The sequence below is a fragment of the Temnothorax curvispinosus genome, unplaced genomic scaffold (assembly GCF_003070985.1).
Source record: "Temnothorax curvispinosus isolate PA1 unplaced genomic scaffold, ASM307098v1 QBEX01015150.1, whole genome shotgun sequence".
In the NCBI taxonomy this organism is placed as follows: Eukaryota; Metazoa; Arthropoda; class Insecta; order Hymenoptera; family Formicidae; genus Temnothorax; species Temnothorax curvispinosus.
Genome location: NW_020224930.1, coordinates 140409 through 212497, shown reverse-complemented (window position 1 = coordinate 212497; position 72089 = coordinate 140409). Strand labels below are relative to the sequence as shown.

General features: G+C 43.8%; 4 protein-coding genes across 4 annotated transcripts; 2 read left to right on the top strand and 2 right to left on the bottom strand.

Moving 5' to 3' along the window:
* Positions 1–30568: 30568 nt before the first annotated feature.
* LOC112465396 lies at positions 30569–51419 on the top strand. The gene is made up of 6 exons (XM_025032926.1): positions 30569–31939; positions 36324–36362; positions 42974–43194; positions 48513–48759; positions 50120–50288; positions 50383–51419. The coding sequence occupies exons 2-6, from the start codon at positions 36350–36352 to the stop codon at positions 50924–50926; spliced, it is 1194 nt and encodes a 397-aa protein (XP_024888694.1). The 5' UTR covers positions 30569–31939; positions 36324–36349; the 3' UTR covers positions 50927–51419.
* Positions 51420–51527: 108 nt separating this feature from the next.
* Positions 51528–61923, bottom strand: LOC112465368 (LHFPL tetraspan subfamily member 3 protein). The gene is made up of 6 exons (XM_025032883.1): positions 61611–61923; positions 60530–61448; positions 59672–59866; positions 55985–56072; positions 55361–55515; positions 51528–55266 (listed from the first exon to the last, which is right to left on the bottom strand). Exons 2-6 carry the CDS (start codon positions 60744–60746, stop codon positions 55034–55036), a joined length of 888 nt encoding a protein of 295 aa, XP_024888651.1. The 5' UTR covers positions 60747–61448; positions 61611–61923; the 3' UTR covers positions 51528–55033.
* A 1042-nt stretch (positions 61924–62965) lies between these two features.
* Positions 62966–64428, top strand: LOC112465367 (pre-mRNA-splicing factor 38-like). The gene is made up of 3 exons (XM_025032882.1): positions 62966–63161; positions 63509–63876; positions 63959–64428. The coding sequence occupies exons 1-3, from the start codon at positions 62998–63000 to the stop codon at positions 64342–64344; spliced, it is 918 nt and encodes a 305-aa protein (XP_024888650.1). The 5' UTR covers positions 62966–62997; the 3' UTR covers positions 64345–64428.
* A 91-nt stretch (positions 64429–64519) lies between these two features.
* LOC112465366 (protein SAND) lies at positions 64520–67022 on the bottom strand. The gene is made up of 7 exons (XM_025032881.1): positions 66587–67022; positions 66151–66473; positions 65830–66073; positions 65458–65742; positions 65184–65374; positions 65011–65113; positions 64520–64940 (listed from the first exon to the last, which is right to left on the bottom strand). Exons 1-7 carry the CDS (start codon positions 66953–66955, stop codon positions 64800–64802), a joined length of 1656 nt encoding a protein of 551 aa, XP_024888649.1. The 5' UTR covers positions 66956–67022; the 3' UTR covers positions 64520–64799.
* Between the last annotated feature and the right edge of the window lie 5067 nt (positions 67023–72089).

Here is a 72089-nt window from a genome sequence, read left to right as displayed (position 1 = left end):
CTGGTCACGTTAAACGTGTGTGTATATATACGTTGCATATTATTTGAAATTAAATAGCAAATTAAAAATAAAAACTTGCAATCTTCTCGGAACATATATATTTTAATGTGTGCGTGCAGTGCATCATATTCCTTCTCATTTATCAATATTCCCTGCCTCTGGGCTGTGATTTCACTTCGTTTCTAAAGAAGCGGGAAGCTATAAATTTCAACCTCAATCTCGTCGGATTCCTTATGATCGATCGAGTTATAATAAAACGGATACTTTTATGCATCGTACAGATTCACGACCGTTAATTAATGCAGCTAATTAATCTTTACGAGCGATTTCCGATCAGAGACCTTCGGCTACGTACGTATCATCCTCGATTGACTCTCTCTCTCTCTCTCTCTCTCTATCAGTCGCGCGAGTCTGTTATTGAGACTCGCGGGACTTCCGCGTGTCTACCGATCTTCGCGTGGCTATATTGATTCGCATTTATCCACCTCGTTTGCGAATTAACGTTAACAAACTTATCCCGGACGTGGGTATGGCGGCGTCGCGGCGCCCCAATTCCCTCGTGCTCTCTTTGCAGCCCGTTAAAATCCTAAGGGAGTAATTTTGTAATTAACTCGTATAAGTCCCGGCCGCGCTCGTAACAGTAGCGAGCGACGCCGTCCAGGGAGTAATCCAGGTCTGAGTTACCGTCATTAGGGGGAGCCCACGGAGATGAGGAACGTCTTTAATCTTAATTCACGGGCAGTTCTCTGACGTCCGGCAACGATTTGCGAAATGATGAAAACTGCTCGTTTGCCGCGGAGCCATATTACCCGTGTGTTACCATCGTACACGCATACGTTGGAACGATACGTCTTGCATCACGTCGATCGTTGTTTCATATCGATTATCAGCCTCTCGCGTATAGAAATAAGATTATTCGTTTCTTCGATTATTCGTTTTTTCTATTAAGGAGATAATAATAGATAAAAAGGCGATGAAAAAAAAGAAGCTGATGAGCCGATAGATATGCCATCATTGAGAACCCAAATCGACAAAAGTGTCGAGCGAATGTAATTACTAATTAATCGCGGGCATATCGAAAGATCAGTTGCGACGTGCTCAGTGCGGTTTTACGCGACTGTAACTTTTTTATAGGCCGATTCACTCGAGGATTCCCGGGAGAGCCGAGATACATTTAGCATGCACTAAAAGGAACCAGCGGAAGAACGAACGGATAGAAGAGAAGGGCGCGGGATGGGATCGCGGGATACATATCATCAGGTGCACCCGAGAGGACGCAACTTGTCTCGCACGCGTAGCCGGTCGCTCCCTTTATTCTTCGCTCTCGCCCGGACTTTTCTTTTCCTCTCTTTTTATATCGAGGATTTTTTTCGGCTCGCCTCCTCGCGTGAAACTTGACTGGCACGCGTGCTGCAAACACGCGCGTGCGGGAACCCCGGTCGATCGGTGGTATCGGGATGCACCGATATAAAATGTATCAAGCGCAATTTGCCTGATTTGATTTAAAACGATTCGCACGGCGGTCACGTTCCCAATCGACACGGCTCTGTAATTTCTTCGAGAGGATAACGCTGCGCTGCCGCGCTTCGGTCTAATTAAGAGATCGTTAACGGATAACCGTAGATACTTAGAAAATTAAGTTACTCGTTTTGCCCGTTTGTTTTTCCACTGCTATCGAGGTGATGGGCGGAAGGAGTCGAGAAGGAGCTAGCGGAAGAACGAACGGATACATCTTAATTTTTCAGGAATTACGATTATCACAATTATCCGTACGCCGTAGCGTGGATAGTTATAACGATTAAAGGCCCGTCTGCGTACTTGCCCGCATTCCCAAATTAATGCCAGACTGCGAAAATCAAAGGTTAGCCTTTTACCTTCGTTTACGTCAGACAGGTCTTAAAGAGAGGGACCCTCCCTAATCTTGACAACGCTGACGTAGTCAGACGGGTGATCAAGTCGCTGTCGAAATTTTTGCGGATCGTCGACACTGCTCTCTTGATTACTCCCGTGCTTGAAATTAATCAGAGTACAAAGTCAATCACCGTATAAAATGTTAATTGAAAATGTCTACGTTGTACGTTACTCATCGGTGGTGCTCCGATTTTGGACATGACGCAATATTATCTTTTAAGTAAAAATTCAGCATCGCCAAGTTATATGATGTCATAACTGAGCAAATCCAAGTGTGTGTTTTTACACGCATATATATAAACGTTTAAAATGACACATTGGACTAAAAGCTCTTTTTACATGTTTCTTCATGTGTTAAATTACGTCATTTAACACGTTTAATCGTATTATCGTGTCATTTAGACACATGCATGATTGTTACGGTAAATGAGACGTTACTTGAAAGTCGAACTTCTACTAACATAAGAAAAACAAATATCGATGCGACTTAAGTCGTCAATAAACAACAATTAGTTTAGCTGAAATGTTATCTGGTAAACTCGATATATTGGTGGCGATCATGGCGCAGAAAGATGTGCGCTGCTCTAATGAGCCGAAGAACCGAGTTCAAATCCGACCAAAAATTGTCGGTTTTTATTTGATCGCCATCTCTCGGAAGGGTTAATGCGGCAACCTACCGAGAGTGTATCTCTTGTCACGAGTACCCCTCTATATTTGAGAACTGTTGAAGAAAAAGAAAAATTTGATTAATTTCTCGAAAAAGGAAAAAGGTAACTTCTTCTAAATGATGACTAAAAATAGTAATTTGTTCAAAATCTGAAACGTGATTGCAAAACTAAACTTCTGAGAAGAGTCATGTACCATTTCACAAAATTCGCCATAGTTGTTGATGAGCGAATAAGCGCACACTGCAAATCCTACAAGTGTGTTATTTTTGTACACATAAACGTCTAAAAATGACACATTTGACTGAATTTTTTTTTTACATATTTCTTGCGTGCTAAATTACGTCGTTTATCACGTTTATTCGTATTAAATTGCAAGTTAATACGTTCAATCGTGTTAAATGACGTGATTCAAAACTGAAAGAAATATGTAAGAAGAGCTTCAGCTAAAATAACACACTTGGACTTGCAGTGAAAGCGAAATTTTATTATAACCTTTTTTAAAAAAGGAAATAAAGAAACAAGCGTCGTTCAACGCGCGGAGTGGAGATTAAATATTTCGTTATAACACACATTTCTGAAAATATCATTATTCGAATTTTATGAAAATTATAACGTCGTGTAATGACATGATAAGATTCTATGACACTTTCGAAGGAAAGGCATTCTCGATTAACCGTCAAGTTTTTTCCCTTTTGCTCTCGCTGTTAAATGATAGGATAATTTCAGATATTAAGAATTCAATTCTATGTTATTAATGTAATCAAAACTTTCCCCGGTAATTTGCGCCACATGCGACTTGTAATACAGTTAAAAATCCGGCATAAATAATTTTAACGTAATTCAGACAATTTTGACGCGTGTTGTATATGTGCAGTAGGTATGTTAATCAAAGTAAAGAGTTAAAACTAAAAATTTATCCGGACGACATTCGTCTTTCGATGCGTTTGTCTTGGAAACGCTATCGCTCCGAGGAACAACGAAGAATCTGTTTTATACTAGCAGTTTCGAGTTCTTAAATTGCGCATTCGCCGGGAGACATACAATTTGGCAAATTATTCACACCGCCAAATCATTCGTGTCTGCCTTCGTAATCGAGTTCGCGCGCATTTATTCATTCTGTAACCCAGTTAGGCTGGCTACATAAGAGCGGATATACATCGATGCACGTTTGCATCCGATATGTGTCGCGTGGCTGGCACATGACGACAATGACGCGTCAGATAACGGGAGGACAGAATGAAAAGGAAAAGAGAGACAGAGAGAGAGAGAGGGAGCGAGAGGGGGAATATGGGACGATGAACGTTGGAGATTGAAGGCCGGGAAGACGTTCAATTTCTGTCGCATCTGCCTAAATACACGATAGCCTATGATCAGCACTGCGGTCGATATTATATGGTGGACGTGCGTTTAATGTCCAATTGTGATACTCTCAACCTCGCATTAACGCGCACCGATTACATTTATCGAGGGCGACACGACTTGTCCAAAAGACAAGTCCACCTCGACTACCTGTTGTCTCAATATCGACAACCGTTATTGCGCGAAATGATGTAAGTTCCTTTTATCAAGATATACGAGGAGTGATTGTAAAGTCCTCGCGTAGCTAAAAAGTTTTATAATTTCCTTCATAAATTCTTTTCTACCCATGATACAAAATTGATCTTTGTAGAATAACAATAAGAATCTTTGCGTTAAATCGCGCTACGCTTCTCGTAATGTGCCTCATCGCGCGGAACGCGTGCGTGCTTCACGGCTTTTAAGCTCGATATCTATAAACGTCTTAATTATTTGCTCGAAAATTCATTCACGATATACTTTAGAACGTCGATAGTTACGTAAAACTTCGAGGGAGGCGTGTGATCATCTATTTCGCCAAAGGTACGACAAGAATGTTGATACCCTTTGCTGTTACGACAGTAACAAGCAGCGTGACCGAAGGCATACCGCCGAGGCGAGAAAGTCGAATTTGTGTTCACGTGGCGCGATAATCTGCCGCATAGAAACGATAATTGAGCTCGCATGCTCGCGCTAAATCACTCTTTCTTCTTTAGCGCGTCACGGTGCACCGATCGGAGAGCGGAAAATCGCCCCAGGCTAAGCTAACCACATTTCATTGTTGAGATATTTCAAACATGAATAATAAGTTTTCTGTCGCGCGCGTTGTCAACGCGATTTATCGATCTTTTCTTCGATTCTTATTTTAAAAAATGTCCCTTTTACAGAGCATCTCGTGAGCCAATCACGAAAAGGATTGTGTCATTATGGGAGATATGTGCCGTGCATGTTGTATACGTTGGACCGAGGCTGCCGGACACATTTTGCCGCGATGGCTAATAGGCATTCGTGATTTCGTGTGCTTAGATTCTCAAAGGCAGGTGAACACAGGCAACTGTCCCCTCGAAGGCAAAGATCGAAGCGCTCCTTCCTCCCCCTCCGCAATTTTTTTTCCTCTCCCAAGCTCCTTTCGATCTCCTTTATTTTCTGCTTTGCTTTCTCTCTCTCTTTTTTCTCTCCTAGTCTGTGCGACGGACGCACGCAAAAAGGCAACGAAGCGAGAAAGGGGGAGACAAGAGCGCGTTGTCCTGCCGTAATAGGTGCTTCTACCAACCAATCTAAGCGCAAGTAGGCGGCGCCCTGAAATTTCGCATTGACTTTCTAAGAGGCTCCTCTTACCCGGTGGCTCTCGTAAATCGTGTTCGCGCACAGAGAAAGAGAGAGAGAGAGAGAGAGAGAGAGAGAGAAAGAGAGAGAGAGAGAGCGAAGAAGGGAGGCAAGGAGACGTGGCAGACCGGGGGCTGATTGAGGCCCTGATGGGGCGACGATGCCGCACACGTGCCCCCGGTCGTAATTGCGATTTGTTGTGCGTAAATTTTGGGCCAACATTTACGATTGGCATCTGGCGATTAGACGCGAGTCGCGTACCAATCATATGTTTCTACAAGGCCTGACAAGACATCCGGCTAAAAAATATGCAAATCAGCTCCGAGTTAGAACTTAGAACTGTAAATTTTATCTAGCGAAAAAAGAAGTAAACAGTTCCGATAATATTAACTCATATATAGGCTGTATGTGTCTGTTTCTTCGGCTCCTTTATAAAGATGTTTCAAATCCAGATGTAGAAATCGGCTCTTTTACAATAATTAATTTTTAAATCAATTAATGCATACATATATTTCTCATAAATCACATAAAGCGTTTTAGATTTGTCTTCTGTATAATGTATTAAAAAAAAAAGAAAATTTCTTCGCGTGCGTATATCGTAAGAAATCGTTACATCAATCGCACTACGTTCAAGATTTCATGACTCAGGGGCACAAATTGTCGCCACCGATCATTTTGTCCCGTTCGTACGTGAGGATGCACCTGTGTATGTGTGTATCGCATCGATCCGCGACGACGGCTTCTTGCACCGTCGTCCTCCCCGTCGAGGAATGCGGATTTGTCTCCGGGAATATCACCAAGTTGGCGTTGTTGTACGACCGCTCGTCGAGGGACCGCTCTCGGGTGGTGTACGACCGAGTGTTCGCGCCCCCTCACCCGGGACGCAACCGTGTATATAGGTGTAGGTTTTCCGTAATCCCCTTCGCTTCGTGACGCGGTCCCAAAGAAGAGCAGGAACGCGCACCGATTTCAAGAGTCATTATCTGTGACGTGCCGGGACTATGGTTTACGTCGAAAAGTCGTTCCCCGGCTATGCTCGCGCTTTCTTTGCGGCTTCCACCGTGAGCACGAAACCGATCGGCCGGCCCCGACCCGCTTATTAAAACCAACGAAACTCCGAAGCTACGTCGCGAAGAGCGTTGCGACGCGTGACTGCGTTTTTAAAGGAAATGATTGAGCGATCGCTCTCCTTCGACCTGCCAAAAAGCGACCGAGAAATACGGACAAAATTAAATGTACATTCGCAAAGTACATTTCAAAAATGAACGTGTTACGGACATGTGTGTGGGAAGATAGCAGATAATGTATGGAACGTATTATTACGTATACCCCGTTAATATCGTGCCAGGAAACGCGGGATCGCAGTGTTCGGAACGTTTTCACATAGTAAACTAAAAAATCTGCTACATTCTTCCGGCAAACTGCCGATACAGTCGGGATAATACAAGATCATTAGCGATGCTACTAATATTATTACCGTTATTACAAGTTATTACAAGCGGCTCGTAATGTACCGTGGCATGCGAGGTAGCGCGGGCGGATTAGGCATCGTTGTTACATCACCGGCGTGTATTACCCGCGCGCTGGTAATTCGCGGGTTATTTTGTTCCCGAGCGGTCCCGCGAACGTGGCCGGGCCCGTTCGTGCGCCCCCGGGTGCCCCGAAATTCTCTACTGCCACTGATATAGAGCTTTATCCAGAAAAGGGTGCGGAGGAGAGCATTCGTGCGAACATTCGCAGCCGGCGTGGAGCACAGCCGAGATTTGGCTTAGAGCGTTGCAATTTTGCGGCACGTTGCGCTGCCCGGTGTCATTTGCAGTCGCACCTCCGGGGCCCGGGACAATTTACCGCGGACCCGAGCTAAATGGTCCCCGCACGAAGCGCCATTACATTTCCGAAAGAAATACCAGCGTTCGCCACCGCAATCGCGAAGGGTGGTCCTAATGACGTGGTCGCACACGTGCCCAGCAACGCTGGCCGGGATTGTCCCAGCAATCTCGGGCAATCGCTATCCGAGAATCGCACGATATTCGTGGACGATATCGACTATTTTTTTGTTTCGAGCTACTCACGTCGATTCTTGCCTGTCGATCCGTTTGCTTCCGCGGAAATTTATGGCGGCGATGGCAGAATTATTACGCGAACAAAAATGAGAGAAGAAGACTTGAAGATAAGAATGGAAAAAAAAGTTGTTATTTTTGCCAGTAGATAAGTTGCGCAATTAATCAAGTTTTAAACTATGATATGATAAAAAATTTCGATATTTGTATAAAATGGTTCTCACACACAGGGTGCAGGGTGAAAATAAATAAAACGAGGGTGACGGATTTTTTTTTATGAGACAGATTGAGAGAATCGTTTCAACGAATCTCAAAAATGTAATTTCGATGCTCCTGCACTTTCGAGTAGACAGTCACTTTGCAGTCCGTTACAATCGAGCTCGTGCTCGCCTGACCAAAATAACTCTATCGATACCGATCGCGCCCGGGGGCGTAGTAAAACAAATGAAAAGGTTTCGAACTCGCTTCGATCTTCTCACCTCGTTCCTCTCCGGCTTTTACGCCGGCATGCCTTTCGTAATGCATCTCTCCGTTGCTTCGCGTCCGAAGGCATCTCTCGATCCGTATGCAATTTTGTTGCGGGACTCGTGTAACGCGTTGCAAATTATTCCCATGAAATTGGCACGCATATATAGCTGGAGCTCGCGAGAGATCTAGGAAACACAATGACTACTGACGTTGGACGAGAGGAAAGACAGAAGGAATTGCAGAGGGCGAAAAGACAGAGAGAAGCGAAAGAAAAGGAAAGAATGAAAGAAGACATTTCTACGAATCGATATCTTTTTTAAATTGTTTTTAAAAAAGCTGATACACTTTTGCGTACAGTCTTCCTTATATTTTTAGCCGTATATCTCTCTCTTTGTCTGTCTTTTATTTCAAATGTGTGTAAAATGATTTCATGTGTGTAAAATGATTTCATGTGCATAATCGCAAATGATCGGGAACAGTCATCTCTCGTTTGAGCCTAATGACACGAATATATACTGTTGACATACTTGTTCGCAAAGTCACGAAGGAGAGAAACGCAGCCGGATTTTTCCACGAGTCGATCGCAGAAATGTCGCTCCCCAGGTGGCGGATTTGCATTCGAAGAAAGTCCGCGGGCGATCGCGAAACGTACGAGAAGGTGGGAAACGAGGAAAAGCGGCGGAATCATATATCAATCCAACATGTTGATAGCTCGTTATTATGTAATCCAATCGTGCGCGATATCGTGCTTGACGCGCAGGACCACCTCCGGAGTTTTAACGACTCGAAATACATGTAGCCCCAAGTTCGAGCGATCAAACGCTCTCGAGGACATCATAATAAGCACGGGCGAGAAAACGCGTACGGGTGAGAAACCAGAAATTTACGTCCCACACACGATGTATTTCGGAATGATTCCGTGATGATACCGTAATTGTAGTCGTCAACCGAGCCGATCCCCATTCTCGTTTCCCCGCAGCCGTTGCAACGGCAAAACGTGGCCGGCGAATTATCAAAAATTCCCACTTTGCAGTGTCTCGAGTAAAACGAATATATATATTCATCGAGCTGGCCTTTTATTGAAACGCGCGGGGCGGAATGATGGGAATTACGTAAAATGCGATTCCGGCCCCGCGATCTTCAAAGCGCTGTCGATTGCCCTCGAAATTATACGGTGTGGGAAGATTTACGATTTTAAGATAATTCGGCGGGAGCGCAAACAGAATTAGTGACGTAGAATTATCTGGCGCGATATTATTTGATAATGACATCAGCGCCTGTATTCCGATGTTTCAAAGATTTATGATCGGGACCACCAAGAAGTACCCTCTGACACACTTTCGTAATGTCGAGGTAGAAAGTATAGTGCCATCGTGTTTACAAATGCGTGATACAATCGTGCTTCGATTCGATACGTAGCAAGCGTAAACACTCTAAATATGTTTTTCCCGCGGATCGATCTGACACGCGCATGGGTCGCGCTTCCCTCGCACGTGCGCGCCACCCTCCAGATATACCCTTTACGCACCCCTTGATGGTTTCAACGTCGATGACTTGACTCTCGAGTCGAGAGGCATTATCGCGTACGAGTAATTCCTCGTGCCTGAAATTGTTGTTCATCGCCAAACCAACTTTATATCAATATGAAATCTCTGCTAAAATAAGTTAGTAATAATAGTAATTAGAAAGAGTTCCCAAGAAGAAGTTCGGAACTTTCCGAACAACTCCGGATATAATTTCGTCAGTTGAGATATAATATAGATAGGTTTCTCGCTCGCGCAAAGGCGCCGTCGATCGGCGAACCTCGAGATGTATATATTCCGCGTTGCAGGGCACAGCGTTGCATCCGAATCGAATAAGCCGCAGTAACTGCGTTTCCGCGCGCAACTGTGTCTGGCTGTTAAGGGTAAGCCCCTGAGGTGTATCGTATATATCACGTGGCACGTGGATCCCCGGCTTAGCGGGGGCTTACTGGAGGATTACCAGCGCATTCTGCTACTACCAGATAACACTGTGTAAGTTGTCACGAGTATTCACACCCATTTTCAAAACGCGACCGACCCCCCTCGCCGCGCCCCCGACCGTCCGATTGAAATAATTGAACACCCCGTGGCTCCTTTCCCTCCCCTGGCCGTTCGGCAGCCCGCGCACACGCGCTCTTTCGCCCGAGCGGATCCGAAAGATCCGACAGATAGGCGCCGGTCTGTAATTGGATGATTTTCTTTCATGAGGAACGGTTCTGGGCCTGAGAGTAACCGATAAAACCGCGGATAAAGGCACCGACTCGTGATTTTCTCCCTCGCGTCCCTCTCCTCCGATGAATATTCCGACGCGAATGGCGACTTACGTAACGGCGAATTAAATTATCGCCTGCTCTTAATTTTTTAATTAGGTTGCGCAATCTCGAAGATCGATAATGAGAGTTTCGCGCGGATTTCCAACACTTTCGGGATCTCTCACTACGGCGAAACGAATTACGTATAGTTAATTTGCAAAGCGCACACAGTTACGAGTTTGATTTCTCGAGAAAGTGAGAGAACGGCACTTTTAGTTCATTTTCCTGATTTTTTTTTTTCGAAACCGCGTTAATTGAACGGGGCCGGGCTCGCGGTATAAGAAACTAAATCTATTTCCTTTATCGCGTATCTGCAGCTGCAAGAAAAGGGGAAGTCAATTAGACGGAGATTAGTTGTGAATTGCATGTGAGCTGTGGTCAATTGGCAGAACTAAACACACGGGTCTCTTTGCAGCATTTTAGGAGAATCATCACTGTAAAGCAGTCCGTGTTTCTAGATATAGAGACTCTGAGCTATATCTTCCTGAATATCTATATCCTCGCCTTTTAATTGGGTGATTTTTGCAACGTTTGCATCTATTTCCGATACAAAGTTGTCGCGCTTGAATAAAACGCGCCGCATTCTCGTAGTCACGTCGAACAATTAAGATAATTAACCCTATAACTCTCCGCGATAACGATCCGGGAATTAAGCCGAGATTTAAGATTACGATCCCCGGACGGGTCCTAATGAATACGCGCGGCGCTAAAGGGTTGACTTTAGGAAAGAGCGACATTTTCGAACAACCGCCGCGCCGCGTCGCACCGATAAAGCGATAACGTCGCTTTCTATGGATGTCGCGTTGCGCGCGTTAAAACGCAATGTCGTATATATCTGGCCGTGTCATCCCCGACGCGGATTGAAAATCGCTTAATTTCCATTGGGTGCTCGTATTATCTTCCAATTCTCTACGGTATATTGGACCAATCTCGGTGCAGGCTCTCACGTTCGACGCGCGATTTATTTGCACGGCCTCATTTGAGATATTCGAGTGTGAAAACTGCTTATGTACTCTCCCGAAGTGAGGATGGTGATTCAGCGACCGCGAGGGCGACCGTTATTAAAATGTCTTAACTAACTGATAAAGGCCTTCGGTCTCTTCCTCTCTCGCGCCATAATTGGACGATTTCCGCAAGTCGATACAAAATTGCTGGTTGGCGAACCCAGGCGCGGCCACTGTCTTCTCGCCGCCGCAATTAATTTAATTAACGCGCGCGCGCGCGCGTGCGTGTTGGATAACGGCGTGACGCGTTGCAATTGAGTTTATTGAAGCTTTTTAACTCGATTGTAATTCATCCGTAAATCTGCAACGATAACAGAAGAAGATGATCTTGAACGATTCGTTTTGCCAAGATAACGTTCCGGGGACAACAGTTTACCGAAGGCTAACCGCAATTTCGAGAAACGTTCCACGGTATACTTGGACTCCGTATCCCCGCCGCGGATGCGAGGAAGGGATCGTTTTATTTTTGCGGTCGGGAGAGAGAGTGCGTGCAGGCGCGAGTAGAACGTCTTAACTATCCAATCAGGCCGGTGGTATTTCTCCCCGTGCCATAATTGGATGATTCTCGCGACGTGTATACGTGTGTCCCGGTACAATCACTCTTTCGGCCACAAAACTGCGGCCCGACAAAACGCGGCCGCTTTATGCACCCGCCTCGGAATTGGCCGTGTCTCTCGTTGTGCCACTGTGTCCGCCGAGCGTTTCTTTCTTTCCGCAGAAACGTCCGCGAGCACGGCGGGAGCGAATTCGAACAATTTTAATTCCTCGCGACCGCAGCAGCAGGAAGAGATCAGTCGAATGGACTGAAAGAGAGAAGGAAGCGAAAAGGTCCATCGCAGTCCACAAATAATTTGGTGCAATTGCTTCGTAGCGATAAAATTTATTTTGGAAAATATTTGCAACAATATCTACGTTAACATCTTATCTATTGTAGGAACTTCCGCAGTAAAATATTTTATTATAACTATTTATGAGCGATAATGATGTAGGATTGATTTCGAATTTATAGAGTGCAAGAGAGAATTGCGTGATATTTTGTGCGTCAATTTTAAATACGTCGCTGTCGGCAAAATGAGACGGACTGGATTGGTTCACTTTTTGCGAGAGCCGGATTGCACGGTCAGTCATTTCTCCAGTCTCGCGGCCGCAGTTTTTAATTGATATCGCAGGGATCAGATGGTTTTTAATCCGTGATAAATTTTGATCATGCGAGATTTACGAAGTCCCGTCCACTCGAGCGATCGCTCGGCCTTCTGAAAATTTAGCGGTGCAATCTGGTGACTTTATAGTTACTGTCAGTTTACTCAAATTTACGAGATGACAGAGGACGACAATTTACATCGTCGACCTAAATTTAGTCGATCTCGATCATCTGCCCTCTTATTGGAAACTCTCAAGCCGATGTACGACATGAAAAATGCAGGATTGTCGTGGGGTGATTATTATCGAATGGATGTTCAAGAGATACCGATCAAATCGTGTCTGTTGATCATGTTGCGATAGTTTACACGTAACGCATTTGGCAAATCAAGATTTCTCGAATGCAGTTAACGAGACAGCGGACCAAATTTTAAAAAAATGCCAGACATTTCTGTATATCTACTTTGGATCTTCTTTGATGGTGAACGCGATAACTGAGTTTTGGTTTTTATTGGTCTTTCTCTTTGTATCAAGATTTTATGTCGAAGAACTTTCATCATTTTCTTTAACATGGATATTTAATTTAACGTAATTACAAGAATCGTTCGTTATCTCGAAGGGATTGTTTGTCGGATTAAATATATAAATGTTTACGCTACATTACACGGTACAATTTATTTGGAGGAGTCGCCCAAATGGAAATTAGCCCATAAAATTAGTTTTTATGGTAATAATTAGCCTCGATATTAAATCTGATCCTGTTACGGACGAACATGCAATGTACTTCGGCGTAAATCTGTTAACCGAGATTTTCCGGGACACGCATACCCTTTGCTACCAGCGACAAGCAGCTTCTCTCACCGTAGTTACCTACGTCTCTCGCGAGCACCTGTACGTGCCCAATCAAACTCGAATTCGCCGAGGGAGAGGCACCGCATATATCTCCCTTAACACGAGCCGAAAAGCGAGGAGAAGACGGTGGACGGAATGAGTGAACGGAAGGAGGTGGAGAGAAGATAGAGCGAAAGGGCGAGAGAAAGAAAGAAAGAAAGGTACGCGCGTGTGTAAAGGGAGCACCTCGGGGCGACTAACGAGAGAGTAAGGAGAGGCAACCGCGACCGTCGGCCGCTCGGTCAGGCCCCAGAGGCAGCAGACACCGGCAAATTGGGCCGACATATTTTAGGCCCCGATCCATTTGCAGTTTCGACGTAAAACCAGTCGTTGGAATCCGGCCGCGGACGCGAAATTCTTACGAAACGCCTAAGGAGCGATTCCCTGCCTTTGCCCTCCGCCCCTCGCGCCCGCCGCCCGGAAATTGTCTCCCGACTGATGCGTGCGATTTCGAGATTACCTCGTGTCAATGACTCGATGGGGGTATTCTGGACGAACGAACAATAGCGTGGAAGAAGATGTGGGAAAGGCGTGTGAGAGGACCACGCGCGAACGAAGGCAGAATAAATTCGACGCATACAATTTGTGCTCGGGAACCCTTACGTTCATCACCTATTGTTTCTATCATCTTTTGCATGCGTACCAAAAACCTTTCAAAAATCACATCGATTGTTCGGAATTCAGAAATGTATGAGTATTATCAATTTTATGTATTATTAAATATTTTTGAGATGACAATATAAAAATTCTAACGCGCTTATTTAATTTAGATGCCAATATCATCTAAGTACCACAATAACGAAGTATAAACAAATGTATATGTTATTATATTTGAGAAAAGATAAATTAAATCTGAATTGAAAGAACATTGTCGCTGATATTTTTTATCATTAACTTATGTTTTTAATTATTGCGTCAGGTATATATCATTTTACGTTGACACGTCCCATTGTCCACCTAAATATTTTTGCTTCACCTCATCAAAAGCTACGAATATTTCTCAAATTTCACGTCATCTTTTTGTGAAACGTCATCAAAATGTACTTAAATGTTCACTTTATAATAACGAATAATTTTCAACTTTCTGTCTTATATACAAATGTGCTGAATTAAGAGAGAGTATCCAAAGCACGAAATTTTGCATGTACTCGCAATAAAAATTTCCTTTTAGAATCAATTATAATTATCTGAGAAACAATGTGGTAAAAGTCATATTATAATTTTTTCTTTCTGCAAGTTATTAATAATTTTCGTATCGTAAGCTTTTCTCACGTTTGATTAAACCTCTCGAAGGGAGGACGATGCGCCACGGTTTGACGTTTTACGTAATCTCGATCGTCGGTTCTCGCCGAGGATCCGGTACTGCCTGTATAAACAGCTTAATGGCGTAATTGGCGTAATTATCAATCGCGGGTAGTTTTGCGGTCGTCGCGGGAAAGTAACGCGCGCGCATAATGGCATCGTACACGCACGCTCATGCACGCATGCACGCACGCACACGCGTGTTCGCGACGCGTGGAGAACCGCACAGGGTCCCCGGATAGGGACGACCTGCGGGAACCCCCGCGGCGCGCGCTACAGGCCGGACCCGTGGAGTGTGACATTGGCGCATCTGGCAGCGTCCATGAAACATTATTACTTACACGTCACCGTGATAATGTATTAACCATAAAGGTGATCTGTGTTTACGACATCGCGGACGTCGTCCGCGGTCGATGTAACCTTTTACCGCGGAGTGTCATCCGGGTGGTTCTCGTGGCTCTTTCGCGCTCGGCGAGAGAACAATTTTCCCTGGAACGAAGAGATTTTTCTCACAGTACCTGATTTAGGGCGTTTGATTAATAATTTTCCCCTCCATTGATGTTACCTGATTAAATCCGTTCAAGAAATTTATCGTAGGAGATCGTCGATTATCATTTTATTGAAATGTTTATGATGGATATAAGACTCCTTTTCTCTCTTTCTTGAGCCAAGAAATGATAGGCGCACGTCGCAAGGTTTCTCTCAGAGCGTGTACCTAAAGCCGACGCGCTGCTCGCTCGAAAGTATCGCATGTAAATTGTATTTTATTGGCTAGTAAATTGATTCGCAACTCTGTTGGCGGCAACTCCATCGCAAACTGCTTGAAGAACGTTCCTCAACCTGTGACTCGGTCATTAAACCGAGCCGAACGTTTTATTCGCGCAGGCCGAACGTTTAATTGCGGCGATTACGCGTACTCGTTATCGCTGCGTGTAAAATTTAGCGCTTACGCCACGAAAAGTTTCTTTTAGTTATCTTCAAAGATCGTCATTGCTTCATACGATGCATTTCGGTCGATAACGTCAGCGAATAAGCGACTACGTCGACAGATTACATTGTTAAGAAAAATCGACTGTGCCGCGCTAAATGATTACGCTTGTCACATCGCATCCTACACGTGTATCTTCACGTAATCACCAACGTCGATCTAAATAATTATGTTTCAACAAAATGCCAAGTGTAATCAATTATCATTATCGGCGTATCAGTGCCTGCTTAACGTATGTTCCTTAATAAGTCATTTACGACTTGGTAATCAAGCGGATTGCCAAGTCAAAGACGATTACGCGATAGTCGAGCCGCCCGAAGCGACTAATGGCTCGCGGTCGTTCGGACCAATCCTCATAACGAACATCGTCGATCCGCAATCGCAATCGCAAAGATTTATACCTGCCGCGTGTGCCGCTACCTTTTTGTATCACATCTGTCTCGCGCCCCGTCCGTTTATCGTCGGGGCATCTTAGCGCGAGCGCGACGATTGTTCCGGAATATACGCACGTGCGATACCGCGAGATATGACTCACAAAAGGGCCGTGCCGGCGAGCCGCACCAAAATCGGAATCTGGACGCGATCCCTTAAGCGGGATCGGGTCGCGCGCCGGAAAAAGACAGGTAGAAATCGATGTTATCCGACGACAAACGACGACGACGACGACGATGGTCCCGATTCGTTGAGGATCGTGATTCCGATGAGGCGACAAAAAGCGAGAATCCGACTATACGACATACCTAACCGAGACGCACTTAAACGGGGGTAGCTACACGAGTAATTTAGAGCCCGGTTAGGTGGGAGGAAGAGGGTGAGGGGATGAAAAAAGCACGAAGGAACGACTCGATACTCGGAAAATTACTTGCGCCGTTTATTACGCATTTCCGTGTAATGGCTCAATTATCCCGTGTTTTTGTCGGCGGCGATCTCTGCGCGGAGCGATCGCGCCGCGATTATTCGCGCTCTTTCTTAACGTTTTTGGAACAAGCCAGTCGAGTGGAGAAATCGTACAAGGGTATCGAGCATCATTTTTCGGACGTGTGAATCTTTTTGTTCGTGCATATCGTCACCAAGAAGCCATAAAGATCACTTTTTGGCCACGAGAACCGAGATTCGTCCGCCTCGGCGCTCCGGTAGATTCACCTGCCGGGTTTACCGCGCGAATGTCTCGCTATCGATGAAACGAAGACAGTAAATAACAGAAAAAGTCGGTAATCTGGATATCTCGAGCCATCAGAATTCGTCTGAATGACTCTACTACTCCGCGTTGGGTGGGCTTGCCGACTGCATGATAAGAGAAGTATATCTTTTTGTTTTCACTCTCTGATTCTTTATCAAAACGCTCTCGGTTTGATCGCCTATTAGTTGAAAATGCAAATGGTCTTTAGAAAGTCGGTGGCCGACGTGATAAGGAGGTGACACCAGGTGCAAAACGCACGTCACGAAATTAAAGAGACAACGGCACATCTTCTCCACTTGATCTCTTTTCCATCCTTCCTTTTTGTGCGGCGCGAGCGTGCGTATCCTTAAACGGGCTCACCTTGAAATGTTTAAAAAGGCCGCATCGATTTTACGACCGATTTGTGATCATAGATCTGTTAAACTTATCTGTGCGCATAATTTGGGGTCGCAATCACATCGCGATGTTGTCTCTCTCTCTCTTTGTACTTCCTGCGTGTTAAACTTTCCGATCTCTCGGGGAACACTAATCAGTTTTCTAAAGAGCATAATTTATGTTTCTGCGTCTCGGCAAGAAGTGTCTTTCTCATCTCAGTTTCTTACACTCCACGATCTATTTTAAGTTCAGAAAAAATATAGATCGCGATAAAAGCTGCAAATTTACTTGCGCGATTTCTAAATCTTTTTACTTGATGCTTTAATTATTATGAGACTATATCGAGTTGATTTGGAAAGATTTCTCGACGTCAATACGTGCGGCGACGAGTCTCGAGCAGTCTCGCGTTGCTCGATTCGCGATGATCAACGTCGCGTCTCTACCGTCAGTTTTGCGCAGTAAACGTTCCTGAAAATCGACGCGCACGGGGGCCGCTCGGTTACATTCCAATTAAAGTCGCTGGTTATCATACATTCAATTAGCATAACTCATATGAAGGCCATAACGAAGCGGGACCGTCGCAAAAACCTTCTTAGTCAAAGAGCCGAGGCATAAAACCAGAGAGAGAGAGAGAGAGAGAGAGAGAGAGAGAAAAAGAGAAAGAGAGAGAGCGACCGAGAGCGATCAACGTATGACGCGCGCGCGTGTGCACGCGCAAACGCGAACGTAAAGGCGTTAAGACTACGGATAAGAAGAAGGAAGAAGGTGAAGAAATAAATGAGAAGAAGAGGAGAAAGAGAGAGGGAGATAGTGTGCATGGCACCGTTTGTCGTAACGCAGCTCGTGGTCATTATGAATACCCAACGACGACGACTTAGCGACCCTCGATCGTCGCACGCCGATTCGAGACGACCGGATTGATGTCTTCTTTCGAGTTGCGCGTTGCTTCTCGATATAGCGTCGCTGACGTTCGCACAGGCGAATAAAACATCAGTATAGAAAATGTGATTAAAATTTCTTCTCTTATACATATCTCTATATCTATTTACGACATTTACGTAATCGCTTGAACAGACAAAAGAAAGTTCTTAGAAAATCGTTTCCATTTTAATACTTCCGAGGTATATCTCCCTAACTTTCCTATGCTCAGGTTTTCCCCTAAGTGAAAGAGAGTAACTGGTCTTGCGTGCGTATAAATCGCCGTTTATAAAATGCAATTGTAAAAAGAGCCAGCGGCTCTTTGGTGATTAACTTGGAAAGTCAGCTTCGCTTTGCCGCCCGCCATCGGGTGCCGCCTACGACAGTAAATTCGGTTCCGTCGACGGTCGAGACCAAGGAAAGGAGGAGGTATAAGAACAAGAAGACACGCGTTTACCTATACACCTCGTGGTCACCTGTCTCAATAAATATCCAGCTTACAACGGTATCCCGAGTCGTGGAGCACGCGCGAGAAGATCGAACGATCCCCGGCGATGTTGCGACGTCCGGCTCGCAGAGGAGATCGGACTAATCGATCGAGAGTACCGACGACGATCGCGCGTAGCCGCTCTCCCGCACGCGTCTCAGACGGGGCTGGATTTCTTAATTAGCTCCGAACAATCCGTCTAATATCGAGCGTCTACGTTTATTTTTTCTTTTCTTCCTGCGCCAGCTGCGCGCCTCGCCGCAGCTCTCGATTCATTCCCCCGTCGCGTCGTCGGTCCCGCGCCGCGTGTCATATTCTTTTTTCTCTTCTCGCCCGGATGTGCTAACTGCTTCTCTCTAAATAATAAATTAGCCGCGTTGGCTGACGGCCGTAAACTCGTCTTTATCCCCGCGACTGTTTGTCTTGCGGTGAACCGCGAAGTTGCTCGCTCGACTGGGCCCGGCTTTGAGTCCGGTTTCGAAGAGGAGCGAAGATCCCCCTTATTTGAACTTTGAAAAGATTCCCGAATCTTGAGGTTTGTCCGACAGATCTGTGGCTAATGCTGTCAGCGATGACCGGGAAGGAGGAAGGAAGGCGGAGCTCCGCGAAAGCTCCGTCGAGAGAGAACGGAGGAATCTCTCGACGCTGCGCCAGCGATTTCTACACGACACTTACGACTCGGACAAGCGGTATTGCCCGCGCCAGGCCCTATGCATGAGTAATGCAATAATCGAGCGAGTGAGTCGTCTCGTCCCGGCCGGTCCCGTCTCGTCTCGTCTCGTCTCACCACGGTTCGCAGGGTTCGCCTATAAAACACGAATGCGAGCCAGCCCCGTAATTACTGTGGAAGTGACTGGTTACTGGTTAACGCTCCGGTCGTCCGGGGGTTTACCGCGGCCCATGGTTCATCGGCTCGATTGGTTGCCACCTAACGGAGCGACGAGCGTGAGCGCGCGCGCGCGCGCTAGCCAGTGTAAATCGAGAGGCCATTACGCGCCGTGGCAAAAATGTAATGAGGTATTACGCCGCCACGGCGGCTTCTTTTAACGAGGTGAGGTGAGGGCCGAGAGCGAAAGGGAGTCGCCGGCTTATCCTCTGTCGCCGAAACCAATCCGGCGAATTTAATGCGCCTGGTGCGCCAATTGCGTACGAGCATTGTCTTCTCTCGTCCGTGAGTCCGATGGTACTCGCACTCGTGGCACGATTCAAGGGACGAGTTCGTTCTTGGTCGTTTGGCCCGCTCTTGTGAGTCGTTTCTTCTCACGCGGCCTCACAAGCGTTACATTCGAGAAGAAACGGTTTACGGAAATTTTCGTTCCTTTATGATTCCCGGGAATACAAAGGTATCGCGGACATTACCTCGTTTCCTTGAATGACAGTTTCAATCGGTTAAGATTATGCCCGCAAAAAGAACCGTTAGGGCCGTAAACGTCACGCATACTGCCGTTCCATTACTCGTATTTCCGGCCCGGTTTGACGAAAAATATTTTCAGCCGATTACGACATTTTCGATTTGGAAATAAATGTATATAAGAAAATTTTGCGGCAGTACACAGGCGCAAAACTACTAAACTTTTTGCATCTTTGTAATACTACGCCTCAAAATTTGAAATTAATTAGGTAATGCAGTTTTGTTATTTATTTGGCTCCCCGAAGTTTAGTTCGCGAGAAACATTTCTTATCCAATTGTTTATGATTCGAAATTATCACTGTCTCCGCGAGGAAAAAATCAATTTTAAATTGACCAAAAATGTATCATTAAAAAGACATTCGGTAGTTCTGATGCATTCTGTATATTTTAATATTGTATTGATAAATGTTTTTCAATATTAAACTCTTATAAATTACATTCTGGAATGAAATCTGGAACAGTGTTGTGCCAGATGGTAATTTCGCTGAATTATCGTGACTCTGTTTGTTTTCTCGTTGAAGTGTGTCATTATAGTGATTTAGGACGAGCTTTCGTGTAGACGTGTACCGATTCATGTACTCGTATGCGATCGTAATGTGGCCGCGACATGCAAACGAACGGAGAAATCGAAGCGACGGGCACGTAAGTGATTTCGGCAATTAAGAAATTAACTGATAATCGAGTGTCAATATCTGCGTCAGAACACACGTATCCGGTATACATACACACACACATACGTAATTAAGCGAGCGTATTCGAGTGCTGCGTGCGTCTGGTTTTGAACTTTCGTAATTGATTGCTCCGTAATTACCGGGCTTCTTTCGTCTTTCGGAGGCAACAGGTGCAACGACAAGTCCCAAAAATTATATTAAAAATAAGCCGTTGCTTCGCCATGCCAAGATACTCACGATTGCGACAATCGTACGAGTAAGAATCGTACAAGCTACCTAATCTATTTATTTGGGATTGAAATATATTTTTCTAAATACGTCATTTTATCTAGAAATGTACACGAGAGAATTTTTTAGACTACATAAATTTAATAAATCTGCACGATTTTGTTGATCTAGAAATAATGTGTAACTTGACTTTTATTTTGTCGAGGCCGCGGTTACGATTAAATAAGTACGAGTGCCGATCTTCTAATTGGCCACGATTTAATCGTCGCGCAGTTCACACGCGTCTCGTCGGGGCAAATGTTTTAATTCTCGGATCGACTCGCGATTATTTAAGGCGCGCACAGGTGCTTCCACGTTTCGCAACGCAAAATCTCCTTGCGGGCTTACTCACAAGTGAAATCCCATAAATGCAATCTGCCGCAAAAGATAAGTAATGAAATTACGATACAGGAGCGTTGCGGAATCCAATTAAGTATCGGGTAATGATAGGGACTCGATATGTCCACGTATCCGTGCCTGAAACTACACCTGGTGTAATCTCGGCGAGCAAACAAGGTCTGCGCGGTAAAAAGCGTACCGAAAAAGGATATATTGTTTTCAAAATTCATGGAGAACGGTACGATGATGACGTATTTTATTCACTAGAATATTTCGTGGGCGGATTTCACGAGTTTTCTTGATCTCAACGCAATAAATTAATCGCGCCTTCCCGAGAAATGTACGCGCTGATCTCTGGCACCTTTAATGGTATCGAAAAGCCGATCCGGAGAAGCCTGTTTACTTACAAGAAGAGGATCGGTTCGTCTCTGCGATATACAGCATGGAAGAAATATCCGAGGAAAAAGAGGAAGCGAGAAGAAACGGCACGAAGGTGACGGCTGAAACGGTTGAAACGACTGTAATCAATCTCGATGTAATTACGTATCGTTGAAAAACGCGATTGACATTTAACAGATATTATTTTAATTTTACTTACATAATTATAATTGATATTTAATGATCAATCGTTTATCTGTATATTATGTGCATATTGAAAATTATACTCATGACATTTATGTTCACTTATAATTATAATTGAATATGGTATTTTAAGTGAATTGAAGTTGCAGGTGAAAATACTGTCGTCCCCTTAAAAGAGCAAATATTTACGTATATCCAAGTTAACAAGTGAACGAGAACTATAATCCTAAGAGTCATATTTACAGGCTAATATGCTAATCTACTTGAAGTTACATTTACTACGTTTACGCGAGCGTTACTTCTGTATTAGTAACTTATGATAATTCCTTCGCGTAAACGGGATTTTGTAGTAACTTACGATAATTTACTCGTTTACGCGGAGTAAATTATCGTAAACTCCGCGTAAACAAGTAAATTATCGTAAGTTACTACTACAGAAGTAACGCTCGCGTAAACGTAGTAATTGTAATATATATTGTATGGATACTTCAGGTTTTGAGTTGATAACATATGGGGGAATTGAAAACACTATATGGATGAGATTTTTTGCCTAACGATGGGCGTACCGCCGCGAATCAAGCTGTACCAGCAAAATGAACGTATCCCACGTTCGTCCTCCGACAAAGCACGAGGAATGAAATCGATCTACTGCGTTTCTATTCGCGCTTGTTTTTGTAAGCTGCAAGAATTTCCCACAGCTACGCTTTCTATACTTTTATCCCTTTTATCTCTTCTTTTCTAGGATAGGCAATTTAACTTTGATCCACCAGAGCAAGGCAACTTTTTTACGAGCGAGGTACGAAAATTATTTTAACGCTGACAGTTAAATCGACAGAATTCATATGCTAAATTCATGCACGTTTGACACCCGATTAAGCTCACACTGTGTGTACTTATAGCCTCATTCGCCGCGATCTCTTCGTGGTGATCGCGCGAAGAATGAAATATCGCGATGCAATAAATTCAAAAGTTGTTATTAAAATTATGGAGATGTTAAGATTCTGACGATAATGTCTAGATATGTTCGGCACAGCGCTACCCTGCGTATATCTCCTCGATGCAGGCTTGCACAAATTGGAGCATGCCATGCAGACGAAGTTTTTGGGGCAAGGTTCTGGGCGTGCCGTCGCAAATCAGACGATCGGCAAGCGCGAGCATCGTCTTACTTCCCTTACTTGTCTCTATCGGCGAGCGCGGTATCTCCGTCCGAATCTGCCAGACGGTAATCGAGCAAATCGAGTAAAAAGAAATCCACGTCTCCCTCTTATACTACCGACATTTAATATCGCTCAATGAAGAAGGGAATTTTCGTTTTATGGCGACGAGCGCGTACTCGATGCACGCGCAAACAAAGTTAATGCAAATTTCACGGTCTATTCAAACCGGTGTGCTGTTTCTTTTTAATCGATACTATCACCGATCGACTTTCGACGGTGTCGAAATTTAACGGCGCACTTTTTTTCGCACCGATGAATAATCCGCGGATGAAGTTTCAAATAACGAACGGGGCGTGCGCGAACGTATCAAATCGTATCAAAGAAGGCGAGCTGCCTCGTCCTGCCTCCACCAGGTTTCGATTAATATCTGGTGGCGCGGCCGCGTAGAAATTCATTAAGAACCTCACTGTGATCGGCGGGTACCGGGGGCGAGCACGCGCGCGACCGACCGGTGTTTTAAAAATGTGGCGCAGACGCGAGAGCTAGGATGAGAGGAGAGAAACGACGATGAAAAAAAGAGCGCGCGGTTAAAAGGAAGGCGGCGAAGATAAGAAGCACGAGGCCCCACGAACGTTTAGCATCTGCCTATATAATAATGAAGCACGAGAGGATAGGAAACAAAACGCGTCTCGCGATGTTTTGCCCCGCGAAACCGAGGGGTCTGATTTGTAATTTATCGCTTTATTGCGCGAGACGACGAGAGGGTGCGAGGACAGCGTAATTAACACGTAAATACAGCCGCGTCCCGTGGTTCCCCATCAGGTGTGCCGTGCGGGAAAACCTCTTCTTTTTTTTCTTTTGGATGTGTGTCATCAATATGCATCCGCCGGCGTGAGTCCGTCGGTGTGACTCATCGATACATATCATAATTGCGTGTCACACACTTTAACCTGATGTTTAACCCTCTAAAGCGTCGTTTTCGATGGAGGATGAAGATTGACGGATCAAATATACGCATAATGTGAACATATTCCTGTTCGCGTATGTAAAGAATAGATTCCTACTCCAATTTTAACGTATAATAGCGTACTCTTTCCTTGCAATTTCGTTATTTGTTCTAATTTTCACTACAAACGCAGATGTGAACGGAAAGTTCGTGTTCTATTTATTAAAAAAAAATAGTTATTATCCCTAAGGATCATTAAGGTGTCATTAAAATCGTCATCAAAAATGTTCGAGATTACATACGATTAGACACGGTCGAAAAAGGTCGATAGCTACTCGTCCCTCTTGGCCTCGTTTGCTACCCCAAAAATTCAGAAGTAATTAATTTTAAATAACATTTTTTTTGCCCACAGCAAAAGCCAGTTACTGTACGTCAAAGAGATAAGACTGTAATCTTCCGAACATCCGAAATCGCTTAATTCCAGAATCAGTCGCTGGAAGATACGAGAGACCTATTTGTTTATCTCGGAGATACCCGGCGGCGCGGCGGCGGCGGCAATTTTGATACTCCGGACAGCGGCAAACAGTCGCGGTAACCGGGATGTAATTTTCGCGCGATAAACGCCGCAACGCGCGCATTTCGTTACTCCGCTCGACGATTTCGGGGCGCAGCCTTTAACGACGCGGCCGATTCCGCTTAGCTGTGAGGTGTTGCGCTAAGCATCGTCCACTCTCTTGCCGCGATTGTTTTTGCGCCCGTTTTCTGGCCGGTAATTGGCGAGGAGGGCCTGCCCCCTTTCTTTTTACGATTCCACCCTTGCCGGGAACACCTCTCTTTACCCTTGCATCCTTCCCGGAGGAAAGACGCGCCTCGCGTCCGTACCGTGAACCAGCCGTAAAAACAATTACGACCTCGGACAATCGCGTTACAATAATGGCAAACGGTCCGACATGAAACTGAATCAGCATTTGCTCGGTTGTCGAAATTTCTTCGCAGGCGATACAGATGTCGAACAGTTGCGTTACAAGTGTGCACTCGAGTATAAGGCTGATTTCAGCTGCGCTCGAATGTCCGCTTATATTGCAATTTATTTAACCCATTTTGGCCGTCACATCGTTTATATATGAATGATAATATCTCGTGTATCTTATTACGATTCATTTTCTGCTGACAAGTGCGACTTCACGAATAAAAATTTTAATCTGTAAGTGTTGCTTCGTGAATAAGAGAATTCTATAACTACGTCTACTTATATGCATGTGTGCTTTCAAATCTAAAGCTGCATATTATAACGCATGCACATCTTCGGGAATTATATGCTGTAATTTTATGTAAAATCAAACGGAGAAACAGTCTGAAGGAGTTAAAAAAGAACTGGAACGCATTCAGGTATATATATCGTTTTCCTCGCAAATCTTTGTATAGGCTGGCTTTGCCCTTTAGCGATTCAGTTTCAGAGCGATGCAAGAAAAACGGCGCGATAAATAGAATGAACTGTTTGTATAACGAAGCTACAAGCCGACAGACAGAGAGGCACCCCGCCCATTATTGGCACCTGCTGCCTGGGATAATAAAGCAATTGCTCGCAATTATCGAAATTCTCCGTTTGCCGCTCCAAGCACTCGGTTTCGCCGAAACTGCACGCTCGAATAACAAAGATTTTTTTCCACGCGTTCGTGGATATTTGCGGCGGCACCTGCGACGGCCACGGTATTGTAGGCCATCAACAACCTTTACGAAAATCTGCCAACTCGATTGAAAGCTGATGTCTCATATAAATATTTTGTATATATCTTCTTTTCTGAAAAGTTCGCATAAATTTTGACGTGGTGGACGTGTCCCGTTCGCTTTTAGAACAAATGTGACAGTGTCAGTTAATTTTTCAACGGCACGGATTTAAAGGACGTGCACTATCACTTTCAGACAGTATCAATTAATTGTTAAAGCAGCGTGGGATTTAGCTGAAATCGACTCGTCGAAATTTATCGCGGTTGCGTTTAAGGGCGAAAGGCAGGCGACGATCGGCGGCCGAGAACGTCAAGTTGTCGCCCATAGGGAAGAAATGGCGAGGTGGTGGTGCATCTACTACGTGGGGAAATGATCGTTACGTCGTGCGTTACTCCCTCGACGTCGATCAATCCGACGGATTACGCATGTCCTGGCAGCTGCGCATCCTTCCTGGGCGTTCCAAAGAGGCCGCCAATCGGCGAAACCCCCTAATGCCATCCATCCGGCGGGCTGGCCAATGACAGGGCTGGGGTGTATCAGCGCGGGTGTCATCGGGCCACTCAGACCGCGCGATATTATCATCGTCGTTAAGAGAGCCGGGACCCGCGGCGCGGCGGGGCGGCCAGCAGGGGTCGGTAGGGGACGGACGGGAGGGTGGTGGTGGCGCACGTTGGTCATCGATCCTACGACTCTGGGAATCGACGCCGCCTCAGGGTAGCTTTGACCGGAATTCGAAGCTCGATATCTGACGGACGGGGTAAGTAAGTGGAAGAGGGCGAACGTAACAGTTTAATCCAGCCGCCAGCCATATCCGTTGACTCGCACATAATGCGCGATATCGGCGAAAAATGGCACGCTATTCGCGAATGATAATTTAGTTTATCTTTACGCGATTCCGCGTGTGAGCGATACGGGAACGCGATCTAAAAAAAATAACTTTGCGATCTAAAAAAAATCATTAGTGTCCGGAAACGAGATCGGTTGGGCTTGAAGATTTCTTCGCGTCCTCCGAAGAGATTAGAGCAGGGAAATACGTTGGCCGGTCTACCTGCCTCCGACCTAATAACTTTATAGAAATGGTGGGTGCACCTTGCACACTCTTTTTTCGTAGATTCCTTATCCTCCGCGGTCGTCTCTCCATAAATTACAATTTCATCCATGAGATTAATATTTGATCGAGGTGCCGCCGCCGTGAAATCTGCGGTGTTATAGCCGCAGCAAAAAGACGATTTCTAGGCGAAAGAAAAGGGCAGGAACGCGTTCCTAATATCTTTGATGGATCGACAGGCGGCAGCTGCATATTTTAGGCGAGATCATCATTGAGAAAACAAACAAGAAAGAGAAAGAATCTTTTCTGCACGCAAGCATCTCTGCTTCATCCTTTCATTTGCAATAAAACGTTATACAAGTAAATTAACCGGACAACAATCGTGCCAAAATCTCACATGTTCTGACTCTCTTAGCGAAAAGGCGTCGGACAGAAATCTTAACGACATCCTTCCACGTTATTGCCTAATTGCGAAAAATGTCGGACCTTTGGGTAATATGCCGTCAGCGAAAACTGAAGTTTGTCAGATAAGCCCGGGCGGACACGAAGGGGATGGTACACCGAGGGTTGAAAATCGCTCTCACCTGTCCTGAAATACACAGGACACATTTGGGTCTAGCCAGATACTCCTCCTTGGAGTATTCCGCGCAGCGGTCGTAAATTAATTTGTCGTAACGATCTGATCTTTGGCTTGTTAGGGGTTGTCCCATCGCCGCTATTACATCGAATCTGATAAGGTAATGCGGTAACGTAATTTCGTATCCTAGTTTCCGTTCTGAGGTGTACGCGCACGGATATCTAGATATAATAATCGCCAAAATTCGTCGTCCTCTTTCCGTTTTTTAACGACTTTCGCGCGGACCGAGCAAATAAAGGACGAAATACGAAGATAAAATATCGACGTGCGCAAAAAGATTAATGCGTTCTTAATGTTCAAGATAAACCTGGGACAAGTATATGTCGATTCTAACTTTAGCAGAATCGATTTTCCCCTTTCTCGTTATGAAAAAACTTAAAGAGAGAAAAGTATATACAAAGGTGTTCGAGAGATCCAGCGGCATATAACATTTGGAGCGACCGCAACGAGTCGGAAACACTGGTTAATGGGCGATGATCCGTGAAAAAGCGCAACCTGCGCCAACATCGGTAGGGACAAGGGTACAAGGGTGCCAGGAGTCAAGGGGTCCTTACAATCACTCCATGGGGGGTCGTTACAGGAACCGGGTACGGCGGAGTTTACCCTCGTGTTTATTTGTCATTCGACACTCCGTACATTAAACGCCACGAAACTTACGATGAGCTAACTTATCTTGTCAACGGGAAATTGACTCTCTGTTAAAATATATATGTATATGTACTCGAAAGCTTATTTCTATACGAAACCCACGAATTCGCGATGCTCCTCGACTCTGATTCTCGAAATAATGCTTCCGTTGTGCGAACGTGATGTAGAAACAGGCGGGAGAGTGAAACGAGAGCAAGAGGATGATGATCAACGAAGAGGCACGCGAAAGCCGAGCGAGATAATGTTCGCGCGAGTATACCTACAAATTACCATTTCTCGGCGGGACGAAACCTTTCGAATCGTGCGGATGTGTACCAGTATACCGTCTATCCGACCTTCGCGTCCTTCGTGATCGATGAAGACTCCGAAACCACGATCACGGTATGTCGAACCTGGCATTTCGCGGATCGCTCGTGGAGGAGATCGTTTTTAAAACGGCGATGCCGGCTCGCACGAGACAAGGGGTCCTATATAATTGTCGAGAAAACGATACGCCTCTTGCGTAAGAACTCAGCCAAGGACTGACTCAAATTGCGTCCGTGCCAGGAGCTTCGCGAGACGATCTCGTACTTCGATCTTCGTGGAATTCGTCGGGGAATGGACTATCGATTGTACGGATTCTTGCGTGTCCGGGCACATCCAGCCGATTACGTCTCTTCTTCAAACGGTGTTGCGAGTATTACACAACCTCGCCTTATAAACATCTCGCGTGTTTAGCAAACGAGAGACAAAGGTCCGTGCTCGCGCCATACATTTAGCGTTAAACGCGGCCGCCCGCCTCGTGTCCCATTGACATTGAACGTCACCCTTACATTAAGCAAGTAAAACTTAGGATCGGTCAGATCCTATTTAACCCTTTACGTTGAATTTACGTAATTTTTAATGTTGAATAAATTTAAAAAAATATCGAATGTGTGAATATACATCTAATGGGGAATATAAATTAGTTTGTTATTTACTTTATTAGATATTAATATTGCATATCAGTATCATATTCTGAAACTATCGTAATATACGTTAGTATAAAAAATCAACAATTGGAGTGTCATTATTTACATAAGTTTCTTACTAAAATGATCACTGCATACGATGTAACATGTTCAATCATTAAACTCGTACGTACTAGAACTAGATCATCGTACGATGATCTAGTTTCTATTTGGCAAAATTAATGTGTTAACAAAATTCTTGTAATGACTATTAATATATTAATAAAACTGAGACTGATAACGTGGAAGAATTGTATTAAATTTTTTTTATGCGTTACCAAATGTTTGAGTGTGTTCTGAAATTTTCGAGCAAGTCAAATTTTTTATATTCCTGTGAGGATTCTGAAAAAAGAAGCAGACTATTTTGTAGCAAGAACTATATGTAATGACATTTCCTGCAGAAAATATAAACCCTTAAATCAGTCATGTACATTAACGAATAAATTTTCTGAGTTAACAGACGCTCTTCACTTGCCACTAATTGTAAATATATTTAAGCGTAAAATAATTCGATATTTCCAATAATTGTTATATCAGTCTTTTTTCTCTTTTTCTTTATTAACTCTTTAGAAATTTTTAACTTTACAGATTTTTAAGTACTGTCATTATATTAATTTATAAACTTTCGATATTATTTGCTGAGATACAGAAAAAAAAACATTAAGTAACGTGTCCCAAAAGATCTTCTTCTTTATATATATGTAAGTTATTTAGCAAAAACTTGGTGCACTAGCCAAGGCTAGCTGTGCGAAGCGCAGAAATCGTGCCTGCGCTCGCGTGCGCGTCACAGTGGAAAAGTTTCGCAGCGTTGAAAAACTTTCGACATAACACGCGGCATGTTGTAAAGACGTAATTGTCACGCATAAAGGCTCCTAAGCTCGCGCGAATTGCTTATAACAGCGATGCAAAACGGGCGACTGATTCGAAATGAGGAACGAGTGACGGCGAGCGTGCTGGAATAAAGAAATACACTGTGCGGAACACATTATTCTGGAAAGGTGCTCTCGGTCAATTCTTTCGCGGGAACGTTTTTAACGCGTAATCGATACTCTCTTCGACTCTTCGAAAAGCTATCGTTTGACCATAGTTCGAGGATCTCGTGCGGTCCTACGAAATATGCCGCCGCGCCGTGGCGGGCCCCGCGTGGAAACCCTTTAATTACATCTACGATACGCGGCAGAGGGGGACGTCACGGAACCAACCTCCGGGAGAAAGAGCGACTCTCCCGACTACCCTCGCGCACGAGCGTGCGTGCGTGCGCGCGCACAAGAGCGCGCGGGGGAGCGAGAGAAAAGCGGAGAGGAAGAGAGAGAAAGAGAGAACGCGATGGCACGAGAAGGAAGAAGGAGTAGGAGCCCTTCGGAGGAGCTTCGACGAGGAGGCAAGGCAAAGTGGTAGTACGAGGGAGAACGCGTTCTGCCCGCCCACCCCCGGGCTTTCTCTCTCTCTTGCTCTCCTTGACCGAGTCAACCCCTCCAATCTTGCGGCCTTCTCTCTCTCTCTTTCTCTCTGTCTTCCGGCGGGGGCCACGGGCCGCGTTTCGCCGTGGGCACAACCCGGGCCACGGGCCACGAGCCACGGGCCACGCGGGCCTGCCCGATACAACATCCAGCACGCGACGACACGCTACCGTCACCTTCTCTCCCCCCCTTCTCATTCTCTTCCTCTCGCTCTGTTTCTCGCTTTCGTGCATTCTCTCTCTCTTTTTCTCGCTCCAGCGTACACACACGACGCGTACGACCGAGCCAGGAGTAGACACGGGCGGTGGCAGAGGGTACGGGGGACCTGACCGAAAGCAAAGCCCGTAACCCCCGTTTGCGGGCCGAGCCCACTTCAGACACGCCGTGTCCTCCGCGTGGTCCACATCATCTTGTCCTGACCGCCTCTCTTTCTCTCTCGCTTCCTCTTTGCGTTCCATCTTTCTCCCTATCTTTTTCTCCCTATCTCTTTCGCGCGCGCGCGTGTATCTCTCGCTGCGCTCTCGCGCCCTTGCCACGGTCTGCTCGTTGGTACCTGTGCTTGTGCCGCGTTCTCCCTCCTGCCTCCGCCTCGTCGACGCTCCACGTTCTTCTCCTCGAGCGGGTTCGCCGAGCGGCCGACCGCAGTTTGCGGTCTCCACCGCGAGTTTGCCCTCGCGTCGCGCGGAGACCTGGCACTCCGCCGGCTACCAGGAGTAACTGCACGTGCTCTGCGCCACGGGTACGAGGTGATGAGCGCCGGCCTGCCGAGAAGAGGAGGAAACAGTCGAGGAATCGCGGCCACGGGACTGCGACTTCCGACGGTGGCGGCTTTTCCCGAGGAGTCGGAAGCTGAACGCGTGATTACCAGTGAGCTCAACTAATTGTAAGTGGAAGTGGAACAGCGAGAACATTGTTTAAGAAGATTCCTCCGCGATAGACGTTTGGCCTGAAGGAAGATCGATTGATAAAAATCGACGTTGAGATGTTGCTTCTGCAGTGCGATCAGTTACGAGTGTAATCCTGCTGACGGGATGGTTGAGCCGTGATCTTGATGATTGATCGGACCTTTAAAGGAGCTAAGGAATGCGTGCGTTCTTCAAGTAAAAGAAGAACATCCACCTCGCGATTTCATCAAGGACAAGCCGATTGTACTTTGCGTGGCTATCGGAGCGAAATAAAAATAGAGGACGGACGAGACGCACGGAAGGAAGCGCCGAGATAAAGACCGGATCATCGGTTCACACGGCGAAAGGTGGTTGTTGAGAGAAACCTTCCTGTCATCTGACGTGACCATTATACAGTCAACTTCTCTCCCTCCCTCCCTCCTTCCCTCCCTTTCTCTCTTTCTTTTTCTATCCGTCTTTCCGGCTTTCGTGTCGCATCTACGTCTCATTGCCGTGAAAGCGGAGTCACTTCCTGCGTGTGGCAAACGCGCGACGCACGTCAGGACGACGACGTCTCGCCAGGACTCGAGGCGCGACGTCGTACGTGCCATGCAATGTCGGTGAATTGAATCGAGGCAAGAACGACAAGAATCGGGGAAGACCGAGGTGAAAAACGGGAAACGTGGGACACCTTCGAAACTGGTTACGAGGGAGGTCCTCGAGGAGATCGAATGCCACTCGGAAGCTAAGGAGTACACGGACTGATATCATAAAAAATCAACAGGTACGTACGGGGCTGCGCTCTCCTTTTCCTCTCGCTGGAACGCGCCGTGACGGACGTTTCCGCGTGTAATTGTGGCCGTCCCGGCTGGATAAATAAATTATCCGACGGGTTTCTTGCCCCCTAATTAGACCGATCCGCCTCGCGTCTCATTATTCGCTCGGTACCTATCGCGTTACCTCGTAACGCCCGACGGTAACTCAACGTCGACTTTCATAAACGTCGATATACGCCGTGTATTTGCCTATCGAGAAAAACTCACCCCTCGCCGTAATATACGTTTGCATCCGCGATGGACGTCGTCGACGTGAAGTCTGTGGTTGGCGAACGGCGGTTAATGATTCTAGCGGACATTCGATTATTGCTTCTCTTTTTAAACTCCTTCGCTCTTCTTTCTTCTTTAACTATATACATCTCGTTATGTGTCGGTGCGCTTCACGCGATTATTTTTAGTCTTGTTACTGGTCATTGCGTATTGACAGAAAAGGTATATTCCTGCAAGGAAAAATTATTTCTCATCGAAGCGCCGACAATAACAAAATCTGATCTAAATATATTACATTATCGCGGTGGTATTTCCGCGTTCGCGCGGCGCACGTGTGTCAGCGACGCATTCCCCTTGGTATCTCGCATCGGAAATACCCGACACTTATCGATACATTCGAACGCGCAACGACAGATTATCTCGTACCTGGGGCTTAAAATATATCAAAAAGAGGAAAAAATAACCCGCGACGATCTTATCGCCCGACGGAACCGACGACGGGATCCTCGCGGTGTGTCGCGCGGAACAGATTAAAGCTGAAATCATCGTGGCGTGTGCGTGCGTGTGTGCGATGACGCGACACGAAAATCAGCGGCGCTAATTACGCGATAATGATCCGACGGACGGCACGGTGGGACCGCCAAGGGGCCGCGAGACGGAAGAGAACCGAGAAGGAAGTCGCGGGGGCTGCGCTCGAACATGAGCATGAGCGAACCCCGTGACTGCGGCGGCGGTCTCGCGAGGAAGGAAAAGGGCGGATTTATACATATACTTATTCGGTCGGGATATAAGCGATAAATATTAAAGTTCCTTATAAAGCACAAAGTTCTACCGCTCTCTCGTTCGCTCTCTCGCTCCTTCTCTCTCCTCCTCTCTCTCCGCCTGCACGGTGGGGCCCTTGGCACGCCATCGCTTCATTTAAAATGCAAATTCGTCCGGATGGCGTGAACCACAGCGGCCCGAATTATTCTAATTACCCGCCCTCCCCCTCGGTCTCTTTCTCCCTCTTCGTCCGCCTCCACCCGCGCCTCTCTCTCTCGCCGATTTTTCTTACCGCGCTCTCGAAAGCTTATCCGTTCGGCCAGCTCGGAAGCTCGAAAAATCTTAAATTTCAGAGTCAGCGTGCCGTCGATGCGACGAACAAGATGATTCCGTATCGACGCGATTTACGAGAGATGAAACGAACGTTGCTTAAGTGCAGTACGTCAATGTTAACCTTGAATATTGTTGTAGATAAAGCGCACGTATGCTCGAAAACCCAACCTTCCTGATTATGCATATATAATTTATTAAATAAGATTGTTGAAGAAATACAGGCAGCTCGACTTCCTAACTTCTTTCGCGACGATCATTCCGTGATTTTACTTGTACGTGGTAAATTTTTTATTTTTTCGGGAAGAACACAGCGATAAATTGCGACCAGCAAAACAATTCCTAATTGATACAGGATAATTCGGTTCGAAATCGGTGGCGAGGAAAGAAGCGCCGGGAAGGTGACGACGAAAGGGTAACCCGCTCGCACGGTAGTCGCCTCTGGTATACGCATAAACGTGCAAAGTGTGCTGGAAACGAGCGTAGATTATCGCGGGTAACGTGTTCACGATCCGAGCGAGATGTCGTGCGCATGTAGGCCTAATATATTCAGATTTTTATGGCTGGTGGCGTATCGGTGATACGGCGGTCGGTCGGTCGTCGGTTGGTCGGTCCACCCTCCCGCCCCGCGCTTCTCCCGGCCCGTTTCGTTCCCCCGACGTCGCTGCTGCGGCGAGGCCTTCCTTCACGTACCACTTAAAGCGCGGGTAACCTAATGAATAAACAAAAACTAGATTTCGCTTAGGGCTTACACGTAAAAGCGTGACCTTACCGGCGATTTACCGCGGCTGCCGCGGTTCTCAAATCGACTCGAGCTATACTCGCTTCGTTCTCGCCGGAAATCTCAGATCTACTAGTCGATCGAGAATGACTGATTGAGTTTTTATAGTTTTTGTATTAAGCTTTGAGTAACACGTTTGTATTTTCCTCTTTAATACTCATGTAACACAATCTCTCTGATTTCTGTAGATTTTTTAGTTATAAAAGAAAAAATTGTAAGGAGAAAATTGTTCTATTGATAATTACGACTAAAAAATTAGAAAAGATATATTTGATATATCGTTCACTGGGAAAATCTGATGTTCAATCATTCACAATATAATAATGACAGTCTAGTAAGAATCTAAGAAATGATTGACGAAGCGTAGAGACTATCTTATTTCTACAAATCTAAATTTTTATTTTATTTCATGAGATTAATGCGAGAATAATAATTGCGCGCGTCGAGAATGCAACGCGCATTCGCAACATTTGCATGCGTTTACGGTGGCGAGGAGAGCAAACGGAGAAAGAAAGGGAAAAAGGGAAGAAGGTAAGAGGGCGGAACACGTGTTCGCGAGAGTAACATCGGCAAAACACGTGGCACGCGAGAAACGCGATGCTCCGGCTCACCGTGGCCTCCGGTTCGTTTGATTTATAATAATCGCTCAATCCTCATTACGGGAAGCTTCATCCCCGCGGGGACGCGAACCAACGAGATTGCCCGGCGAGCGTCGCCGTCGGGCCGAAAGTAATCCCGTCCCGTGGCAAAAAGCTCATGCATTCTTCGCCGCTCGTTGTCGTCGTCTTCGTCGTCGTCGTCGGGAATCGAGCCGACAACGCGCGATCATAGACCGTATACCTTTAACGAGTAAAACTTGACACCTTGAAATCGCTGCGCGATGGAATTTAGTAGCCCTTCGAGCTGCGACACACGTGCAATCCGCTTTTTTCGCCGAGGCCGAAGACTCGTCGCTTCGCGTGGCCGGATACGCCGGATCTTTACGGACTCGTTTTACGTTTACGGAGAAAAATATATATATACGGAGAGAATTGATGAGAGAGACGGGAGGGCGATTAGAAATTATTTTGCCGGGCACGTCTTTTAGGCACGAAGAAAGAACGGCGTTCTTTCCCGATCGAAGATATAAATTAGCGGTTACAGGCTGGAAAGTAGAGAATATCGCTACGAGGACACGCCGCGCCGGCTAGGATGATGGTTGGGCATGAAGAAATGAGTTTTCATCAAGACTCCGTGCAGGGCATAGCCATTTCGACTATATGGATACCGCGTAACGTATGTAATAGTTACATCAGATTAGAACCTGCGATGGGAGGGAGGGGACGAGCGTGTAACCAGGCTTAATGCCGGGGTAAGCATCGAGTCACGGGGGTGGAGGCGGATCGTACTTATTACACGTATATATACCTTGAAACACGTCCTCGCTGTGCCACACACATACACACATGTACGCACACCTGCGCGAAGAGCAGCAAGGGTAACTATGGAGGGTAAGGAGTCGCCGGTGACCGCGCAAGGGCGGGCGAGGGGTGCTTCGGTAATCGTGCATTAATTTGCATCACAAAGTACACGCCACCCGCCACGCTACGCACGCATTCCACGTAGTTTTCCGCTCGCTCCTTCTTCTGTCCCGGCGCGAGTTCTCAAATCGGGATTTCTTGCGCCGCGCCGTCAGGCGCCGATCTGCTCTTATGATGTTAGACGTGGAAATGTCGAAGGGATCGAGGCTGACGAGTAACAATATGAAAAGAGATGCGAATCCCGTCCACCGGATGACGATCCAGGAATTTCGTGCGCGTCGCGGTAATTTATGCAATTAGTGTAAAAACTGAAATATGAAAATGAAGTTGTCGGCGCTCGGTGAGCGGCCCCAGCACCGCCGCTGCCGCGATCTCGCCGCGATCTTCTGTTCGGGAATGAGAGTCACGGTTTGCGGCTACCGGCGGCAATATTTTGCCGCGCTTTGCCTTATCGGTACGGTTGCATATTTAAGGGTTGCCATGTCAAGCGTCAAGCGCGCCCTTTGAATACATTTAAATTCATTAACGGCGAAGGCTATACTCCCGCTATATACTCTATATAATACGTCGCGCGCGGCGAAGAACACGCACACACGGCGCGCAATGGTGCTCGCGATACGCCACTCACGAAGGATCTACGGCGATGCGCACTACGTTTCGCGTTATACACACCGTACAACTTGCAGTTTGCTGTTAAGTTTTAAAGACCGCGTACTTGTTCTGTTTCAGATACGGCACGCTGATCGCTCGTCGCCATGCCGCACACTGGTGAGTAAGATATTTGCTCCTCTCAGATTTCTTCAGACTTCAAATTTCATTTCTTCCTTCGATTGGAACACGTGCGTATCCCGGTCGCAGGATGTCCCAGAACTCGCGATTTTAGTTTCTACGGCTGTTGAATTTGTAGTGTCAGATTATACTCAATTTGAGTCATTTTTAACCATTCTTATAAGTCGTCACTGCTTCTCAATACGTCATTAATTTAACTAAACCAATGAAGTTAAAATATTGTTTTGTGTTAAAATAATAAATTTTGACACATGGTAGCTGAAAATAACAAAATGTTATTTAAGATATTGGTTTAATTTTCATCCTCTAATATTTAAGAATGTTTCCTGACCAATTTGGAGTCGATCTTTTCTTGGCGAAAATGTCGAGGGAGATCGCAATTTATTCCAATTTTCTACATCGCAAAAAAACTCTACTTCTGAAGAATATAATTCGTTCTTGTTCTGCAACCGCTTATTACTCGCAAATTATTGATATCGTGATATTTTCGCTAAAAAAATCGAGTTTATATTAATTAAAGAATTCATCATTAAAATTAAAATTACGAATTATGGAATACGTATCTAATTGGAATTGTGAAATCAAGCAGAGTTCAATAAATAATCAAGTTTCTCATCAATCTCGTTGATGATATCACTCTCTAATATTAATAATAGATAGACTTATTGTTAGACAATACTAATTGTAGTGCATTTCGGTTTTGTCAGGAATTTTGAGAAAGTAATGGCTAAAGGATTAAATCGTTAAATCATTTCACTATAAGTGTACGCATAGCGTATGCTAATTCATAGCCGAAAAAGACGTCGCGTCGCGTCGGCTCGTCGCAAACAGCAGCTAGTTTGCTAAATAGCCAATCTCACCGGGTGTTTCGGTCGGCTTCGCTTCCTGACTTATGTGAGAAAGAATGTAACACGTCGTTATGGTTTCCCCGGGACGGGGTCAGCTACCGTCGCGTCGGCGAGATCACAGGTCGCGATCGGTCGTGAAAATAAAAATTTCTACCTTCCTCCTCTTCTTCTATACCAGAAGAGAGTCTCCCCTTCTCTCCTGGCTGCCTCAAGGCTAAATTACGCTTTGAAAGGCAGTTTGACAGTAATTAACGAAGAATTTTATACCGTGGATCGAACGCCGACATCTATAGGCCTATTATTAAACGAGTATAATTATAATCTACCGTCTCTCCTCTCTGTTTCCCTCCTCGCTACGCTGATGCCTGATGCTCGTGGTAAAGAATCCTGCCTGGATCCCGCTCGAGCGATCAATCTCTCGCTCTTCCGGCGAGGCACCGCGGTGCGAAATCTTCGAAATTAGAGAAAGTATTCTCCGTTTCGGTTGTCGCGGCCTTCCATGAATTGGGATATTAATTTTGCCAATGCAAAATCTTGTCAACCGAACGATTTGCTTGATGCCTCTCTTTAGAAACTTTCTTGGATCACTTCGCATCAACGAAATGCAGCGAGATCGTAGAAGACTTTCGATGTGTATAACGACTTTGCCACATATAAATTATGGCGAAACATTATGCGGGCAATTTTGAAATGCGCTACTATATCAAAAAATTATTTACAAGATTATAGAGGCTATATTGAATGATGTTATCAAGATTCATAATGCGCACTTCCCAGATTCAATGTTACCTTTTAATTATCAGCGAGCTCGCATGCTACATATGTTATTTCTTAATTATCAGCAACATCCAAGTCGCGGATAATCATTGAAGCGATAAACGCTTAATAACAGCCGCTGTTAACCATCTTGATACACTTCCATTTAAGGCTATCTCTCGCATGTGTTCTTTTAAAATAGATGATGACGGGGCCGATATCGCGAGCGAGTTGAACGGTGACCGATTCGGCATCGATTCCGAATCGGCAAATCGCGATTCCCGGTACGAGACGTGCTCGCTCTCTCAACAGAGAGAAAAAAATCTGTTAGCATGGGTGCGGATCGTGATTACAGGTAGGGCAGGTGTAGAGTTTGGTTAAGGCCTAAATGGCCAGCGCGATAGCGATCGTTGTTGGCGATCGCATTAGCCGGCTAATTCTAAGCTAAGCCAGTATTATATTTTGAGAGATATCCCTTTTTATGCGCTCGCCGAAGAACCTTGTGCTCGTAATTTGACAATTTGCACTCTGTTGAGAAAATATAGGCTGGAATATAAAAGGAGATTAAAAATATTGATATCCTATAAAATTGTAATCTCTAATATATATCTCTAATATAGTTATCCTGGAAATTGATCAATTTAACACTCTAAAAGTTCTATAAAATTTTTTCCAAATAACAAAAATAGAAAAGAGAAAGAAAAAAGAAACCGTGATATGAATGTAATTCTTAATTTTGTCATTTTTAAAGCAATAATATATTAATGCAATAATATATGTAACGTTAATTTTTTTCTTGAAAATCAATTACGTAAAATAATCTAATTGTGATAAAAATAGCGTGCACGATTAGATAACAAGAAATTTTATACATTACTACATTTTATTTCTTCGTAATTAGCTTCGTAATTGGCTTGATGAGCTATGTGCATTTAGTCGGTAATGTATCAAAAAGTGGTCAAGGTTAAAACGCATTAATATGGTAAAAAAATTAAATGCTTTTACGAGAAATTTATAAGGATAATTATGTATATAAATTCTTAAAGCTTTAATTAATAAATAATAATAATTATTTAATAAAATCTTTTTGGTCTAAAACAGTGAAATCTCCATAGTATCGACTAGAAATTCAATCAAGATCGCGTCCGATAAATTGGCAAAACTTTGGAAAAAACGAATATCACAAATATATTTTGCATTGCAACACTGAATATTCTTAAAAAATTTAAATTCAGTATCTGAAACTATAAAAGATATATATTTATAAACGTTTGCCGATTTAAATAAACTATTACTTTCCTGGCAACAATTGAAAGGAGAATAAGGCAATTTAAAAAAAAAAGATTATTCCGCGGACGGAAAGTGCACGTAAAGTACTCATCACGCTGAAAAAGCTGCGCATTTAATGTACAGCGTATAGCATCTATTATCTATTTAATAAACCAGATCGTCTGCACATCCGACCCGAGAAGCGCGCGGTTTATCGCCTTTAATTATTGCAAACGCATGTTTATTAACATCCCGTGCCGTTATCAGAGATAACAGTTATTTTGCGATTACGTCCGCGTAGCAGCCTATATTTCCGAGCGGTTTTTTACCAATTCTATCCCGTTCGCCTCTACGCCTTGGCCCCTCTGCAGATCGGGCGTTTCCGGTATTCCGATTTCCGTGCGTGCACTTTTTGTCTCACGTAAACGAGCGGTTCCGTGCTGTTTATGATGCAACGTGGCCAGAACCGCGCCGTTAACGCGCGGTTCCATTATTTCGCGGATCCACCGGCAGATTTGCAGTTAGATAAAGACGCCATTTCGGTCAGTTTTTTGCCGTAATAATAATTTGGCCCGCTGTGTCCGTCGCTTACGCGTCGCCCGTCCGTCTCTCCCGTTGTCCGAAATGCGTAGCGTGTATAATTTTCGTGGTGCAATCGCGTCACAGATTGGTGTGCCCGGCAGAACGAATGAAGGACGCATTAAGAGACAGATAATTAAGATAATTAATCAATTATACAAAAATGGTTGAGCAAACATTAATTTACCGGTACAAGCTCGAAGTTGAAGGATTTTGTTCAATGCCAAGATCCGGTCTTTATTTATTTATTGATGAAAAAATGCTCTGTTAGGTATCGCGTATTTGAAGGTTCAGTACAGCCATTAATGAATAAGGTACGTGCGAGCACGCGAGACACGCATTCCCCGGAAGTAATTTCGCCGAAAAGTAATTTCTCCGAAAATGAGTCTTACCGGCTGTGTGTCCCTGTCACCAATCGAAAGACCCTTAAATTATCCAATAAGGACAATCCGTCACGCCTTCGACCGGTGGTCATTATCAGCAATTCCCACTTCGTGCGGGCTCGCTGCTGCGCGACCGTCACGTCCGCTCCCGCTCTCGCGAGAACGTCATGAAATTGTAGAAGCGTTTCGTAATTTCGGCCCCGGGACACATAATGACTCTTTCGCGAATCGCGCTTACACGAAATAAACAGCTAATGGGCGCATTAATTGGAAAACGATTCTTATCTCCCAATTTAAAAGTCGCGCATATACATGTACACGTAAACTATTAGGAAGTAAAATTATTAGGAATTATCCCACGAGATATAAAATCTCGGGGGCATGTAAAAAAAAACTCGGCATCACGAGTATAATCGCCCTGATCATTTGCTTCCCAGAGCGCGGAGGCTCCTTCGGGGAAGTACGAGTCACGGGAGTGATCGCGATCGTCCGTCAATTAGCCCGTAAAACGCCAAATAAAGCTCAGATTCGAGGAATCCGAGAGTAATGCCGGTGGAAAAGAGATTGACGAAAATCTTTTCTTTGGCGTCTCGAATACGCGGCCGCTCGTTATTTCTCCAAGCTGGTTCGGAGGTCTGTCGGCGTCAGTGATCGTGGTAATGACATAATTAGTCGGCGCGGATAATAATTAGCGATCGTCCTGGTACGCGCGGCTCGTCCGTGCATCCGGACGGTGTCTACGTGAAGGCGCGTGGCTCGATTTATATAAGTCGTCCATGGCATTTATGCTTTTGGTCTCTTTCGCCCTTTTATATTTTCTTTCACGAGGGAGAGAACGGATCGTTAGCAACGCCGCTTCTGTGCGGCCTCCTCTTTCTCTCTCGTTCTCTTTCGGCTCTAGTTACGTCGATAATAATCGCGCCGACGAATAAAAGCGATTATTCCCATTACCCGGCAAGTTATTATTCGTTAAATTTATATACCTGGTCGATGATTACCTCCACAGTGCATCCGTGCAGAACCGCAACCGGGCCAGATTGCTCGCATCCTTAAACCTCTCCCTACTTTGCCCTCGGCTATATTACAACATCATTACGATTGTAAAGATTTCTAACTTGCAACGTGACAGAGCGTTATGTTATTAAAATCTGATTGTAATTACGAAAATGTATCATGTGTCTTTCATGTTATTCTTTGGCATAACGACACATTAATTAAGACACGCGAGAGTTTTTTCTTCGGATCCGGATTTCACGCTGCCGAAAGTTGTCGGTGCAGACTTAAGACTAGAAATCTCAACTTGGAAACAGCAAACTGAATATTAAGCGACAGAGATTCCCATGTGAATTCCGAGCCGCGTGTAATTATACCGTTAACTGATCGTCGTCGAAAACTACGATCCGAAAATTAAGAATTTTTCACGTGTGTCGAATAAGCCGATCGAAGATTTATGAGATGCGGCTTCGATACAATGGTGTGAGCTCGTTCCACGGTCTATCCGAACTTCTTCTAGCCGACGTGCAACGTTTCGTGTAACGAGAAGACAAACGGAACCTACCGTATATAACTCAGATTTTATTCGACGCCTTAATGCGCGCGCCGGGCCGCGGATCGTTTAAGCGCTCATTTTCGACGGCGGGACATAAAATCGATGATCAATTGGCGTTTTTATTCGCGCGCGACGAGCCGGTCATTACGGTTTTACGACACCACTGCGGGGGAATAATATCGGTTTTATAAAATTTTCGACAAGTGCTGCGTCGGTTATGCGACGTGTCGCGCATGCAATGCGTAAATAACTTGTCGTCCGACGTGATTTAAGTCAGCAACACATTGTGGGTTTCATATTCACGCGCTGCTGAATATGAAAATTACGCGATTACACGTTTTTATGAATTTGAATATTAAGAGGAAAAAAAAATACGAAATGGTTTCTAAAACGACCACTCGGCCTCGTCTTAACGTTTCATCCCAATTAATTAACTTTTTTAGGCTTCGTCGATGGGTCTAAACTCCTGAATCTTCGAATTATGTTAATTTTTATTACACCCGATTTAACATGTGAAATTTTAAAATCGTCGAATTTTACTGAAAGTTGTTTCATAATAAAGTATCTAATTACATATTTGGAATTTGTGGAAGTTTTAAGTGAACTTTGGCGAGAGGAACGAAATAACAATTGCGCATAAACAGGAACCAATTTATGGCGTCTCTTTACACGAAATAAATTTAGTATTTCATGGAAGTCTTTTGCAAGTGCCGAAATAATAGCGGTTAGTACACGAACATTTGATATATCTTTGTTGCATAATATCAACGAAGTATAGTTACTTGATTCTATGTTAATTGCAAACGACCTCCGAAGAGTACAGATGTCGGGATTTCGCTGTGAACGCTACACACACACGATCTTCCTAATATTACTGAAAATAATGACACGTCTTTGCCCCGGACGGAAAGGCAGGGGAGGGAACGTTCTTTCCGTGATATTCGTCGTAACAATGTCATTAGAGGACCAGAGGCAGAACCGCACCGTCAGAGAATGCACCTGCCGACCTTCTCGGACGACCGCGAGCGCATTATTAGCAGATTTCCGACTGTCCTCCTCTGAATCGATAAACACCTTTTGCCGTTCTATATCGACGCGAAATCTCGAATCGCCTCCCGGCCGACTTTGGGCCGACTTATCGCGCCAATCGTTATGTCGCCCTATTAACACAATAACGCGACTGACTGACTGACTATACTCTTCCAGGACAAGCCGGGGTGAATCAATTAGGCGGCGTCTTTGTGAACGGCAGGCCGTTGCCGGACTGCGTGCGCCAGAGAATCGTGCAGCTCGCCATGGTCGGAGTCAGACCGTGCGATATTTCTCGACAGCTACTCGTGTCCCACGGCTGCGTCTCCAAGATACTCACGAGATTCTACGAGACGGGAAGTATCCGACCCGGCAGCATCGGCGGAAGCAAGACGAAGGTAAGATCAACCTCTGATCGAAGCTCGCGATTTTTAGAGAGGTATCTATACGTTACAATGTGCAATTGGACTCTTTCTTAATTACAATTGTACAGTTTTTTTTATCTCGATTATCGACACATCTCATTGTTATTATAATGCACAAATGTGTAAAACTAAGAATATTTCATATTTCATGTAAAAATATATTAGAATAAAGTATGAAATATCTCAACACACAATTTTTCGGTGACTTATTACTAAAGTAACTTAATATTTACAGAGTATTTAAAAATGAATTTAGAAATTCGAATTGCACATTGTTTAATGAACTTGTAGATTTTTCTTTGAAAAAAAAAAAAAAATTAATTAAATGTCAATATCAGAAAGTTATTTGAGAATAAAGGTCGGACGTTGGGCATAAAATGCGCGGTAAGAGTGCGACTCTCAGGAAAAGATTAATGTCGGTGGCTTTGCAAAAACACGTGAAAACGAGCGATCGCGCATCAGCGTGCGTTAGCGGGCGGTGGCTCTGATGAGAGTCAGTTCTCCCTCTGCGCGTATACACGGTCAAGGCATTCCTGATGTGATTTTAAGTAAGGGCTGCGTTTTGACCGTGCATGCAATTATCCAAACACCTTGCAGTGCGAGTATCAGCATTTTCATGATTTAATGGTTTTACATGGTTCTCCTGCATAACATTCGAGCGACTTCCCGGCTCCGTAAATTAATCGATAGATACCTCGATGTTGAAGAGGAACCGCCGTCTTCTCTCGTCGCGACGTCGCGGAAGGAAACTTCGCCTCGCAATCAAGATCGATCTCGCGAAATCGTGGGACACGTTTCTATCGTTCGTTCGTAATCACGCTCGTCGTGAAATTTAACGTCAAGTCACAGGTTTTTTATCACATCATGGCGTACTCATGTCGCTCGGGAACGTTATTTCGCCCCCCGGGCGCGCATCGCGAAGCTGCCAACGGCGGACGCTCGCGGTATCGCGCACACACGCCGCTAATGACAATATAATTGCACGGTGCGTATATGTACTGGGAATTTCTTATGATGCGCCAACCGCGGACTGTTACTCTGTGCTTAATGAATTTATTTTAATAACGTCGCGTTGGCGTGCATCGACCTTTCTCAAGTCGCGAGTTGGAGTTTGGTACGCCGATGAAAGAGAACGGAACAGAACAGAGGGAGAGGAAGAAAGAGAGAGAGAGAGAGAGAGAGAGAGAGAGAGAGAGAAGAGGTGGCCCTTAGAATCCTGAAGAGGACATTTAAATTCCGGATGGAGCACGGGGAAGGGGGCCCGATTACGCGCGCATGTAAACGATAGTCATCATCCGCCATTACCGGCGTTCGTTTTATTTCACGTATGTCAAAATAGTCCCGTGGCGAAATAATGGTTGCGCGCTTAATACGGCTTAGTCCTGAAGTCCTTTTTATTTTAACCGCGATCTACGCGATCGGCTGACTGAATTCTTCGCTTTTTCTTCTCCTCTTTGCGACAAGTAAACGGCAACCTCGTGTAATTTGGGGGAGAAATTAGGAAGACGTACGAGCCCCCCTGAGAAGCAAGTGTATGAAGGATCAAGTCGATCAAGTCGCTCGCCTTGCACGCGCAACTTATCTTTGCCCGCCCACCGTCATACGCACAAAAGATCTCCTCTCTCGAGGAGATCGTTAGATAATAAGCCGACTCGGCGGCTCGTCACTATCCCTGTCTGTAAGTGGCTTTTACAGCGATTTAAAATTACGCCGATAATTAAATAATGGCTACTAGGTAAATCCTTTGATTGCCTGGCAGTATTAACTCGTCGGGCCCCTCGAGAACCGGCATTTAACCGCATCCCCCCCACACCGGTACCTCCCCACACGTCGATTTCCATCGAAGGAGAACGTTCCGATTTTCCTGCTGAGTAACGAAAGATGAACGGTGCGCTCTGTCGAGAGATAACGTTGCTCTCAATTTTAAGTCTGTTATTACGACTTTCCGCGCCCTCCTCGACGCGGTATCCCACGATATTGCCCTTCGGTCACAGATGATCTTCCCGGGCGCGAATTTGGTGTAAACTGCGCGCGCTCTCTCAGGTGTTTTATACCAGAGCACTCCCCTCGGGCGACTACGCATATTTGCAGTAAGACCTAAGACTCAATAGCCGTGTTTAATTAAATGCGCGCTCTTGGACAGATTAATTTCCAACGGCGCGCGATTCAGTCTCTCCGTCTCGCGCGTCGTTGCATCGTGCGGTGCAATTTATTAGCGTGCGATCTCGCGAAATTAATCGACCGGCTATCGGCGAATCTACACGTGTTCTCGAGCGCGGTACGTAACATTTTCGTCCACGTACTTTCTCCGTTATCCTCACTCTCTCTCTCTCTCTCTTTCTCTCTCCTGTCATACGCACGCGTGCGCGTCAACGTGATACGTGTCGGATAATAGGGCGGCGGCACGACAGAGAAAATTGTCTCATGAAAAATGCACAGATCGCGTCGAAGCCGCGGATAATAAAGTGGAACGTCAAGGAAAAAATCGCCGCAATCCGCCCCGTACATACGCGCAACGAATCCAAAAAGCTTTCTCTCCCTCATATAACAAACTGGACATATAACACCGCGACAGAGTACCCCCGTCGTGACGCTTTAACCCTCTTTACCCCCGGATTCGATAACGATCTCGCGGGTTTCTCGAAACCGTTAAGGGAATACCACTCGCACCTGGGAATGATTATTGTCACGGCTTCGACCAGCGGGACATTCATTTTCTCGGCGTACAGTTCACGCTCGGCGATCGGACGATTTTCCCTATTTATCTGGCAATTAAGATCTCGCTCGCGGTCTCGGCGGAAATACGCGCATGGACGTGTATTTATTTTCTCGATGCATGATTTAACAGCGCTTGAAAACACCGCGACAAATAGGAACAAATCGTGCTTTATTCCCACGACGCGGAGTTGCGCTTTAAATGAGACTTCCCAATCGATCGCGCTTGAAAGATTTGCTTTAGAAACTGTGAATAGACAAATATCACGTATATAATACACGTATATATGTACGTACATATTGGTTAATGTCAAAGGTATATCATATTTATTAAATAAAGTAAAATGTTTTAGTAAAATGGTCGGATTCATGTACTTTTTTTTTCATTCAGAGAGAAAGTTCTAATCCCTTTCTTTCGAAGAATTTTAGTTTTCTAACTTTACAGAATACAAACTATAAAAAATAAATCTTTTATACAAACTTAATGTACGTATTTCGGGTTAATCGATCTTCTTAGACTCGCTGTTTTCATCTATTGTGCCATTTTACTTCACTTTCCTAACGACAAATCAATCGTCTCTCATTTCCGACGCCACCGGCGCGTCCAGGTGGCATGAGAAAAAAAATGGGGCGGAAGGTGTCGACGGTCGTCGTCGCCCTTATCATTCACGAGCACTCGGGGCATTCGGGGCGCATGTAGCGGGGCGCGCAACTTACGCGCGATAATTACCGAGTTGGTGAACCTGTTCGTATATACACGGCCCGGTATATGCGGGTTATCTAACGTTTAGTGCCAGATGTCCATTCTGCCCAGCCAATTTCCTCCGACGGTAGTCTCACACACACACACACACACATAAACGCACACGTACATGAACATGTACAACGCATGCTCACGTGCGTGTCCGCGCTTCGATGTGCCCGGACGGTGACGCGGAGGGTCCGCATTAGGACGCACCGTATATATTGTCGGAGCAGGGGTAATTGTGGCAACGACGACGACGGAAGTGTCAGATTAGAATCTGAGATGCTCCCGGGAGCACGCGATGCTTGTCCTAAACCCCCTCAAACTATTAGGCGGCCCTCTCCGACTCTCTTTGCTACCCCCGAGGCACTAGCCCCTAAAGCCCTAAACGTTCCCGCCAGTGGTGCTTTCACCTGCGAGGATTTCGGATAATGACATCTTGTACACTTCGTATTAACTCCTTAACGATTTTCGTGATCTCAACTGGTCGTTGCTATCCAAAATCGAAATAAGAGAAGGATATGCTTTCTACCGTTGATTAGTCTTCGAGTTCGACTTGCCCGCGACGAAAACTTATTTCCAATGGCTTACGAATGAGGCATTTTTCTTTGAGAGAAGAAATCGATTAGGCTGAGCAATCACGCGAGAATTTACGGCGACCCTGTTATTCGAGGCCTATATAATTCTTTGCAGCCGTATACCGAGCACATCGATCGACGCCCGACCGTTTGTCTTTATGCCGATCATATCGATCGTTGTCCGGTGCACCGCGGATATTTATTCTGCTCCTCTTCGAAACAATTTGTCGAGAGAGATCGTATCGGGGCCCACGTGGCCGGGCACAGACTACCGACGCGCGGAACGCCGAGGCATCGATCTTCTCGCGGAATGAGATCGGTGCCGGGTAATCGACAGGTTCGGTAATACCGTTCCGCTCGGCGATATGTATACACGTACGATATGTAACGCGTATACGAACCCCCGCGCGGGCATGGAACGTGCACCCGTGAAGATGATCATCTTTTCCCCGAGCGAGATCTCGATACGTCTCGCTCGCGCCTGCCCATCGCCCCCCCAAAGAGATCGGCGATCTCGAAATCTGTACGGCCCGGAATAACATTTCCATCGCGTTAGCATAAAATTATCCGCGTGCCATTACCGTTCATTAGCAAGTCAAATTAGCCGCGCGGCCAGATTGAGCACCACTGGGGCCCCCCTTTCTTTTGGAGTATAAGCGAAACCGATGGTGGGCCTCGTGGCAGGCAACGGCACCGGTGGACGGTACCAACCGACCGGACAACCCGTTTCTTTGGCGAACGGGGGCTAAACCGAAATAAAGTGGGTAGTGCCTTCGCCCACCGTACCGGACGGGCTCTCCTCGCTATCTGATTGACGACCCCGTCCGTGCTCTTCACCTGTGAACGACATATGCGTGTGCGACTCGCTACGACGACGGTGTGACCGCGTTCGTGTTAATTTGTCGATGAGATAACGCGCGCGATTCGGCTTTAAAAGAAAAGACGGAATGATTAACAACGGCATCCTGGCAGCGATAAACATCCTTACGGACGGTGGACACAAATGTTCAAAATTGAAAGTTTTTTATCTTAAAACTTGAAAAAATTGTTAATTTAATTACAAAAATATATTAATGTTAAGTATTTAAAAGTTGCGACAAATAATGATTTTTCTCGATAATTTCGTTAAAGAAAAAATGATTCCAAATTGATTAAAGAATGAAAAGCGAGATATACATATAATATATGAGACACGCATCTATCTCTGTACATTTATTGAAATATATTTAATTTATATACTGTATATGTTGCAGCAAGTAGCCACGCCGACAGTGGTAAAAAAGATTTTACGGATGAAGCAGGAACAGCCGACCATGTTCGCCTGGGAGATCCGCGAGCAGCTCGCGCGACAGGGAGCTTGCGATCCCCAAAGCTTACCTTCCGTATCGTCGGTCAATCGTATTCTTCGAGGTGGCGGGCTTCATACTGATATCCCTGCCATCGAGAACGGCGCATCTGGCGGATATACGTCACAAATTCCGTCGAACGCTGGAACCAGAGGTAAAAAATTAGCGACGATACTAAAAGGACTCGAGACGATTGTTCGTTGTCGTTATCGGACAGTTAATGTACGGATTTGTCGAATACTAAACCGAAGAAGATGGACGATAGTTGAAGCGAGAGACGCGCGGGTGCATATTTTCGTTGCAAAGCTTCGTGAGTTATTATGTGTAGACCGAAGCTGCGTTGCTGCGAGTGCACCATTACAGACTAATAACGCTTTAAACACCTGTCCCTAGCGTGGAATCGCGGATCTTTTTTTTTGCGGTTATTTCCAGAAGAAAGACGATAAATGTCCGAAAATGGCGACGGCGAGCGCGCCGAAGGAGAAGAATAGCAAGAATGATCGTGACAAGCGGAAGGGAGGGTGGGAAAGGGCAGATCTTTTCGAGATACCCCGTTGCCGTGATTGACTCGTCAGCAAAAGCCACGCAGACCCAGGCAGGGCAACAGACACGCAACCCCGTGCTGTCGAAACGGAAAATTTGCCTCGCAATTTGTATCGCTGGATGCTGGAAGCGGTGCTCAATTTACCGGCTTTGAGCAGCTAATTGCGAAACGAGCGTCCGGGCTCTTTTCGTCTTCATCCTTCTCTCAAATCATTTCACTTACGAGTGACAGTTCTCTTTCTAAATAATATCTAAGAATTAAGGAGCTTTTTGTGCCGAATTAAAATATATTACTTTGAGGTAACGCGAATATCGTAATAAATAGGAGGAATTAATATCTACTACTAAGATCAATTTCTTAATAATATACTCAAACAATATAGGCAAAAACTAGATAATTAAACGAATAGAAATTAAAGTAAAAATATCTGATAGATTCGACGACTAACAAAGATTATGAATCATATTCTTCTTCTTCTTAAATTGTATAGCACCTAATCCCAATGGGATCAATTAACGGCTAGTCGAACGGCTAGTCGAAAATAGTTAATCCAAACTCGGGTAAAAGTGATTCTTCTCAAAGATGGCTTACAATGGCCAAGGAAAACGGAAGGAAAAGTATAATTGTGCGTGTATGTAATGTGTACCTGTATGTGAGTGTCCGCGGTGTTGTGAACTCGGGTCAATCCGTGGGTTCGTTAGGCCCAAGGAATTGCGCGAATCAATTCCCCCTGCGGAATATGAATCCTATATTACATGGCTTATTTTTCACGACAAATAAAAAATAATGGACAACATAACGTATACGGACAGCGTATACTATACAATAAATATAGTACAACACGTGCCTGCGTAGTTTTTGATGAAATGTAATTCCGAATATCTGTATTTATGGAGAGAGAGATTTCTTTTAATGACTGCGAAACAACGTGAAAATTGTAGCAATAACAGTTGCAATTATTTTCTCGTAGATACACTCATGAGAACGGATTATCAGCTGTTCTACCCGGGCGCTCTAGGACCGTTGCACATTTCTACGAACACCGGCAATACCGGCACACCGTCGTGGAATCAGAGCTTCTACTCGTCCCTCTATCAAGCGACGACCTTGCACTTGCAGCATGGAATGCAATCCTTCGCGTAAGTTCACCGCGACAGAATTGATTTAACAAATAATTGATTATATAGACGTATTCCCGTGTGATCAAACACGTTTATAATTTCGTTTTCACAGACCTTTAGATGCCGAACGTTTGTCAGAGCAAAACGGCGCGCAAAGTCAGCTGGAGCTGAAGTCGAGTTCGAGCTCGACGGCCGGCAGCGACGATTCGCTGGACAAGAGCGACCTGGATGAGAACTTGGTCGAATCACAAGACCACTATAAGTCCTTTCGGAGCACGCCGATTATCCTGGAGCTTAGCCAGAAAATCGGCAGCGATCGGAGCGCGTTCGTCAGGCACGGTACGCCCAATTCGCACGCCATGAACTCGGACAATCCGCGCGAGAGCCCGATATCGATCGTCGAGACGTCGAAGCGGGATCCTCCAACGTCGCACAGGATCCGCGAAACGAAGAACACGAGTCCAAGTACGACGATGACGACGAATGAGGGAGCGGCGGTGGAGAATCAGCCGCCGCAGCCGCAGAAGAAGAAGAATCCCTACTCGATAGAGGAGCTGCTCAAAAAGGACGAGAGCAAATCCACGTCCAGAAGGCCGAGATTGCCCAACATCGGCGTGGTCCAACCGTGCGGCATTATCGTGAGCAAGGAAATTTAAGGATGTCGATCTCGTGTCGAGCGCCCAAAGGCTGTCAGAGTTGCAAATATACGTTGCTTTTGCGTTATTTACACGAAGTATAGACCATATCGAAATTCAGCGATGAAGCTTTGCTCGGGCGGACGTTATACAGTGTGAGCATACATCATCGGCCATAGGTACGTGTGTAGTATTAGCGGGTGCAAAGAAAAATTGTACGATGTAAAACGCATTTGATGAAAGTTGAGTATAGCAGGGTAGAGGTAGCAGGAAATTGAATACCATTGACAAGGAAAGGCTCAGAACTCGACTGCGTTGATTTAAAACTTGGCAGGATTACAAAGAAAGTTTCCTCAAACAATACTCTTATTTGAGTGCAGATGATCAATCATTTTCGAGATATTTTATCAATAAATTTAATGGCGTCTTTAAAGTTTATTAGTACACTCACATACGAGTATTTGTGGCATAGTGTATATGGTAACTGTTTCGTAATTATTTTATTTATACGTTATTTTATATCATGACTATTTATATTATAATTTCTATAAATTTTTTATGTTAAAATAATTTATTTTTTATATCAACAGTAATTATTTTCATCGCAAAATATTATTATATAAAAAATTAATTAATTGTGGGATTTAAACTCGAGTCTACAAATTATAAGGTCTGCAATAAATTTATTATTAAAATATTTTGGAAACATTTAATCGTTTGCATCCAAATAGGAGTATTATCACATTCGGGAGAACTTCCTCTACAATCCTGCAAAGTCGGTTTCATCAAAATCGGCGGAGTTCAGTTCTGAGCCTTCCCTTGTGAGTATCGCGGCACGTGTACTTGAAAGTAATTTCTTTGCACCTGATGAATAACCTTTGTGGATACAGTGAGAGTAGCGAATGTCTTAGATGTCTAACTTAGAAATTAAGAAGTTTGATAGAAGAGATTAGAAGCAGATGGTTTTTGAAGCTTCTTACTCCTCCTTCGAGAGAGAGAGATATGAGAGACAGAGGTGGCTGTTCTGTGAAGTGAAATAAAAAGATATAGCGCCATATGTAATATTAGAATCGAAAAACTGTAGTGTCAACCATAACGTAGTGAGGTATATTGTACTCCTTGTGTAAGTTAACTTATAAATTAAATTATTTTCATTTCTCCCGTTCCGCGTTGCAAATCTCGACCGCCGTTTCTCGCTGGCGATCGGTACACACGGCTGTTAACTGGTTCGAGAATCTAAGATTTCGCTTAATTCTGAAATTGCGTACGGCTAGTTAAAACTGGCGAAGAAAAACGTGAAGTGCTCTTGGAAATCCGGGGGAAGTTTCCAATACTTTCACTAATTTATCTTGAATAGTCGATCGCGAATAGCGAATCGCTGGCGGTGAAATATCAATTAACGTGCCGGCTTTTTTTCGCGCGGTAATTCCCATGCCAACGTAACGTAAGAAATTCAGCACTTCCAGGCCATCGCGTCACGCAATAAAATTCGACACTTGTACATTCCACCTTTGGAAGTCGAGACATAACTCCGCGCCTACGTAACGACCGTCGACACGAAGAAAAACACGATATACGTCCGATAAAAGTCTCGGGGACGACGAAAATATTTTTATCTAGCTGAGCTCGAGCCTGTATAGCCGGCTGAATCTTGAAACGTGTCTTTGGCAGCCCGCTCGACGGTGTACCGCTCCGTGGAAAAGGCAATTATGCGTCCGTGTTTCCATTGTAGTTTGCACTTTAGAGCCCGGTGCGAAATAGCCGCGCGACGCCGTTATACACGGCCCGGAGATCGGGCAATTAAATGAAAGCCTAATAAACAAACGGCTGTAAAGCACGCGGATGGAGATGTACACGTAAGAAGCCGCGGTGGCAGCGCAGTAAAGCCATAAACGGTTCGGTTGAGAGTGTCATACGTGGACACGCCGTGTGTATACCTTGTAAAATACGACGATACGTCGCTCGCGTAAAAAAAAAAGGGAATTAAATAGCGGTGTTACCGAGCGGCCGGTAGGGCCTCCCCCAACCCTTCCCCCCTTGCATTTACAACGTTGTAAACCTTTGTATCTCGTTCCTTATCGCAGACTAATTAATGCACTATAAAACTCTAGTGCTTTAATGCCGAACGATTTGCTCGTTTTGCTCCCTCACGCCCGCCGATTGCATGCTTATTTCGGGGTGACGTCTCGATCTTGCAAGAAGCGCGGAAGGAATCGCGTTTCTCGCGCTTCCTTTTATTTATGGTGCTTCTTTTGGGAAAAAAAGATCTCACCGCAAATCGGCTTGACAAACCGTCTGTGAAGGAAAACGCGAGGAGTCTGTGGCACACCCCTCTGTACTTACACTGGCTGTCTTACAAGCGGAAGCTAACACGCTTACACGCTCAAACTTCCCTTTTATTTGCCATACACGGAGATTATTAGATCTTAAGATGAGTGTGGAACACGTCCTGAAAGGAAAAGGCCCATTACTCGTGTAGGCATTCGCCTGAAATATTTATTTTAGATTTAGACGACGCGAAATTATGAGCATTCCGTGCGTCAAATTATCCGTAAGCCAAAAAAGAGACAAGGTAAAATTTAAATTTGTATATCCCTTGTCGAATGTCAAAGATGAATCTAAATATCTACCGCGATATTGCGACGTCGCTGCACGGAATGCTCATATAGAGATCTGACAATTAGAATAATAGTTCTGTACAATATAATAATTGCGCCCGAACAGTCTCGTTGGTCCGCAAACTTCAGAAAATGATCTCTCTAGAGCTAGGATCGAGAAAGATAAGAAAATTGAGACGTTAATTAAACTGCAATTAAAATCAAACAGTGCTAACGTAAAAAGTATCGAAGATATAATTACGATTCGTTATAGTTTCAAGTATTGTCGCTGCAGGCCTTCGAAGACCGTCGCGTAAAATTATGCAAGTTATCGATTGAATAATACTCGTAATATAAACTTATTCTGTATGATATCATTAAATACACTAGTCAAAATGATACATGTACTTTGTTTACCTTGCACGTCTTTATGCAGCATGTTTTATGCGCCAACGTTTACAAGAAAATGACTGCGATGCGGAATAGTCGCATATCCAAATGCGCATCGTAGCCGATGTAGTCATCATCTGCGACGACTTTTACGATCCGGCAGTTTATGAATAATAATTAATTTTTATTGAGTATTATGATATTGCACACCGAAAAGGAGAATCTATTTGCATAAAAATTATACCTCTTTATACACCATCTCGTCGAAAAAATTATAAGCTGTGGAGCTGCACGAGTATTCCGTAGCTATGTAAAATACAGAATAACTTCATGATAAAAAATTTAATTCATAAGTGTTATCCTTGACACTACATTGTAAAGGCACATGAATGAGTACTTAAGAACTTAAGTAATTATATAATATGAATAATATATATATTGCTCCGATAATACGGTACGGATTATAGCGTCGATAAAATTTCTAGAATGATTTTTTTCTTGAATTATCATTTAACTTACATTGCACAACACATGTGTATGAAACTTAACATATAGTATTCAAAACTACGAAATTGCTTGATTAATCTTTCTATAATTACATAAACATAATATATATTAAAATAACACAAGTATGAGATTCTAAGAGTAGAATTAAGAGATTTGAATGGAAAAATATTCCATTTTCCTTAATAAGAGGGACTATTCTGTAAATTAATACCTATAATTAAACGAAATTTAATTTCATATTTAATAGATTTTGTAATAATCTTTATTAACTTTGCAGTAATTACTCGTAATAATTGTATATATGTATGTAAAAAGTCAATAGTCTAAGGAAGACAGTTCTTTTCGGCACATATCGATAAGACTAAAAATACACCACATAAATGTGGAAATGTTCACGGCACGCAATAATAAACATTCAGTCGTTGAATGGAACAGCTGTCAGTCGTATCCGTTTTATACATAAGTTTTCATCGTCATGAAATTCCGTTCCTAAGCGATGATCTAAGCAATTGCGCTCAAATCGCGCAAAAGTTTCACGCTCCGCCGTTTCATCTTATGTACAATATAGCTTCACCTCATATCTCAGCTATATACAGGTCCGTTTAATCCTTTATACTCGCAATGATCAGGTGTCTTAGAGCTGAAAGTTATGCTGTGAATGATTGAGAGTATTCGTAGACATGGTATGCACCGGATGCGACGGCGCCGGTGTGTAGAGACTGTGATGCGAGTGCGACTTCGCCCTGGAGAGCTCGCTATAGCGGTCCTGTTCGGGCGGAGCCACTAGGAGAACCGGTCTCAAGGACAGAGACTTGCGAGAGCCAGCCACGCTTTGGGCCTCGTTCACGTAGCCCGGATTTACTTCGCCTAAAACAAATGAAAAATTAATGACACGCTATTTCCCGTTAAATAGACGCAAAGATTTTAATAATTGCTTTAAGAATTGCTTGCTGTTAATCACCTTTGTACAAGGATCCGTTGTTGAAAGGTTCCGGTTGCAGTCTCACGTGTCTAGAAGCCAAAATGAAGGCAAGAGCGGACAAGGTGGCCGCATCCAGAGCCGCGATTGCAGCGAGCGGTATCGCCCATCTCACAGCGCAGGCACCGGGATTGTATCTAAAAAAGAATAGTTTCCTGATTACTGTTTTTCTCACGTTCATTGCTATCGCGATTATGTTTTCAACGTATAAGGCAGTGCTGCTATTATTTATCGCTTCGCAATAATTTGCGTGCGAAAGTATAGCGTCTAATTGAGATATATGATGTTACAATATAAAATCTCTAAGGCGAAAATTTTCTCACTAACGTAGACTCTTTAATGAATATAGAATTAATTTTTTTAAGAGATCCTCTTTTTGTACCAAAAATTAATTTAAAAAGTCTTTTGTGAGTTCGCGATGTCTTCGCAAATTAAACGCCGGATAAGTTGATAATAAAATTCTACTTATTTGTCGATTTCATCCAATTCTCGAGAATCAAGTAAAAACCGCGAGTGTATAAAAGAAATCGCTCAAAAATATTTTTCATTCTTGCTTTCATATTTTTCTTTTCTACGTACGCGCGCGTGACCTGCACAAATACACACCTGGATGCAGCTGCGCCACATACGGCGCGGATCACCGGCGAGTCCCAACCGAGAGGATAGATGCACACTCCGATCGCCATACAGATCGCTGAAAAGAAAGCATCCGGTATATTATTATAGTTACATAAAACATCCAGTTATATATCCAATGTGCTGTCACTGGAAGCCGCTAGACAGATTATAAATATTTCTCGCGCTGTGATTCGTACATGATCGTTTAATTTTTTCTCCTTCTCGAGATAATTATACAGCGCAGAAGCGTGACGAAAGTTTGACGAGAAACGATAAATGGTCAATGTTAGGACTTATTGCGGCAGGTCTAATACACTTTAATAATACGGCGCCCCTTATCCTTATGGTTCTATTATTTGCATCCACATCGCCAGTTAGATGCAGCAGGGGCGTGGATCACGCTCTCGCATTTACACAGACGTAATCGCGCAGGTGGCTATGTGGAGGCCGGTAGTGAAAGGGACTTGTGAACAACCGTAACTTTTCTGCCATTGCTAATACGTTTACCAACGAGCCGAGGCGATATTGTTTCCCGGCGAGCGAGCGATTTCAATGCGCGAATCACGCACAGTGGAACACGGAGCTCGGTTTCAATCATTTTCTTCGATTTTATATACTTTCCATTCATTTTCTACCTGTAGTTTTCATTTTTCACTGTTATATTCATAGTGCTAAATTATGTTCAATTTGAGTCGTTTGTAATAATTATTCCTATCCGCCACTATACTCTTATTAAAAAAAGAATGTCGTCAACTTTACTAAAACAATGTTAATTTAACTAAACCAATAAAGTTAAAATAATACTGTTTTGTGTTAAAATAAATTTTACACACATGATAGTTAAAAAAAAAACAAAATGTTATTTAACTCAAGGTATTGGTTTGAATTTCACACTTTAATATTTAACAGTGTTGCCTTTGTTCGCACTTCGTAGACTTCTACGGTTGGTTTGGTAATTTGCATCTCTTTATTCTTGCTAATTCTGTTTGGCTTTGCTTGTTATACAACATCCTGCGCACGTACTCGCTCTTTATACTTTCTAATGATTTTGTAATGCATATCGTAATCTTCCTGTATACTCCAGGTTCAGAGAGACTGCTATGGGTTGACGGTAAACGCTGCTATCACTGGCTACATCCTATATAATTCCTACAATTCATATACTTGAAATGTCATTTCGCTTCTCGCGGTGATACATTTTCCTCTTCGTGTTTCACGCTACGGATCGAGCGCGACTCGGCGTGTAACTTTCACTGTCGTGACTCGAACATGAGGCAGCGTTAATGTTTGCTTGCAACGAATCTTTGTTGCTGACACTGCCGAAACTTTGCTACCAGATGTATGTAACCCTGGTTATATAAGTCACGCCGTTCGTTTGCCGTTTAATAAATTACACGCTCGTCAACTTGTTAGTCAGCATCTTGCGGCGCATACTGTGCAATTTTCGCGTTATTACGCATACTGTGAGTTTATTCATCGTTGCGTAAAGTAAACGAAGAATTTACCTTATTTGTAACTAAAGCGCGGTTTGTCAACTTTACTGATTAAACATGGAAATTGGGCAGCAAAGCGCATAATTTAGAGATACTACTATGAATCATACATATCTTATCGAGACTACAAGTCGTCATTATAGGAGTAGGTCACCGAGTTGCACTAATTTGGATACAAATTAACGATCGGGATTAGAATGCAGCCTAGAGATAAAGTCTCGATAGTTTACTTCAGTGACTCGACCAACGACTGCACGCACTACCGAGAATTTATTCGTCGTTGTAAAAAGTAAACGAAGAATTTACCTTATTTGTAACTAGAAGATAAAGCGCGATTTTGCAACTTTACTGATTAAACACGAAAACTGAGCAGTAAGGCGCATAATCTAGAGATACTATTATGATGTACATGAATGTGAATCGTACATATCTTATTGAGACTACGTGTCATTAAAGGAGTAGGTCATCGGGTTGCAAAACTAATTTGGATACAAATTAAAGATGCAGATAAAGTCTCGATAGATTATTTCTGATTCTACATATATCGATTCGACCGACGACTGCAGTTGGTTTACGTTAATCATAGAGGCGTTGACGAACGGTATATGCAGACTGGCTTGGGCACGTTATAACGGTCTATTCTACATTTCGCTGGGGCCGCCACACGACTCGTCGGCGACCCGCGGGCGACGATCAGCCATGATTACAATTGCAAAAGAAGAACCTTCGATGCCGCAAGACGTACGGCGTGCATCTCAAAACGCGCTTGTGAAGCGAGAAAACCCTTCGTCTGTCCTCCGTCAGTGACGTGACGCGAATTCCCGATAACGAGCTTAGAAATCGCGACGCGGAAATGCTAAAAGTTATACATGCGCCTGGATAATGCGAGCTATCTGGAGAAAGTATCAGCATATTTAGCGCGAATGAGCTATATTCGTTTCCAATTATAATTTCAGGCAGAACACAACTGCATCTCAACCGGAAAGAAGTCTACACTGTAAAAAATTTAATGTCCCAGAAAATCCACTCTAAATTTTGTGTTAAAATAACTCATTCATCGTGTTATTTTTTTACATTTAGAAATGTTATATCGACTAAAAAATGTCGATATAACATTTCTAAATGTAAAAAATAACACGATGAATGAGTTATTTTAACACAAAATTTAGAGTGGACTTTCTGGGACATTAAATTTTTTACTGTGTATAGTCTATATATATAAACGTTACAATGATAAAATATTCTGCTTCTCACAGTCAGACTTCTTTTAGGTCAAAATGCTGTTATGCCTAAAATTATAATTAGAAACAAATTATAATTTAATTATAAAAAGTTTCTAATTATATATTTATCTATTTATATTTCTATTAATACATGTATAAATGTAGCTTATTCTTTTTATATCTTATGTATCTTATTATTCTTAAAAGAAGCAGCGTATGCCTTTATATCTTCTTCTCTATTATATAAAGAAAAGGTAATTGAAAAGAAAATAATACACGCATGAAACTGCCTAGTAACTCCTCTAACGATTCAGCCAACGTGAATGTTTCCGATGACACGTCATCCATCAATGAAGCGGCTATTCTTGCAATACCATTATTATTATTCCAGTCGCATTACGCAAGCAACGTTGGATTATTTCTGCGGTTATCGTGCGCTTTCTAACTTACTAAAAGGATCAACGCGACATTATTCACGAATAAATAGTTGCGTTCGCGCAATGAAAGATGCGTCGCGAACAATGAGCTTTTAATTATTTGGCACATCGGCACACATATTTAACAAGATCTCTCCTATGAGATTTTTGCGAGAGTTTTCTCGCGCGCGCGGGACCGTGACACGAGGGCAATTTCCGGCGACGATCGGCACCGTTTTAAAGCCGTTATCTCCGCTGTCGGAGATGAAACCGATCGATAGTGTTCAGTACAATAAAGACGCGTTAAGCGGGGCGATTGCGTCACTTCCCGGCTTCGGCTTGGCGCGGCGCATCAGCGCAATTTGCAATTGCATCTGGTTGATAAGGAATTACGGTCGAGATTGCGGTAACGGGCCGCGCGAATTAGCCTAGCTAATCCGTCGCGCTTTCTAAAACAGATGCGCCAGTTGCGGAACGACTCGCGCGACATTTGGCATTTATAGAGATCGACGTTTTCCCGATGAGGCAGGACCGGATAATTACCTGACACCACTTGCATCCAGGCGCACATGTAGAACACGGTGGTGCTCTGGCAGAAGAAGAACATGAGCATCGCGCAGATCGCCAGTAGCGCAATTATCACCGCGATCCCGACTAGAATCGTGCTGGCGCGGAAGGGAACGTTGGCGATGGTCGACAGGTCGTCCAGTCGGCCGATGCATTCCTCGCCTAACTCACCTAATTACGAAACATTTCGAATTAATAATATATGTAAATAATTATCCCTCAGGCTTGGAATGTAGACAGGTTATTATCAAGAAAATCAAATTGTTACATATTGAAGGAGATAAAATTTAAATCAATAACTTGAGTTAAATAACATTTTGTTATTTTTACCATGTATATCGAAATTTATTATTTTAACAAAAAACAGTTCAACTCCATTGGTTTAGCTAAATTGACATTGTCGAATTAACGACATATTTTTTTTAGTAGGAGCAGTGGCGACCTGTATATAGGAATGGTTATAAAAATAACTCAACTTGAGTATATAAACTACGAATTTAACAGTGCAAGTAATTATATGCGATAAGATAAATGAAAAAAGATATTACGTCGCCTTATAAATTACAGTGGGTTACTTCCGTTGCTCGAACAAAGATATAATAAGCTAGATTATTTCGAAATAATTTCAGACACACACAGTCGGGTAGAAATGAAAAAGAAGATTCTCTTTTCTTAAACCAAATCATTAACAGTAAAGACTCATGGTCGAAACGTCTTGACGATTAATTGATCAAAACCAATAGTCGTAATAGTCAGTTATACATCGAATAAAAATAAAATTCTTTATTCTCTCCTTACATCGAGTAAAAATAAGAAGGCACAGCGCAAACGTACCGTTACCGCCGTAGCTGCACCTGGTCCACAGGCCGAATCTCCCGGGATTCTCGTGCTCCAGGTCGCCGAGCCATTCTGGAGTGACAAACGCGACGACGCCGATGATGGCGTAGCATATGGTGAAGATACCCCAGAGCACGCCGATCGCCTTGGAATTGCGGATGTAATTGGTCGCGTACATGTGCGAGGACTCGACGTACTCGATCTTCGAACCCATCCCGGAAGCCGCGGCGCGATTTCCCGTCAGCGCGAACTCGATGTCCCGATCACCGCGGCGCGTCGTTCAACAGCGATTCTTTCTCGCGCAGCCGTTCGACCATAACATCGGCTCCGCAATACCCACACGCGGAACGGACGGAGGCGCGACCGCGAGATTAAATCGCCTGATTAAATCGCCGGTAGGGAGACGGCGATTCCGCGGCTTCGCGCCGGCTCGCGCGGTTATCACACCCGCGTCGGAGAAGGTCGTCGCTCTTGGACGCTCCGGTCTCCAACGAGATCCGATTGTTCGACAACAATGGGATCGGCGGTGCGCAAGACGGAGGAAACTCCCCGCGCGCGCGAACAAAGAACCGTACTTTCGCTAAACGACACACACAATCACGACACGATTTTGCTATTAAGTCGCTCTCCCTTCGCGGAGTGGATTTTCTCCGAATCGCGGAGACTTGTCTCTCTATTCTTTGTTTCACAATAGATCACGGGTCTTCTGTTCACTTCCCAAGCTGTTTCCCCATCGCCGGTCCCGCTGTGTTTAGAACCAGCGAAATGATCGCACGCTCGTGTCCGCGTTAAACCAACGGCTGCGCCGTCCGTGACATTTACGTTCGAGCACGTTCACCAATCGCTGAGTCGGCCTGAGTATCTTTCCTCCGCTCGAGTGACGTGTCTTGGAATGCAGAAGGATGCACGAAACGAGCTGTTGATAAAACGAGTCTTTTAAATAACATGTATACCTAAAATTTAATCTATCATTTTAAAAGAACAAATAATAGTCGCGACAGTTAATCACGAATGACGATAAGGAACGTAAAAGACGTCTGGCTGTGTGAATTCTCACCCGGCAGAAAATTCAACTTACCGTAACGTTTGGAGACCTCCTCGAGAAAGGTTCCAAAGAACACAAATGACGTCAGCAACGTCAGGACCTTATGGGAATGCGTGAAAGGAAAGAAAGCAAGCCAGGTGGAAGGCGCACGATCGACGCGACGAGTGCTACCGGCGCGATCGCTGGAGCCTTGCTGCACGTCGCGAGATTTTGCACATGCAGCGACGGGCACATGCACGCGACGCGGCGACCGGCTACAAGGACGAGCGGAAAATGCGACTTGGAGGAAAGACGAGGAGCGCGATACGACGAGGCGCTTCAAGATGGCCGTCCAGGTGAGCCCAGGTTGCCAGGTGAATGTGTGAGAAGAGGGAACAAGAAAGAGGAGGAGAGAGAGAGAGAGAAAAAGAATGACTGAGGAGAGAGGAGACCGCGGTAAGGGGTCCCTCACGGATCCCAGGCGGCCACGAAGAGAAAGGTGACACCAAAAAGGTGGCACGCCGCTGTGTTGTTGGCTTTGTCGGATTTCTCCGTCTGGACATAACGGCTTTATTCGTTGGGACTTACAAACGAGGAATTATTTTCTCTAGCTAACACAAATATATATGTATTTCTTAATCTTAATGTTATTAATTAATCAGTATATAATAATAATATTTATATGTTTATGCCAGGTATTTTAAATCGTCAGATCGGATGGAATTAATAATTAATTCTATATATCTTCTATACATATATATGTATATGTATGGATTAATTATATATATTATCAATAATTATCAATATAAGTTATATATAATATTATGTATAATATTAATTAAATTAATATTATTATACATATATTTCCTTAATTATATATGCATATAGAATATGTATATTATATTCCATTATTTCAAAAAATCTTCTAGAAATATATACATTTATACACACGTATCTACATGTATACATATATAATTTCTTTTTATATTAATAAGACTAATATAATATCGATAAAATCATTAAAAAAGTAAAATTATATATATTATTTTTTAATTTGTATATTATAACAATCTTATTAACAGTCTTTTCTAATAGTTTAAAAGAGTTCTCATAGTCATCAACATTATATTAATTTTTTTTATAAAAAATCAATATATCTTTCTCCTAAAATTCTATATATAAAATTATATGTAGAATACCTGTATATAAAATCTTAATTCTAATTACGTTAAATATTAATAAAAATAGATTTCTTAAATAATTACTGCGCAATGAGCGCGTATTATCAATAACAAATGAGTTTGAAACAAAGTTTTATCGATCGCGCAAAGTATATTTTCGGCGAATCGGCGTCCTCTGGTGACTTCCGATTGAAGATTCATGACAATCCGGCAATTCGTAGCAGATGGTAGCAGAACAATAGCAGAATAGGATTCGAAAAATGGCAAACCGCACGGTGAAAGATGCTAGGTCTATTCGCGGGACAAATCCGCAATATTTGGTCGAGAAGATCATCAGATCCCGGATATACGATTCTAAATACTGGAAGGAAGAATGTTTCGCTTTGACCGCCGAACTGTTGGTCGACAAGGCAATGGAGTTAAGGTTAGTAAAAGCAAAATATAACCTCTACAGATACGGGATAGATGTAAAATCTTACAATTAGTACAAGCGAGAACAAAATAATTTCTAGAATAATTTTTTTTTGTATGAGGCTTTGTTTTTTAGATAGACTTCGGTTTTGAAAGTCTATCAAGTACACTTGACATCGTCACTCTGAATATGTCAAGTGTACTTGATAGATTTTCTAAGGCCTAGAATAAAAAATGATTTTACAATTTCGACTTATTTTGGCACGAGGAATCACCTTGTTCTTGCTCGTACTACGATTTTGTACCCATATATATGAGTGAGAAGTTTTTTTCTCTAGTCGCTTACATTTATTCTTTCAGATTCATAGGAGGGGTATACGGCGGCAATGTGAAGCCTACGCCATTTCTCTGTCTCATATTGAAAATGCTTCAAATACAGCCTGAGAAAGACATCATAGTCGAATTTATAAAGAACGAGGAGTATAAGTACGTTCGGGCTTTGGGTGCATTGTATATGAGACTGACTGGTTCTTCCCAGGACTGTTACAAATACCTTGAACCATTATTCAACGATAGCAGAAAGCTCAGAATGCAGAACAAGCAAGGCGTATTCGAGCTCATATACATGGACGAATTCATCGACACCCTTCTCAGAGAAGAGAGGTCTTGCGACGTTATTTTACCGAGAATTCAAAAAAGACACGTTTTAGAAGAAAATAATGAACTAGGTACGTTATTTGAGTATATTTTCTTGACTATATTACTTTTATTTAGCCAACCTTCTGTTATATGTTTAATTATGTTACACAGAAGCGAAGATATCGGCATTGGAAGACGATATGGATGATGGCATCGAATCGTCAGAGGAAGAAGAGATTGCACCAATTAAAGAACTGCCACGCAAGAGGCCGGATGATCACGAACGAGACAGAGACCGTCACAGAGATAGGGACAAGAGGCATTCCCGATCCGAGAAGAAATCCGAGAAGGAAAAGCCAAGATCGAGAAGTAGGGAGAGAGATAGGGACAGGAGAGAACGTAAACGCAGCAAATCGCCGAAATCTCACTCGTCGTCGCACAAAGATAAGGACAGGGACAGAGATCGCCATAGAAGAGACGATAGAGAGAGGGAGAGAGAACGAGAGAGAGAAAGGGATCGAGATCGTAGAAGAGAACGCGACAGAGCTAGACATTAAAGTATGGTAATATGGAAAATGGTCTTGACGAATTTATATAAACTTACCGAGGCAAGAAATTAATCAATTGGTTATCTTGCGTCAGTTCTTTTTATGCTCTTATCAATGTTCGTGTATTTTTTAACGCCGGTGTATATAACATTTACAAGAATTCAGTATTAAAATTACAACATGCACCCGGAATCAAATCCGTTGTAACATATTTAAATCTATGTACATTTTCACATTATTTGCGTTATATTACAATTGCTTTAGTAAATAAAAAAATATTAATTACCGATGCATAATAATGGACGAAAAATAACTATACTCCTGCCTTTGGAAACTTATGACGAGGACGTTTTACTTTGGAATCCTTGATGCATCTCACACATTTTCGAAATTTGGTCGACAAATATTTCTATCAATTTTACATATTATTTTCCCTATGTATTTTACAAATTACTTGGCAATGTTTAAAATGTGGGCGAGTTCAGAATGAATAATCTCTCTTCCTCTTTTTTTATCCACTTCAACAGCTTGCTCACTGCCTCAATGGCATCTGGTTTCGTTACCAGAGGCTCAAATGTTACGTATAATTCGAAACCAGAAGCCACCTAGAAGTATTTTTTTAAATTAAAGAATAAGTCTCGCAAAAATTAAATTAACATGTAAAATTTTACTCACCCACGCTAACATCGTTTCCTTATCTAGCTGCTGAAATATAAGTTTTAAGGGTCGACTAGGAGAATGCAGTCTGTGATGCAAACACTGATAAAGCCCCAATAGTCTGAAAAGATATATTACATATTTTTTATTATACTAATATTGCATCGTTTATTAAAAAGTTCGCATTTTACCGTTCTATCTCTTCATCCGTTGTGTAAGGAGGTTTAACTCCGGGACTCCAGAATTGCGCGGTACTTTTGCATTTGTATAAAACGTGTCGCATCTCAGGTAATCCAATGTCGGCAGTCGTTACCGTCGGTTTGTTCATAGACTCGTTTATCGCTTCTAGACAATTTGTCCGTCGCAATTTCTCCACGATTTTCTACCAAACATTTTTCAATAAATTGACATTTATACACAAATAGTTACTGCTTAATTAATTTAATTCCCCGCAATAACTCTTACTTGTTTGGCCTCTGATAGCACGAAAAACACGTCCCTATCAACGGTGAGCAACAACAAACATGCCTGGCAATCTTCTGCCAGATAGGACACATGACCGTGCATGTATCCATTGGAATCGAATTTCGGTAGGCAGATCGGCGTCCAGCTTTCAGCAGTTTTGAGCGACTCGGAACTGTCCACCAGATTTTGTATTATATGTAAATCCATTGGATGTAGGAAAAATTTATTCATCCTAACTAGTGTGACCAATTGATTGTTAGCTAGAAGTATGGCAAATACTAAATTCTGAAAGATAGGTTTCTCTTAATGAACCGGCACTTGAATTCATTTCGATTTCACAAATAGTATGCACATTCCATAAACGTTTTTTACCTTGATCTTAGCGCAAGTTTGAATGATGGTCTGCGTAATGGAACTTCTCATGGAGGGAACCAAGGGCAAACATTTGATGGCTCCTAGAAAGAAGGCGGGCTCTCTGTCCATAAAGTTCAGTAAATGATCTATCAGTCTTTCACTACCAGTTAATAACCTTCGTAGATCAAAGTTTCTCCTCTGATCGTACACTCTATTCAATTGAGACTGCGTCAACACAGAGATTATCTGATTATATACATATCTGCAATATTAAGTGTGTATAAATATCAGATGTAAAATATTTTATCGAGAAATTTCGTTCGGAAATGTGACACATACGTTAACTGTAAGGTGAGCTGAGGTACGCTTTCCAAAGTTTTGGATACCGCCACTAAGATCAACGGACCTTTCACGACGAAAACAAAGTTTGTATCGCCAGCGTGTACCGATCTGATCATATCGCTGCCGGCTTGGACAAACGATACTAAAGCCTGCATAACACCCATAACTGTGACTAGTTTGTCTTCTGAACTGTATCTAGAATATATCGGCTTCCCCGCCTGACTCAGGATAAAAATGTGCTTCTTCTGCGCCAGCCACGCTTTGCAACGCAGCGGGTCTCCGTCTATGTTACTTTGGCCCAAACGATGCGCGACATCGTCCTAAAATGCAACATATCATTCGGTTTACGTTCCAAAACGATCTGGCAGTTCACGACGTCGTCATGCACCGCAATTAAAAAAAAAAAAAGGCAGATTCCGCACAAAATCCTAACCATCTCCGCGTCGTCGAGGGAAAGGTTTTTCTCGGATTCTGCCGGACTGGCGGAGGTGGGTATCGTGGGTATCGTGGGAACGTCCTGCACAACGTCCTCCTGGATCTCGGAGATAGTGCTGGTCGTGCTCTCCTTCATCTGCCTGTCACCGTCGATGCTGCTACTCATCTCCTGCTCGTACTCGTCGAAGCTGTCGGTGGTGACGAGCATCGTCTCCGTGGAAGCGCCGGGCTCGATCCCGGGCTCGGCAATGCCGCCGCCGTCGATCGACTCGACGACGATCGGCTCCTTCGCGGCCATCTCTACCACCGAAAACGTCCCTGACAAGTCGCTACTCCGACCCTCCGGACCCTCGCTGGCGTTTGACATTTAACATTTAACAGCGGCAGAGGCGGCAGACCGACGCAGATCGACTGCCATTGCTCGTTAACTCGTCGTGGAACTGCTAGGTGCGCTGTTGAGGAACTTATCAATGAATACGATGCAATTATACATATGTATATGTGTAAAATAATATATATATACAATTATAATGTATAAAATATGCATTTATATAATTATTTTTACATACCTGTGTTAGACAAAATCGGAGAGATCTGAGAGCGATCATGCCAACGACCGGCCTAGATTTTTCTAATTTTACACTTCCACTTTTTAGCTAAGTAACAATAAATTAAAATTCCGTCCGATAAAAATGGGACAGAATCTGTATTAGAGGCCCTCCACCACCCCCGCCGATTTCAATCAGCGGTCCTCTTTTCTTTGGATATAAGTTTTTTTTTTTTTATTTTCTACTTTTTTATACAGTTTATTAGTTTAGCGCAAAATCTAATACATTACAAAAAAGATTACATGATACAAAATTACACAGTATATAATATAAGATATACAATTAAATTGCGTACATTCAAAGTGAGTGGCGACGAAATGTACGAGGTGGGGCTGGTGGGTGGTGGGGTGGGCGACTACTACGCGAGTCAAATGAACGGCTAGTCGGACCCTCATTTGGTTGATCGAAGATAATGAGCTTTCGCAGGCGTTGATAATACATAAAACCTCGCCGAGCACCGACGAAAACAACGAACCGCGAGGCCACGCATCGACTTTGCAGGTAACGTCGTTTCAAAGCTTCAATTGAATTAATTCAACGGTAACGTCTGGTGCCGCGGCGGCTCAGAGCGTTCGAACGTGATTGGCTGGGACGCGGGGGCTCGATTCGCGAGCAGCCAATCGCGGCTCCTGACTTTACGGCGACGCGGCGCAAGCAATACGCGACGCATTCATATCGGCGCGAGAGCCGCGAGACGTTGTCGGTCGTCAGGGTCGTGTATTCCTTTCTCGTGAATCTCGTCAACGAGAAGAAATCCGGTTGCAAAGAACTGCGAGCTGAGCGTGTGCCGAAACTGCCGAATACTCCGTTCCTTCTCGTGTCGACGGTGCAACGAGCGGAATGCCGTGCTTGGACGCCGTACGTGTATCGTCCTCCCGAATATGATTTGTCGGTTCTCCCGCAGTGCACCGTGATCAGTGAGTTAACTGTACGTGAAGAACGAATGTTTCGAAGCGAGATATATTTCAATCTTAATAGACAATCGTCGTCCCGTGTGTGTCGCAGTGAAACGGCAACTCAACATTCACGTCTCCTCCGTTTCGATTCCTCCTTCGAACGAGTGAATCGCGCGAGAAAGTGCCCTAATAAATTATAGCTCTCATTATTAACCGCGAGAATTAATAATTAATTGATTGACTAAAGAGAACGATGGCGCGCGTTTAACGTTCTCCCGTGATTGTGCGTAGGCCTCGTCGCGATCGCGAACGACCGAGCGACCTTGCGTGCGAATAACATCGTGAGTGCGAACAAATAATTCAAGTGTGCGTCCACGAATATATTCCGTCTTTCGTTAAAGGATTTATTAAAACAGGCATGGCATTTGTTCATTCGTCGTAAATGGTACAAATTCATTCGTACGTGTGCTCTTCTCTTTTCCTCACAATCTCTACTTTATGGAAAATCCAACGTTAAATTGTATCATTTGTAAAGATTTCTTCCTTATCCCCAGGTTCGCGAGTGTTTGCAACTTGGCGAGACGCGCCTCTCGCTACGCGAGTCGGATGGCGTCGCGGCGTGACGTCGCAGTCGTTTCAAATCACGCGCGAGTAAACAGCGGGCGCGACAAGCCGACAAGTGTCTCGCCGGCTACTCCGGAGTCCGGGTTCCGTCTCGCGAAAGTCGTGACATTTTCTTCGATCGGTGTCTGACAACGACGCGGCTCGCAGGATGGGTGTCACTGTGTAAGTAGCAATATTCGTGTGTCTCTAAAAATACGCGTGATTCCTTATCGCGCGACCGGCCGCGCACGAGAAAGAGATGCGTGTCGCGTCTCGCCGAGAGACGCGCAGAGGTTATGTCGCACGTGTGCCCGGCGCCGTCAGTGCGCCGGGTTATTCGCGGTGATCGACGACGCCCGTCCGATCCCACGGTAGCGAAAGAGTGATTTGTTTATGTGCTATCGGTGCAGGCTGCAGCAGTACCCGATGATCGAGAACCGCACCGGGCCGCAGACCATCGAGTTCCTGACGAAGCGGGTCGTCGCCCTCGGCGCCGTGCAGGTGGGACAGTTCCTGGTGGACTGCGAGACATACATGTCGGTGCCGCAGCTTGGTAAGTACGTTTTTCCTTCTGCGATTTAGCGTCCGCGAGTTCGAATTGAGTTTCGCAAGTTTCGAGCTGTGCTGCAGCGTTAGCTAGTACGCGGCCGTTGGCACAGATGGCCGCTGCTTGGCCATTCGGAAATTCATTTCGCGACAAAAAACGCCTTGTTATTATTTGCAATTTATTAAACCTTTGAATACACGCCGTTATAATGGTTCTCCTATAAATGGTTTTTTTAAAACGAAATAATGCAGTGTCGAACTGCAGCGCCTCTCTGCGTTTAGAGTGTCTATATTACATCATATACTCATTTTTAGTTTACGGCATATTACATTAAATTGCATCAATAAGACTGCGGAGATGAACGTAAGAGTTAACTGTATCGAAAGAGATTTTTTTCGTAAATTTAGAAATTAACGTACACAAGTTCAACGGTGGAAAATATTTTTTTAAATTATTTAAGATATATTTTAATATTACAATATCGAAGCTTTTTCTAATATTTTTTTATTCGAAGTTTTTTTTAGATAGTTATTTTCGCGGTTGATCATTTCAGTGATTAGTTTGGATGAAAAAATAATAATTATTACTACGGATTGTTAATTCTAATAGGTAGTCGAATGGACAGTTCGCTTCAATTACCAAGAAGCGTACGTGTATATAAATGATGCATTAAATTGCTGTAGTTTAATTCGTTATTAATTTGTAACATATAGAGATACGATGCATTATGGTGTAAAGCAGCAGATGAGCAAACTCCGATCACGTATCAATGAAGCTCGTTCCGCAGCTGAGCTATTTGTAGAACTTCGCGTCCAGCTCGTAGCGAAAGCGATTAAACCGATACTCTCAATGCCTGCTTTCAAAGTTTTAGAAATTACTCGACACCTCGAAAAATCGATATTCACTGCCAGTTTCCAAATTGCTGAAGATCTCTAGGCGTTACAAAATAACAGAAAAATAAGACTCAAAAGAATAAGTAAAAAAACGAAATTATTCGAGTTGTAAAATTATCAAACGGTATTATTCTGAAAATATAATGTAATTAAAAAGTTTATTATCCATTTTCTTGTTGGATCCATAAAAATACTGAAAATCTGTGCAATTTAACGGTATTTTAAAAAATATTTTATAACATGCCATAAGCTGTCTTAAATTTTTTTCGGAAAAAGTTTTCCAAATGTGAATAATTTGGAAATTTAATTTTTTATAGATTTTGTACACTTGTACTTTTCTAACATTGTTTAATGAATATAAGGTTTATGAGAGGTTTAGGCAACAAATTAATTCAATTAATAGATATACTTATCTTTTTTTCTCATAATTTGTCTCTTCTTTTGGCGTTTATACATGTGTATATGGGTCTCTATACAAACACGCAAGTGTTGGTTCCACCGGAAGTTATTAGCGAGATTGTATATCCAATACATCATTCGTTATATCTAGAGAGGTGTAAACGCAAACGCTAACAAAATCACTTAAGTACATACTTATACGTAACATAAATACACGGTATTGCCGGTCGAGGGTACGTATTCTCCCCCTTTAAAGCAATAAACCACCGTCGTTGCGTCGGCAAGATCGCGTTTGTGCCACTATTATTTTAATTAAACGAACGTAATGGCCGGTCTCTGAAACAAATTAAAGAGTTTCCTATTACTTGGTGTTCTCGTTACGTCGAAGAGAAAGCGCAGGAGAATCGATATCCTATATATTCGATGGTAGAACTCGAGTTCGCGTTCGGCGAGAAACCGACGAGCAGTCTTGTCTCACCCTCGCGCAGAGAAGTAATTCTTTCTTATATACGATATTACGCGCTCCGTCGCGTCGTTCAAGTTGATTTTCCCGTTGCGTCGCATTGCAGAGACGCAACGATAGAGTGGTAATAGTCTAAATATTAACTCTATGAAGGTACAAATACACACAGCTAATATATATATACCCCTAGGCGTCATTACAAAAATATTAAATCTAGCAAGCGAAGCTAAACGTGGCTCGTTATAGACAAGATCGGTGTGTTTGTGTGTGTGTATATATATATATATATTTATTTCTTTTTGTCTACTCCGTTCTCTTCTCTTTTTTTTTCTCTCTTTCCTTTTTTCTCTTCATTGAAAATACGCCTTCGTAATTTTATTATCCGCGAGGATATAATATGCATATAAGATTTAATCATCTTAGCGACGGCCAGCGCTAATTCCCATTTGAATTGTTTATTGTCAATAAATTGTATAGTGAATTTATTGTCGTTAAGTAGAATTATATATACGCGATCCGTTCTTTCCGTGCGGAAAGCTTTCTGATCACGTTCAGATATAGTATATCGCGTGTAATATATATAAATTCAAACTCCTAGATTGAATCTCTATTTACTTGGTAATCTGATTGCAACGCGCTAGGTATTTTTAATTCGCTAATGCGGATTAAGATTTCAATCTCGAGTTACAGTCTTCGCCGATCTCTAACGTTTGCCATTTTTCGTTTTGCATAAAAAGGACAAAGGGGTAAATCTATATAACACCGTGGCATGTCTAAAAGCTGCTGTCATCGTTAATCCACAATTACACGCACACTCATCCACGAGATTTTCTCGCACTCGAGCACATACATAACCGCGTACGCGACACAGACATCTATTTATCGGGACTATCGTGATCCTAAAACGTGCAGTAATGCGAAATCTGATTCCGGAATTTCACTATTACCGCTACATATTACGACAAATTTTCAATTCACGAGAGTGCACAGTGCAGATTTTTGTTCGATATAGTTTAACATATCTACAGGGAAAGGAGGAGATTTTCGTTTATTTTCTTTTCTTATTACGTGTGGAAGATCTGACGCAATGTG

Coding starts and splice junctions, on each gene's coding strand:
- LOC112465396 (XM_025032926.1), top strand. Junction 43,195..48,512: donor TCGGCGGAAGCAAGACGAAG/GTAAGATCAACC, acceptor TATATGTTGCAG/CAAGTAGCCACGCCGACAGT. Junction 48,760..50,119: donor GTCGAACGCTGGAACCAGAG/GTAAAAAATTAG, acceptor ATTTTCTCGTAG/ATACACTCATGAGAACGGAT.
- LOC112465368 (XM_025032883.1), bottom strand. CDS start 60,746: ATGGGTTCGAAGATCGAGTACGTCGAGTCCTCGCACATGTACGCGACC. Junction 56,073..59,671: donor CTGGATGCAAGTGGTGTCAG/GTAATTATCCGG, acceptor CTTTCTTTTCAG/CGATCTGTATGGCGATCGGA. Junction 55,516..55,984: donor TGTGGCGCAGCTGCATCCAG/GTGTGTATTTGT, acceptor ATTCTTTTTTAG/ATACAATCCCGGTGCCTGCG.
- LOC112465367 (XM_025032882.1), top strand. CDS start 62,998: ATGGCAAACCGCACGGTGAAAGATGCTAGGTCTATTCGCGGGACAAAT. Junction 63,162..63,508: donor GACAAGGCAATGGAGTTAAG/GTTAGTAAAAGC, acceptor TTATTCTTTCAG/ATTCATAGGAGGGGTATACG. Junction 63,877..63,958: donor AGAAGAAAATAATGAACTAG/GTACGTTATTTG, acceptor TATGTTACACAG/AAGCGAAGATATCGGCATTG.
- LOC112465366 (XM_025032881.1), bottom strand. CDS start 66,955: ATGTCAAACGCCAGCGAGGGTCCGGAGGGTCGGAGTAGCGACTTGTCA. Junction 66,474..66,586: donor CCCTCGACGACGCGGAGATG/GTTAGGATTTTG, acceptor GTTGCATTTTAG/GACGATGTCGCGCATCGTTT. Junction 65,743..65,829: donor AAACTTGCGCTAAGATCAAG/GTAAAAAACGTT, acceptor CCTATCTTTCAG/AATTTAGTATTTGCCATACT.